We start from the raw sequence: 53,268 nt of genomic DNA, 5'->3' as shown, positions 1-53,268 counted from the left end.
GGAGGCAAGGTCCTCCCTATTTGAGTAGATACATGATCGTCAGTATGAGGATAACAAGTTGTGCTTTCTCCATGACCAGGTGATTAGTGGTAATTCTAGGAGGCACACGGTAGATTCTGAGGGTATTCTGAGATTCTAGGGCTATATTTGTGTTCCCTGACTTGATGATCTGATCCAGTCTGTTCTATATGAGGCTCACAATTCTATATATTCTATTCATCTCGGTACAATTAAGATGTATAAAGATTTGAGGTAATTGTATTAGTGGGATAGTATAAACAGAGATATGGTAGATTTCATAGCCCGTTGCTTGTGTTGTCAGCAGGTTAAGGGTGTGTATCAGTATTCCGATGGATTGACTCAGAGATTACCCATTCTCGAGTAGAAATAGGAAAGGATCACTATGTACTTCATTAGTGGTTTGCCTCGTACTTCCCATGGTCACGATGGTATCTGGGTTGTTATGGATAGTTTGACCAAGTCGGCATATTTCATTCCTATTCAGATGACCTTCAGTGCTGAGAGATTAGCCCAGACTTATGTTCGAGATATAGTTCATTTGCATGGGTTCCTGTTTCTATCATATCAGATCATGGTTCTGTGTTTACTTTGAGGTTTTGGACAACATTCCAGAAGGAATTGGGTACTTGAGTGGATTTGAGTACAGGCTTTCGTCCGCAGATGGACTATCAGTCTGAGCGGACTATTTAGGTGCTTGAGGATATGCTCCAAGATTATGTTATGGACTTTGGAGGTTAGTGGGATCAGAACTTAGCTTTGATAGAGTTTGCCTAGAATAATAGTTATCATTCGAGTACTCAGATGGCCCCTTATGAGGCATTGTATGGTAGGAGGTGTCGTTCTTCTATAGGATGGTTTGATACATCCGAGGTTAGACTCCATGGTACAGATTTGCTTCAGGACTCATTGGATAGAGTCAGGCTGAATCAAGATAGGTTGAGAGCAGCCCAGAGTAGGAAGAAGGCCTATACCAACTGTAGACTCTGTGCCTTGAGATTCGGAGTGGTTGATCATGTGTTCCTTTGAGTTTCACCTATGATAGGTGTGATAAGTTTGGAAGGAAGGGTAAGCTTATCCCTCGCTATATTCATCGTTTTGAGATTCTTTTTGTGGTTGGTGAGGTGGCCTATAAGTTGGCTTTACCTCTAGACCTTGCCGCTATCCATCCGGTTTTCCATGTCTCTATGTTTCAGAAGCATATTTCGGATCCTTCTTATGTGATTAGATGGGACTCGATCCAGTTGGATGATCAGTTGACCTTTGTGGAGGAGCCCGTGCTTGTTTTGGCTAGCGATGTAAGGCGACTGCGTTCTAGGGAGATTTCGGTAGTCATGGTTCAATGGAGACATAGCCCAGTAGAGGAAGCCACTTAGGATATTGAGAGTGAGATACGGGCCCTGTATCCTCACTTGTTCAAGACTTCAAGTACTTGCTTATCTTTAACTTTTGGGGATGAAAGTTCCTTAGTAGTTGATGTTGTAATGACCCTTCAGATCATTAGCTGTGTTCTTACTTATTTTCTTTGATAGAGCTCCTCCATAGCCATCCCAAGTCATTAGTGACTTACTGGAACCGATAGTTTGGTTACCAGACGGTTCGTTTGGTTTTTAGAACCACTTTCACAATTTGAAGTTTTTGTCAATTCCAAATGGCCGCCGAGCAAAAAATTCAGCAAAATGATTTTGGATGCAAATTTTGACTACTCCAGTAGCTATGAAATATTGATTTTAGCATAAATAGACCCTAGGTTAGGATCCCACAACACCCGAGCTCATTTTGATCCATTAGTCGAAAAGTCAAAAATCAAAATATATAAGTGTGGGACCCATAAGTGGCCTAAATTACCTTATATTAAAAATTTGACTTCACCAATGAGTCGAAAATGTTGAATTTAGTGGGGTTACATAGCTCGTTTGCAAAAAATAGAGTCTGAATGAGTCCGGGAGGTCAAAAAATTTTTTGACCTTGCGGGCCCATTTAAACTCGTATAAAAAGGCCCTTTGGCCGATTTTTGAGGCATTTTTTAGTATTTTGAAAACCCTAGCATCCATAAATATTTGTTGACAAAAAATAAGTCTTGTGGGTTGATTAGAAGCTTAGCAACTTGTGTAATCCATCTTTTTGCTACAAATCTAAGGTAAGAATTTCTCTACTTTGATATTGATTTCATGATTTCTTGACTCAAAACCCCTAAATCATTGTGAGTCAATTGTATCCCCAAAATTGAGTGATTCACTCAAATTAGTTGAGGGTTTTAACTCCCTAAAGATAATTAGGCTATGGGTTGGTCTTGAAAACTCCTTCCTAAGGGTGAAACCCAATTAGAATTTTGATGTCTATTTGAAACCCATGTCACAATGGTGCTATAATAGGTATTTTCATTCTTGTTGTAATGCTTAGATTGTATTGTTTATATCATTGCTTGTGGAAGGGGAAGCTTGTCGAAAAGGAAAGGAAAAGCTCGTTGGTTTGTGAGTTGCTTGGATTCAAGGTAGGTTAGGCTTACCGTGGTATAGATTGAGCATGTTTGTAATGTAATACTTGATATCTTATGAGACTAGGAGAGGAATTGAGTTGATAGTTGATTAAATGGTGAACTTAGGATTCATTAATTGCTATAGGCCATGGATTTGTAAGGTATGATAGTTGACCCTTAGTCTGGGACCTTGGTTAGCTTAATTGTGGCCTCATGACTAGGGTAAGAACACTATAGTTATTCTAAGTAGACATGAATGGTATACTTCTCTATCCTTAAGAGTGTATTGACCTATATAATTCGTAGATAGGAGATGACCTTGGTGTTGGGTTGACTTAGGGAGGATTCTTGAAGAGACTTTCCCTACAGACCTAGAAAGGATTAGTAAGCCCTTATGGTAAGGTATGGATGACTTAGCCTAATTCCGGGTAGAAGCTAGACATGTGTTAGTAAGCTTAGCATTCTTGGGATTTAGAAGTGAGACTTGGCCCACCTTAAGCTTGAACTAGGTAAATGCTTAGCAACCTAGATACGTGGTGATTGTACAAGCTATATACATATGTGTAGTAGTTATGATGGTTGCAATCGATTATCAGATTATCTTATGATCATAACTTGAATACCCTTGTTAAGTGATTACTGTGCATGTTTGGTAAATACTCATGCTCTTGTTGATTCTCATATTACGTGTGAAGCTTATTAGTAAGGTAAAATGACAAGTGTGATCCCACATCCCCACTTCTTTGTATATTGTGAGTTTTTGTGTATGCTTATTGATTTGGCTATGCATGTGGATGTATTTTTTTGTATCCAGAGAAATAGGTGATATTATGATGATGTCCAATTCGAGTCTGGAGGAATATATGATATTATGATGATATTCAGTTTGAGTCTAGAGGAATGTGTGATATTATGATGATGTCCGATTTGAGTCCCGAGGAATGTGTGATATTATGATGATGTCCGATGAATCCGAAGGAATATGTGATATTATGATGATGCCCTGTTCAAGTCCGGAGGAATGTGTCATATTATGATGATGCTCAATGAATCCGGTGGAATATGTTGATATTGTGATGATGCCCGATGAATCCGGAAGAGGTAAGAACATTATGATGCCGTGTGGGGCAAATTTACTTATATGCATTGATATTTGTATGGTTAGGCCGTATGGGGCCAACTGCCTATGTACTTGAATTATGAGGTCTCTCTTGGTAAATTGTTATTCATTTCTTGTTCCAAATCACTATATAAGAGGTGTGACCCTTGTTGAAGTTAAATTATCTACTAGTGAAAATTTATGCCTAATATTGAGTTAAGGCTTAGCGTTATGTGTTAAACTTGCATAAAAATTCAAGGGCTAACTTAACATATGTACTTGACTTGAATAAGAGGTTATGTTATGAAATCTTGCCTAGTAAGGTGGCTTTGTGGTGACTAGTTGTTTCTAAAATCTATGATTATTATTTAGAACCTAGAAACCTAGTAAGCTAGTTGGTGGACTTTACTTGATTAAAATATGGAAACTAGCCCTTAAGGTTGTGACATGCTTAGTGATGATGGATCTAGTATTGCATGATGGTTAGTTAAATTATCTCCTAACATGTGAAGTTGAGATGGTTTAGTTGATAACACATGTCATGATGATGCTAGTTAAAGAATGGCCTTATGATAGTTGAATAACCTATACTATGGGTGGCTTGTAGTTTTTCCCCAATTTAATAACTAATGATTTTAAGACTTGTAATCTTTTGACCTTTTGAAAAATAAGGTTAATTAGTATGAACTTTGCAGTATTTATCAATGAATTATATAATTAATGATTACATGCCTATGCTATGACAATGTTGATTTCTTTATGTTGAATTATGGTATGGGTATTTGAAGTGGATTTTGGTAATGAGTCATGGCGGGGTTGTGCTACCTGTGGTTTTCGATAAATCGATGGAGTAGTTGTGCTTTATAGTGTTATTGGTTGTATTCTTTTGTGTACTCTCCGGTGGTATCAGATGCTGTGATGCGTTCTTTGTTGTGCTCTATTTCGTGTACTCTCCGACAGTATGGAACATCGTGGTAAGTTCTTGTGTGTATGTTCTAAATATGGTTGATGATGATTATGGCAAGTTGATGTTTTGCTATTGTGTATATGGCTGTATGCTTTTGAAATGATACTCAGTTGCTATGGTTATTATGGAGTATATTGAAATAGTATGTCATGTTATTGCTTTAGCAGTATAGATGTTGTTACAGTGGTATCAAAGTAGATTCAGGTCCGATCCTACCCCTTAATTTTAAGATCATTGTCTTATAATTTTAAGATCATTGTCTTACTTTATATCGTATTTACATTATATTTGAGCTCAGTCGGCCGATGATTCCTACTGAGTACCCGTGTTTTAGTACTCATACTACACTTCTGTACCTTTTAGGTTCAGACCCAGGTTCTAGTTGCCGCCGTTGAGCTAGTTCGTGCGAGTTACTATTCGGAGACAGGGTGAGCTCTTGGAGATCGAGTTGCCCTCTTTACCCTCTATGCTTATTTGTCTTTTTCTTTTGATACAAATGTATGAGATTATTTAAGACATTTTAGATTCTGTGATTGTAAATTCCTCTTGTCAAGTTTAAAAGCTCTTGTAGTAATACTATTAGGTCGCGGGATTTGTGATTGAATATCGGTTGTCCTTAGTTATAAAATGTTGTTGTTATATATTGTGTTCATATATATAGTCCATGTTGGACGTTCTTACCGAGGTAACCCATTGTCATAGCTCCGAGTTACGGTATCGGCTTACCTACCGGTGGGATGTGGTAGGTGCCATCAAGAGTCCAAACGGGGTCATGACACGTCCATCGCTAATTTTTATTTTCTTATAGTAATTTTTGGATACCCTGCTATGGATAGATGGAGAGATAATGACGTAACAGGCTTGTTTGATAGAATTCCACAAATACTCACTTTTCTGATCTTCATTTAATTAGTGTTCGCTTCATTATGATCTTACTTTTTCAAAATGATCTAATGGTCTGCATTTTTGATATTTCTTTGTTGGATAGATCCAGGTTAGGTCACTTTTGGGCCTGACCCTACCCTTTGTAATGATTTTTATTTGGGAAAATTACACAAATTTCATATTTAAGACACCATATTACGTAATATCCCTTAATATTTTAAAAATTACATAAAATCTCTATTTGCATATTTATTGGTGATACATATGCTTTAACTTGCACACCATTTTATCTCCTCTTTTCACGCCATCTCTCTCTTCCTTTTATGCATCATCCTTTTTTTTCCTCACAAATTACTCCCCTAAAATCTCTCCAATTTTAGTAAATTTTGAGTCAACTTCATTCTCCAATACTTCAACTGATTTCAACCGATTGTTCAACCTTTAATTTAAAAAATTTACAACTTCTCCAAAGAGATTATCTTTTGATTTATGCTTTAAAATGCTTCTGTGTTAATTTATTTTATCTTCAATGGCTAATGAAGATTCACCCTCATTCAGCTTGGGAATTTCAAAAATTGAAACATAAAAAACTGTTCATGATAGTAATCAGGTCTTGGGTTTCACTCCAGGCAATTTTGATTGCACCAAATTAGGATTTAGTGAAAATCGATCAAAGCAGTGGAACGACCCTGAAAAATTGAAGATTTTAAGAGAAGCTTTTGCTGCAAAAAATTAAGTTTCCGACATGCAAATGACAGATCAGGATGAAATTGAACAAATCCCCAAATCACCATCGGAGTAGGTTTTTTTTCGCAACTAATTCTTAAATGGTGATTCATATAACTGGTTCTTTTAAATGGGGATTCAAATAATTGCATATTAACAAATTAACTGGTTACTTAGTGATTCATATTTTTTTTGGTGATTTATATGGGTGATTCATATGGGTGAAATAATAAAATGATAGTTTAATTGGTGATACATATATTGTGCTGGTGATTCATAGATATTGATTAATATAACTGATTTTTTTAACTGGTGATTCATATGGGTTATTCATATAACTGCATTTTAACAGATTAACTGGTTATTTTGTGATTCATATTTTTTTGGTGATTCATACGGGTGATTCATATGTGTGACACACTAAAATAATATTTTAATTAGTGATACATATATGGTGCTGGTGATTCATTAATGGTGATTCATATAACTGGTTCTTTTAACAGGTGATTCATTTAATTGCAGATTAACAGATTAACTGGTTACTTGGTGATTCATATTTTTTTGGTGATTCATATAAGTGATTCATATGGGTGTTACACTACAATGATATTTTAATTGCTGATACATATATTGTGTTATGGTGATTCATATGCTTGTTACTTTTATTCTCTGTGGATAAGTTTTTTTGTTTATACATATGTGATAGCACTTTATGTACTCATTTTTTTGTTGTTGTAATTTATAAATATGTAATTCATTTGACTTATGAATCATCTTCTGATTTGTGTTGTTGATAGAATGTTAGTTTTCTTGTGAAAAAATGACCTTCCCACAATGTAAGGATTGGTAGTGCACATAATATCAATGTAGTAGATAAGCTTAACGAAGTTCAGAATGATGAAGGACTTAGAATGTTTAGAAGCACTTGTTTTAGGTCATTTCTGGACCTACCTAATTGTAACTTTCAAGGATCGATAGCAAGGTGCTTGATGACTAATTCTCAGGTCCCTGTGTTCAAGACTAATCTGAAATATGTCAGGAAGCTTTCTTCCAAGAGAAATAGGCAGCCATCAAAAGTATATCAGTCACCATTTGCCAGTGTGTTTGATTCTGGGTCAAAAGATAAAGAAGTCATCCAATCGCATAAAAAGTTGAAATATTCGTTTGAAGGTCACAACATTAATGGACCATATGCTAAAGATCTCTTCTCTAAGTTCTCTGTTTGGATGTCAGCTGGACTATACAATCCCCATGCTACTAAGTAAGATTGACGAATCACCTTTCCCAATATCATATATATGTACTACTTTTAATACTTATAGGAATTATAATTTGATTTCAGGAAAGGAAAGGATGAGTACTACACGGCCAAATATGCTGATCTAAAATCAAGTCTTGATTTTGTAGTAGCACACCTGGTGAAAAAAAGTTGGTTTTATTACATGGCGCAACCAAGTAATTGTTGGAATGATGAGGTATGCCTCAAGGAAATATATATAGCAATTAACTTTTTTATTAATTTTTATTATTAAAGCACAAGCTGATTTTACAACATGACCCAAAAAATTTAATGTTTGCAGTATGAATATAGCTTTTCTGGTAGCAGATGTATCACTACATCCGGGTCTCATATGTATCACTATGATACATATGCTGTCTAACTTGAATTTAACTTGAAAACTTAATAAGGAGGCATGGGTTAATGTCATCATCTTAACAACTGATTATTATTATTTATTGATGATTGAAGTAATTGAATGTAGATGATTTGTACTAGTGAACCCGACTAGTTTGGTTGAAGTATAGGTTTCATCAATTAACATTGTCATTCTTTATTCCTTTGGCCGTGAAGATTGTTTTGGTTATTCTTGCGCAAGATTTGATCTTCATATCCAATGGTTAAAGCTTTTGAACTACATTCTGCTGCATTTTTTAATAAGCAAGATTTAATTTCGATGCTGCATCCTGTTATGAGCGATTGCAACTCGATACATTTGTTGTGGATTTAGCTTGTCTCTACATTTCTCAAAAATTGTGATTACTATATCTTTCTTTATAGTACTTAATACTCCAAGTCTTGTGTATTCCTTATATGAATCACTTGTTCTTACAAATGTTAGTTTTATATTACAGCATATCGATGTGGTATTCTACTATCTTAGAAAGAAAGCAAAACAGGATACAACCAGTGAATATAGATATACCATTGTGAATTGCGTGTTCATGAACTACATCCATGATACATACACTCATTATCATCGAAGTCATTTTGAGATTGATCTTAGCTCACATGACGAAAACGTTCACTCAATGAAAGTGGCTTCGGTGGAGAGATCAATTTGTGAGATTATGCAAGGACTATGCATTTCAGCTGGTATTCCATGACATTTGACTGAAGAGGTGTATGTACTTATAAATTGTAAAGGGTTATTTCACTGGGTTTTGGCAGTCATAGTACTCAAGGAAAGATGCATTCGTGTTTACGACTTGAGGAAAGGTCATAGAGGTCATGCTGATGAGATAAATGAGCTTGCTGAAATGTTGTCAACTTATTTGACAATATCTGATTTTTTTGAGAAAAAAGATTGCACAGACTTGTCACTTCTAGACGCATACAAAGAAAAGACGGACCAACATGCATTCGATGTTCACATTGTTGATGGAATTGTGCAACAATCAAGTGGCACGTTGTAAGTATCATTTATTCTTTTAAATATATTATTTTAAGTAAGAGAAAATACCTACTTTTTTTGTTTTTCAGGAATTGTGGCTTGTTTGTTGCAGCATTTGCTGAATATTTAAGTGACTGTTATCAAATACCATCTTCAGAGTTTGATTCGAAAAAGCATCATACAAGATACGCGTACTTGTTATGGGACTATGGTGTGAACAATACATGCACTGGATATGTTAGTGACAACCAGGATCCGCCTAGGCCTAAACAGACCTTCATTCGATCTGAGGATACAGAGATGATTGATGTTGAACTATAGTTGTCTAGCATTTATTGTGTTACAAAAGGATATTATTTTCTTATGTTTGTGGAATTCTGATTTTTCAATTTTTTTTATGTTTGGGAATTTATGGATATATCATGACAACATGTTTTTTTTCTATAAAATGTCAGTACATTTTATCTTAGAAGCAGATCTGGTATTAGTACCTTTGTGGCAATTTAACTTACATAATCTATCACAATTTTTCAGTTTTATCTATTGATATATATTATCAATATTTTGTTAACGATCAGAAGTGATCTAATATGTATCACCAAATACCATATGAATCATCGTTTATATTACTAACCAGTTTTTACATGAATCACCAAATACAACTTAATAAGTTGTATTCTGTTATCACCATTTGTAATCTGTAATTATATGAATCTCCACTTTTATGAATAATCAGTTAAATAAATCACTAATTATATGAATCACCATTTTTCAAATGGTTAAAATGAATCACCATTAAAAAATGATTAAACTTGAATAAACTGTAACCAATTTGTTGAAGATGGATCACTAATTAACATGTTAATTTTAATTTCTAATATGAATCAACTAATTTTACACGAATGGTTTATCTGAATCACATAACAATAGTAAGTTTTTTAATACGTAACACCAAATACCATATGAATCACCATTTATATTATTAACCTGTTTTTATATGAATCACCACATACAACTTAATATGTTAAGTTGTATTCTGTTTTCGCCATTTATATTCTGTAATCATATGAATCTCTAATTTCATGAATAACCATTTAAATAATTCACTAATTATATGAATCACCATTTTTCAAATGGTTAAAATGAATCACCAGTTAAAAATGATTAGAACTGAATAAACTGTAACTAATATGTTGAAAATGTATCACCAATTAACATGTTAATTTTAATTTCTAATATGAATCAATTAATTTTACACGAATGATTTATATGAATCACATAACAATATTAAGTTTTTTAATATGTATGAATTGAAAATAATATGATTAAAATGTATCACCAATTAACTTGTTGAGATTAAATAGTAATATGTATCACTTTATAATTTCATTTTGGAAGTGTATCACTAGCATTCCTCATTAACTCTAACATATCTACATAAGATAATAGTTCTAATGAATTATAAACGATAATCTTAAAAACATATATCTTTTCCAATTATAAACAAAATATATCAAACAACGAATTTTTGAGTAATTAACTCAAATTATTGAATTCAAAGAGAAAATGTCACATCTCTTTTGGAAAGTAGTTGCAAGTACGTCTGTTGTGGCCTTCATACCCACACTTGCCACAACGATTTGATGTTGATGAAAACTTTTCACTACTTTTTTTTTGCCTTTCTTGGGTCTTCCTGGTGAGCGTTTTTATTTTGGAGGCAAAACCACATCTTCTAACACCTCCGGTGGTACATGCCAATCTCGTTTATCAGACATTGGACAAATCAACATTTCATAAGTCTTCACTAGAGCCTCCTTCTTGTAGTAATCTGAGCAGTATGGCTTCATTTTATTTACATGTTTTCTTTTTAAAATAGCAATAGAGTGCGCGCATGGTATCTCATCAAGCTAAAATCTACCATAGTTGCAAGTTCTACTATCCAACTGAATAATGTATTTTCTTCCTTCTTCATACACACCGTATATGTAGTTAGTTGGTTCCCTAATCTGAAAATATTATTACATAAAGTTTTATCTAATTCAACATAATATATGAACCATAAAAGACCCAGAATAATTAAATATAAAGAACAAAAATTCAAGTGGAAGCATATTTCAACAGATGTATCAAAATGATACATATGACTCCCAGATGTATCACTTCGATACATCTGTTGTCAGAATGTTAAAAAAAAGTCTGCAAACCAACTTAGTTAAAGTATACTGATTATTATTTTAACTTACCATCATACGTGATGACTTTGCCTCGTTCAATTGAAGAATTTATTGAAACCGACCTCCCAATGAATTTTTAGAAAGAAAGCTAGATCGGTCTTTATTTTTTCGGTTTCACACATCAAATAAGATTCTGACCTGTTCAAGAAAATCTAAAATTAGTAGTTCACGAGCCTCAACAAGATGAGAGTTGATACATTCTGCAATGTTGGAACTCATCATCCTCTCCCTATTTATTGGAGCATGAACTCGTGACCACTTTTCAAATCTAATATTTTCCAAATATACCTTAACTCCATTGTCAATCTTTCTCACTTTACACATAAGCTTATTGAAATCATCCAACTTGTATGCTTTAGCCATGGCAAAAAACTCGCTGATCAGCTTGTCCTTACTCTTTATATAATTCGTGCAACCATTATTCTAAAGATGCCAAATACAAGCAAAATGTGGTATACATGGATAGACCATACTAACCGCCTTGATTATGCTTTCATGTTTATCAGAGACAACGCACATATTATCGCACCCACTGAAAGCACACTTGAATTGCTAGAATAACCACGTCTAGGATGAATCATTCTCAGAATCTACAATCCCATGTGCAAGCGGCAATATATGTCCTGATAAATAATATCAAACAATAATTATGTCTAAGTTATATAACAATTACCATCATTTATAAGAAAAAAATAAATCACTACGTGCAATACCTGCTCCATCAAGTGTGATACCTGAAAGGAATGTTTCCTGATATGGTCCTCTCATGTGACTACCGTCTACTACCACAACAGGCCTACAATACCCAAATCCCCTAATAAAAGGATGTAGTGCTACGAATAGATACATGAACTAATTATCCGGAGACTTATGCATCCTTATATGTGAATTGGAATAAACCGAATTCAATATGTATATTGTCACACCCTATTTTTAACTCCAAAACAGATTGATTTTAAGGGTCGAAAGGGTTTTTATTATTAAAGTGAAAAAAGATGGAAAATTTATTTCAAAAAAAGGATTATTTATATTCAAAACTCAAAGTTGCCACTTGGCATAATCGGGTGTGCCAAGTCACCTTTGGAAAATCCTTTTCAAAATAATTTGTCTCTTTAAACTGGTCTGCGAACAGAGATTCCGGCTAAGGAATTTTGTTGACCGAGGGGAAGGTGTTAGGCACCCCTCAATCCCATGGTTCGACCACGGTCTCTTGGTGGAGCATATCGGCTAATTCGACACTAAAAGTGTATAAACCACATAAAACACACAGCACTTAAACAAACAAACACCAACAAAAGAAATCCTAAAAATATAATGTCCAGTCCAATTATACAGTCCAAAAATAAAAATATACGGAAATGTAAAACCTATTTTATTCTAAACTAATCCTAAACTATGCACTACCCTACGCCTCGAGCCTTCATCATGAACGTCCTCCAAGTACAAGATACTTCGGAGTATTCCCTGGATAAATCAATACAAATCCCTCGAGGCATTCCCCGGCCAAATGAATACATTTTTAGTGCGAGAAAATCAAACTATTCAACAAAATTTCAAACATTCCACGGAATTTCCAACATTCAACCAAAGCCACAAATTCTAAACTTTGCCTACCCAACCTAAGTTTGCCTACACCAATCGACGTATCATGATACTATCAAGTTCAATTAACGTTATTTCAAGTCAAACAACCAATGAATCAAATTAACCAAAATTCACCAATTATATCAATTTTTCTATTCTCACCCCCTAATTAATTCTCAAAATTCCAACAATTCATGATCACTACTTTAACAATCCACAATCATTATCAACAAAACCAAAAAAATAAATCAATATCACCCAATTATTTATATCATGCTTCACACAAACCAATCATGCGTATATAACGAAATCAAAATGAGAACGAGATAGAATTGGACCTCAAATCGAGCTTTATTGTGCAAATTATGCAATTGGGTGATAGAGCCAAACCTGGAAACTTCGATCGAATAAGCCGCCTCAACTCAAACCTCGAACCAACTAGAGGCAAAAATCTCTTGAAATCCAATTCGAAAGGAGACCCTCGATAACCAAAAAGAAAAGCAAAATAGTGGTGTCATTTGGTATGAGTTCGGATTAGATTTGCTGCTGGTTGTGTCGTTTCCCAGTGGGTTATGATGGAACAGCGGCTAAACTCATCGAAGAAACACCCCTCTCTTTAATTCTTCTCTCTCTCTTCTCCTCTCTCTCTATTCGATCAATTTTAGCTTACCACTGCCCTTTTCCCTCTCTCTTCAATCTTATGATCTCTCTCTCGCTTAAATCTCTTATTCTCTATCTCCCCCTTCTGTCGATTTCTCCCTCTCACTGGTGTCACTGCGTGAATGAATAATGGTGAAAAGAAAAAAAACCTAGATCCTCTTTATTTTTTTCTAAATCTATCTCTCTTCTCTGTTTCTACGTATGTACGATTAAGTGTGTGGGAGTTTGTATGTGTTATGAGGGAGAAGATAAGAAGAGAAAAGAATGAAGTCTCTATGGGTGTCTTTTGTGAGGGTTGAGAGTATGGTACTCTGTGTGAAGAATGAAACTGTGGAGAGCCCCTCTTCTTTTGTTTGTTGTGTATATATTGTTCTTCTTTTCCTTTGTGAAGAAGAAATGTGCAATGACTCAACTAGAAAGTGCATTTTCTAGAAATCAAGGAGAATGACGCAACTAAAAGGTACGTATTATAGTTATCAAAGGAAATGACTCGACTAAAAGGTACGTCTTATAGGAATCCAGAGAAATGACTCAACTAAAAGGTATGCCTTATAGGAATCAAGGGGGATGACTCGACTAAAGGTACGTCTTCTAGGGGTCAAGGGGAATGACTCAACTAAAAGGTATGTCTTATAGGAATCAAAGGGAGATAACTCGACTAAAAGGTACGTCTTATAGGAATCCAGGGAAATAACTCGACTAAAAGGTATGCCTTATAGGAATAAAGGGGGATGACTCAACTAAAAGGTACATCTTCTAGGGGTCAAGGGAAATGACTCGACTAAAGGGTACATCTTATAGGAATCAAAGAAAATTACTCGACTAAAAGGTACGTCTTATAAGAATCAAAAGAGATGACTCGACTAAAAAGTACGTCTTTCTAGGAATCAAGGGAGATAACTTGACTAAAAGGTATGTCTTATAGGAATCAAAGGTGATAACACGACTAAAAGGTACGTCTTAATAGGAATCAAGGGAGATGAATGACTAAAATATACATATTATAGGAATCAAAAGGAATGAGTCGACTAGAAGGTACGTCTTCTAGGGGTCAAAGGGAATGACTCGACTAAAAGGTACGTCTTCTAGGAGTGAAGGTTCAATTTAAGAAGGGTATCACCCAGCAAATGAAAACTGAAATCCCTGGACAAGAAAGTGTGTCTCCAAGGGATATAAGATGATGAATTTTACCATGATTTGACTATTAAACCTGTGCAGCAGCATTGCTTTCTGCATTTGTAAAAGTGAGGCATTGCAGCCCTTAATATTTATGCTCTGAAGTCCTTACTTTAAAGGCAATATGTTTCCTATTTCACCAAAGAAAACTTGTGAGTTTAAAACATGGTGGTTGGTTTGTGGCTTTAGCTTTCGCGGCGATCGCTCTTGCCTTTGTCACATTTAACCTTGCTTCCAACCATTAGCCTATGTCATTGACTTGCTGCTTTATTGACCAAACTCTGATTTATTAAGTTGACTCTGAAACAAACACAGTATCTCTGCTTTGCTATGCTTCTCAGATAGACCCTTTGAACCTTAGTATCTCCATGAGTTCCCAGACTTGTCTACTGACAAAACTTTTTGCATGCCTTACTTCGGCTCACAATCATGTCTCTTTCATGTGTTGGCCTTTTGTCTTGCTTTATGCAATTGAAGAAGCTGGTAGCCAATTTTGAAATCTTTTCTTACTTGTTTTGACTTGAACTTGACTCAAAGACGAGAAAAATAACAATAATTTTTATTTGGATAACTGACTCAAGAAAATAAAATAAAAATAAAAATAGAGGAAATAAAAAGGCAATGAATGTCCCCATTTGAAATAAAGAAAAGAAAAATTTATATATAAATGACAGTCAACTCTAATGATTATGCCATGCATTTGGATTAAGCTGCCTGATCTTCCCATTCAAACCTTCTACCAATTGTTCTTGAGTTAATGGCCCTGAAACTGAGTTACTTCCTTGGACCCATTGCATTCAGAGACCTCATTCGACCAGTAGCGCCTTGAAAGGTTCTTTGACAACAATCCTCTCTCATTTCTTTCTCTCAGCTCACCATCGCATTATGGTATCCGTAAGGGTTTTCCACTAATGAGACTCTGTTATCTTCATTTCCCTTAACTCACAGTTGTCTTACGGTGCCCGTGAGAGTTTTCACCGATAAGACTCTCACATTTTATCTCTCTCAACTTACCATCGTATTACGGTGCCTGTGAGGGTTTTCACCAATAAGACTCTCATTTTTATTTCTCTCCTGATTTCTTATGCAGAGAAAGACAAGTAGTACCCAAAATGCATCATTATATCCATTGCATACTTAGCCTTAGCATTCTCAAAGATTAATCTGAAGTTCTTTCTTTGGTTGTAACTTGACTTTTAGACAAGGTTAGAAAGAAGGGATGACATGAGGCCCAAACGATACTAAAATTGGGGTAGGACTTACAACTTTTGTAATTGACTCAAACAATGAGTATTAACTTATGCCTCAATTTCTTCTGACTGGGTGACTCTAAATTGTTTATTTGGTTGGACCGAGCCCCGGGTAGGCCAGCCTACGTATCGCACCCCCCAAAGAGGAGAATCAGGTCATGCATAGTTCTGACGGCTTGTTCTTTTAATTGATTCTAATTTTTTTATTTTTTTTCTTTTGTTGACTCTTTTATTGACTTGTTTTTGTTTTTGGGACCTTCTGACTTTAGTTTTTTTTCTTGACACTCTTTTCCTTCTTTTGGACACATTTTTTCTCTCATTTCTTTTTGAAACTTTTTGAATCTATTGTTTTGCTCGACACATTTCTTTCGAGCTTTGCTAACTCTATATTGATTCCAAAAGAAGGGTATGAAAGAAAATAGGACTAAAGCTCAAATGGGGTAAACAAAGGATGACACGATGTTTGGATAGAAGAATAAAATGCCTTCGTCCTATCAATCCTTGAAAATGCAAGTACATATCAGGCAATATGAAGGTGAGAGATGAAGATCATTTGTGATATTATTTACAACACTAATTTTAACTGAGACTGTGCGTTGCTACTTCTTATGCCAACTCCATCGTTGTTGTTCATTGCTAATGCTTTTGTGGAGATAATTTTTCTATTCCTTTTGATGTAGGATCACACATCCACTATTTGACCTAATTGAGACATATCATTCAAATGCTGACCTAGTTATTCTCACGATTCTCAAAATAATTGCCTTAATTTTCAAAGAAGGATTCAACTTAATCACCAAATGCCCCAGCACTCTATCTATTTTCTCAGACGCTCTCTTTTTCTAACTTTAATCCTCTAATTCAATGCTCACGCTTAAACTGGATTTTAAGATCTGGCTAAAAATTTTCCTAGCATGTGATATCACTAGAGTCAACATAAAATGTACTATGTAAAGAAAACAAACAAACAACACATATTTAAAACACAAAGGAAAATGGGACACTTCATTTAGTTGAAACAAAAGATAGAAGGGTTTGAACATAAACGACAAAAGGACAAAACAAGATAGATCCCAAACTACAACCCTGAAATAATTTGGATAACAGAAAATAAAAAAGAAACAAACTACCAGACCTCTTCCTAGTAGGGAGAGGGGTGACTTCTTAATTGCTCAGCCTGACATTTTAGCCACTGGTTTGCATATCAGCATGACTAGAGTTTCCCTCACTGTCAATTTTCTGCACCATAATTGATCCATCTTGAATCATCTTTTCAATTTCTCTTTTCAAATCTCAATAATCTTTAATACTATGACCCTGAGCATCAGAATGATACGCACATTATACATTAGGATCAAAATTTCTGGAAAGCCGATTAAGAGTGCACCCAAGAAGAGGACTGATCATGCCCCATTGTACTAATCTCTGAAATAAACTAGCATATGACTCTCCAATTGGTGTGAAGCTATCCCTCGACTTATGCCTTATTTCATCGTTTGACTTGGTTAAAAAATCAAGCTTAAAAGAGTTTTAGTATGTTTGTGGAATTAGAGGATGACTCTGAGGAGTTGGTGTGTTCCACTGTGGGTAAGATAGAGGTTGAACATGTGGTTGTACGTTATATACTTGATATAAAGGTGGAGGAGCAGAGTATAATGAATTTTGAGAGTGATTATGTGGAGCCTGGGTATGAACTTGGGTTTGAGCCTGAGAGTGACGACAACGGGATCTTCTTGACCGTGCCTGCTGTCCAACTACAATAGAAGATGCAACTTCCTCATTCTTTGTCTCCCCAATACTTCCTGAACCCTTTTCAATTACTTGAGTTATCGCTTTCAATGTTACAAAACTCACAATGCGACCAGTTTTAATTCCCTCTTCTATCATCTCTCCTATTTTAAGGACCTCAATAAATGACTTGCCTAATGCAGGTAACAAGTATTGATAATAAGTTTCATCCTGTGCTTGAATAAAAACCTCCACTATTTTGCTTTCTTTCATTGGCGGTTTTGCTCTAGCAGCTTGTTCGCACCATCTGATCGCATACTCCCTAAAACTCTTAGTATTCTTCAATTTTATACTATTTAGTTATTTTTCGTCAAGGATGAACTCCACATTGTACTGAAATTGTTGCACAAATTCATTATCTAGGTCATCCCAACTAATATACTTGTCAATGCCTTGGTCAACAAACCATTCCGAAGCTAGGACTGAAAGACTCTCCCCAAAATAAGCCATGAGTAGCTCTTCCTTCCCTTCAGCGCTCCTTAACTGGTTATAATAACGTCTCAAATGTTCCATTGGGTCCCCATGTCTGTCATATTTCTCAAACTTCAGTATTTTAAAGCCAGGAGGAAGGTTGACATCTGGAAACATGCATAAGTCCTTATATGAGACACTTTTGCAACCCCCAAATCCTTGCAAGTTCTTATAGCCAATTCCAGACTTCTCAATTTTATGGTTATTTCCTCTTGTTCTTCTGTCATAACAGGCTCCTCAGTGTTAGGAGGAAATTCAGGCGGGTGAGTATCACCATAAAAACTAGTCAACTTGAATGTAGGCTCGAAAGTGTAACGCGGATCACCAGTAATATTCAATGCAGGCTCTTTTTTAGAGTAGGGAGCCACAACTTGTGGATGAACGTTAAAAGTAGGAGCTTCAGGTGGGGATGGCTCCGCAAAAGTATGAAAAGCAGGTGGATCCGAGTATGTGGTAGTCTTGGATTGGGGAGTGAGAAAATGAACATTGGAAGTGGTTGGATATTATTGCCCTGGAGTCAATCTGATGCATGTTATGGCATATCAACAAAAATGGGAAATTGTGCGTGTGACATGGGAGGCAAGCTAGAAAGATATTCCAGATTATCAGTGGGAACTGGAGAAGGAGGCAACCTATTAGCCCAATCTCGATGTATTTCTATCATTTTCTGCCTTAATTTTTAAATCTATTCATTATCTCCTAAATTCTCATTTTTCAAACTCCCTATCTGATTAGTGACAACAAACTCGGTATCCTTGTTGGCGAAAACCCTTTCGAACTTAAAATCATCTTTTTGGAGTTGAAAAAGGGGTGTGAAAGCTCTGAACATATTATATTCTAAACTAATCCTAAACTATGCACTACCCGACGCCTCGGGCCTTTATCACGAACGTCCTCCAAGTACAAGATACTTCGGGGAATTCCCCAGATAAATTAATACAAATCCCTCGAGGCATTCCCTAGCCAAATGAATACATTTTTAGTGCGAGAAAATCAAACTATTCAATAAAATTTCAAACATTCCATGGAATTTCCAACATTCAACCAAAGCCACAAATTCTAAACTTTGCCTACCCAACCTATGTTTGCCTACACCAATCGACGTATCATGATACTATCAAGTTCAATTAACGTTCATTTCAAGTCAATCAACCGATGAATCAAATTAACAAAAATTCACTAATTATATCAAGTTTTCAATTCTCACCCCCAAATTAATTCTCAAAATTCCAACAATTCACAATCACTACTTTAACAATCCACAATCATTATCAACAAAACCAAACAAATAAATTGATATCACCCAATTATTTATATCATGCTTTACACAAACCAATCACGCGTATATAATGAAATCAAAATGAGAACGAGATAGAATTGGACCTCAAATCGAGCTTTATTGTGCAAATTATGCAATTGGGTGATAGAACTGGACCTGGAAACCTCGATTGAATAACCCATATCAACTCAAAACTCGAACCAAATAAACACAAAAATCTCTTGAAATCCAATTCAAAAGGAGACCCTCGATAACCTGAAAGAAAAGCAGAATAGTGGTGTTGTTTGGTGCGAGTTTGAATTGGATTTGCTGCTGGTTGTGTCATTTCCCAGTGGGTTATGACAAAACAGTGGCTAAAATCATCGGAGAAATACCTCTCTCTTCGATTCTTCTCTCTCTCTTCTCCTCTTTCTCTATTTGATCAATTTCAGCTTACCACCGCCCTTCTCCTTCTCTCTCCGATCTCATGATCTCTCCCTCTCTTGAATCTCTTGTTCTCTATATCCCTCGTCTCTTAATTTATCCGTCTTACTGGTGTCACTGCGTGCGTGAATGATGGTGAAATAGAAAGAAACCCAGATCTCTTTTTTTCTAAATCTGTCTCTCCTCTCTGTTTCTACGTGTGTGAGATTGAGTGTGTGGGGGTTTGTGCGTGTTGTGAGGGAGAAGATAAGAAGAGAAAAGAATGAAGTCTCTATGGGTTCTTTGTGTGAGAATTGAGAGTATGGTACTCTGTGTAAAGAATGAAACCGTGGAGAGCCCCTCTTCTTTTGTTTGTTGTGTATATCTTGTTCTTTTCCTTTATGAAGAAGAAATGTGAGGGGGTCACGTGGATGGGGTAGTGGGGGTAGGGTATAGGGTAGGTGGGGTAGGGTGAGTTGCTTAGGATAAGATTTGTTAGGAATTTTGTTAAGGGTTCTATTTTTTGTATTTTTATGGGATATAATCACACGTGTGAGGGCACACAATAAGATAGGTGTAAAAATGAATAACTTGGGTCTTCAGGAGGGACAAAATTAGGTCTCTACATATATGTAGGTAGGCATTTTCTTATATCCGTCAGCTGGTCGCTCTCTCAATATCTTTAAAGCACGTTCTTTAGCACGCCGCGCCTTCATGTAATCTATGTCCAAACCAAGTTCTCTTTTTATATCTTCAATAATTTCGCTTGGGGTGATTATTCTTTTGTAGTTCACCAACTTTGAAGCTGTTATTCCAGATACAAAGGCAATGGTTGCATGCTGCTGCTCAAACACTCTGTCCATTATTGAACAGGTGAGTTCATCGTTGAAGGTACGTACTATAAATGTATTAGCACCATGCTTAAAGGACGCCTTGAATACCCAACTATATTCTGGTGATTTTCACAGCAAGGTATAACTGAAATATACGTCAAAAAATATATCACTGATATGAAGTTACGTTAATTTGTTTATATATGAATCACCATATACCATATGAATCACTACTTCAATAAAAAAAAAAAGCCAATTAACCAATGAATAAACAGTTAATTTGTATCACAAATATGAACTTAATGTGTTACTCTTTTTTATTATATGAATCACCAGTTATATGAATCACCAGTCATATGAAAACCCTGTTTTTCCAATCTGTTTATATGAATCACCAATATGAATAACCATTTATATGAATATCCAATTACATGCATAACCAGTAATCACCAATTTGAATCACTATATATATAAATATCCACTTACAATAATAATTAGTTATTTGTATCACTTATATGAATCACTTGTTTTTTTGCAATACTAGTTACATTAATCACCAACATAAAAAACAGGTTATATGAATAACCAACTATATGAATCAACACTTATATGAATCACCAGTTATATGAATCACTTGTTATTTGAAACACCAGTTACATTAATCACCAACATAATAAACCAATTATATGAATCACCAGTTACATTAATCACTAACATTAAAAATCAGTTATATGAATCACCAGTCATATGAATAACCTGTATTTCCAATCTGTTTATATGAATCATCAATATGAATCACCATTTATATATATATCCAATTACATGAATAACCAGTTGTATTAATCACCAATATAAATCACCATATATATAAATATCAACTTACAATAATAATTAGTTATTTGTATTACTTATATGAATCACTTGTTATTTGCAACACCAGTTACATTAACTAATATACAAATGTATCACTACAGTTTTCAGATGTATCAAATTGCGAATTAAATCAATAATTGTCATTAAAAAATAAAAAATGAACCTCTGCTTGTCAAATCTCTCAGATCTGAAATTGAACATGCGCTTGATTGCATAGTTACGCATTACCGAGACAAGCGTAGCTTTGTTTTTATAATTTTGGTTCACCTTTACAACACTATTATAGCAATCACTTATCAGTTCTTTACCACCCACATTAACAATTGGCAAAGATTCAATGTTACCAGCTACAATAACTGCAAGTTCAGATGGCTCAACAAAATCATAACACTCAATCGTCATATCATCTACATCAATATTATCACTGTCAATTACAATATCACTTGTTGTAATACACAGTGTATATTTCCCAAATACAGATTCAGCTTTCAAAATCTGAAGAAAAAATTTCACAGCCATATCATTATGAATCTTCAATGCTGATGAATTGCCTTGAACAATGTATTTGACATGAATTCTTTTCACAGATACATCAATTTTCAATTGAGTTGATATGACTTCCATTAAATCAAGGTACAATATTTTTTAATGAATTACAATACCGTTGACCCGATAGTTATCGTACCTTGTTTCAGAAACCCATTCCCCAGAATGACGCAACAACATAGTGACGAGATCCATTGAAGAAATTCAGAAAAAAAATATTGAATATCAATTTTTTTGTTCCAAAATTTAAAAACTTTGAGCTTCTAATGAGGTTTGCTTCAATGTTGAACTGTTTACAAATGGAATTGCATTTTTAATGCTTGTAACAGTTTAGGCGAGATTTACGTAGTTAAAATCAGAGAAAATCTGTTGCTTCTTAAAATAAATACTTGATCTGTTACATATGTATCAATTTTACATATGTATCACTGCTTAACATATGTATCACCATTTCAAAATTACGGGATAAGATGTAATTCGCAAAATAAACGGGATTTTATGTAATATTGCTTAAACTATCAGGGATTTATGTAAGTTACTCTTTTTATTTTATAAAATTGGCTGGAGCCCGAGTTTTATTCGAAAAGTAAAAATAACATAAATCCCAATCTTATTTGAATTATTTACACTCTCTCCCACTTCCCTAATTACTTTACTCTCTCTCCCGATTCATATACATAGTAAGGCCGACATATACATAGAAATCTTTATATATGATAAGACCGCCATATACATAGCAAGGTCGATTCATATACATAACAAGTATGAAAAGGCCAACATATACATAACAAGGCCAACATATACATAATAAAGCCAATTCATATACATAACAAGGCCGACATATACATAGAAAGCTATGTATATGTATTTTAGAGAAAAATGAGATTTTTGTAATATGTTTGGAGAGATGAGATTTTTTTGTAATAAGTGAAACTTAAGTTGTGGGTTTGTGTAACTTTTAGATTAAAAAACGAAAATCTTTTTGCAAGTTTTTCGAACAAAAGGTCAAGACAGTCGACTCTGAAGCTTATAACTTCATACATTCATATCTTAAAGTATGACCTTATGAGTGCCAATGGCGAAAATGCCCTATGTTTAGTATGACTTGCCAGACAAAAGTTCAGACATTTTCAATCGAGGTGGATGTCAAGATTAATTAAAGTTTCAGTCATGTATATATGTCTGAATCCTATTTTGTCAAAATTATATTTTTCATGCATGTATGCTTGCACCTCGGTCATATATGATTAAAACATTTAACGGGCTGGAATTTTAGATTTGTGCGTCTAAAAAAAACAGTCCGGTGCACTAAAGCTCTGTTATGTGCAGGGTCCGGAGAACGGTCCTACCACAAAGATCTGTGTATGTAATCTTACCTTATATTTCTGCAAGAGATTGTTTCCAGGGTTTGAAAAGGTGATTTCCTGGTCACATGACAACAATTTTACCAGTTACCTACCTGTACAAAAAAATAATAATTTGTTCTTTGAATTCCTGCAATCCAGCTCTTGATTCAACATCCAAATACACTCTAAATACGCTTTAAAACATAAGTTTCACATATCATAAAGAAAAAAATAATTTGTTTTGTGTCAACATTTAGCTGTATTCCTGTGTCAATAAAGTTATGCCCAAGAGGCATTAAGTTATCCAATATAAGCTGTGTATTATCTAATCGCTCGACATAAGTTTGAAGAGCCTTTTCCCTTATTCAACATAAATTTTGTAGGAATTAACATAACTTTTGTAGGAATTAACAAATATAACTTGTTTATGCCTTGTAAGATATAACTTGTGTTATATTTATAATACGAAAATATAAACTTCTGCCTTGTAATTTTTTTGTTTTTAATTTTATTTCTTTGATGTCACCAATACTTTTGGATAATTTTGTGTTATTTAAAGTGCCGAAGTACAAACAATTTAACACCACAAACTTGAGATGCAAAAATTGTACATCACCTGGAATATTTTTGTGCGAATGACCGAACTATCATTTGACAAAATGAACCCCTTTCGTTTTGCATTTAATAATTTCTGATGATTCATTCCTATTTCCCCAACAGTATAACTAGCAACATCAAGATTTAATTGATCACTACTGAGATATTTCCTATTCAAAACTCAAATTTAATCACTTCAACAAAATAACCAATAACATGATAAGGAGGGATAGAAAATCAAGTTAGTTGGACAAAAAAACATTTAAGCCATATACTTAACTCGAAACCTTTGGACGTTAGAGTTTTTCTCCAAACATCTAGTCTATCGTTAATGATATTCCACCATATATTCATCAATTAATACGATATGTCATTGCAAATAATATACATCATGATATCGAGATCCCTTTGAATATGTCGTGTAACTCATCCATCACCTCCAACAACAACAACAACAACAAACTCATCCATCACCTAACAAATAAATTAAAGATGTACCAAGAGTTGGTCCCTCCTGACATCACTAGGCTCATTACGTCATGTATCTTGACGAGAATAGCATTTCATCTTATCCAAAGGTGGTCATCCTCATTTGAAGCATCCAAGATACATTCAACAAGGAAATCATATGTCCACACTAACCTGCAGGTTGTCCTACAGAAATATCTACCATCAACAGTGGCGGAGCCACGTGTAACTAAGGAGTGTCGACCAACACCCCCTTGTCAGATTTTTTTTATATATACATAACTAAGTCGTGTATTTCTTACAACAACAATAACATACTCATTATATTCCCACAAAGTGGAGTCCGAAAATTATGTATTTATTATGTTTACAAATATAAATAAATTATACACATTAAGATATTGAAAAACAAACCGTCTTAAGAAATCAATGTTCAGATCTACAGAATATTTTTATCATTCAGATTAAAGAGGCTTACTCTTAAGCACACGAGACCTTAGCCAAGAACCCTAGCTAATTCGCTGCTAAATATAGCCCATAGCTAATTAGTTTTTTTTAATAATTCGTCGGTAAATGAGATTAGTATTGGATTTTTACTTTATCTAGAAAATTTTGTCCATAGCTAATTTCTTGTTTTCTTGTAGTTTGTTCTGATGTCAAATGTATTTTCATCCACTTATTTATTACTTAAATGACAAAAAATTAAGGGGATGTGACTAAACTTCACAACAATCTCCCATGTTAACTCCACATCAGTCAGAATTGTACAAAGTCAAGTCTGTCATGAACAAACTAAGATGACGATAGTCTCAAATAGGAAGAAAACAAACAATTGTCAAGTCGATCAAGCCGTCTAATTAATTAGTCTGCATATTTTGACCCATCAAATTCCAAGTTAGCTGAAAAATATCATACTCGTGATTCGTTTCAATTTATTTGCTCTACTTTCCTTTTGATTTTCTTTCAGATGGGATGATTCATTTATTTAACGACTTTAATTTCAACTTCCCATCTGACATATTTAAGGCCACAAGAAAGATTCAATTGTCAAGTTGTACCGCCTCATTAGTCTTCATCTTTTGACCCATTATATCCCAAGTTAGCTGAAAAATATCATATTTATTTCTATTATAAAGAGCAATGCAACAGAACTTTGAAGTATCACCAAACACATTACGAACTCTCCCAAAATGCAATTCTTCAGCTTGGTTTCCATCTTCCTTTTTCTATATTTCCTCTTTTTGCTAAGGAAATGGAAGACCAATAGCCAAACCAAAAAATTGCCTCCAGGTCCATGGAAACTTCCTATTATTGGAAGCATGCATCTCATGGTTGGTGGAATTCCACACCGCGTCTTTAGAGAGTTAGCCAAAAAATATGGACCGCTCATGCACGTTCAGCTTGGTGAAGTTTCTGCAATTATTGTTACTTCCGCTGAGGTGGCTAAACAAGTACTGAAAACTCATGACCTCGCGTTTGCATCTAGACCTAAGTTCATGGGCATTGATATTATTTGTTATGGCAGTCGAGACATTGCCTATAGCCCCTATGGTGTGTGTTTGGCAATTGGCCAAAATTTTTCATGGATTTTACTTTTTCTTGAATGACAACATTCTTCATAATTTGGTTTTACTTTCCTAAAAGATGATATATATTTTTTCATTGTCTTATTTATTGTTATCCAAGATTTGTTTTGTTAGGTTTTGCATGACATCTGGCAATTTCTACCTTAACAGGTGAATATTGGAGACAAATGCGCAAAATTTGTATCATGGAATTGTTGAGTGCAAAGAATGTCCGGTCATTCAGCTCGATCAGACATGACGAAGTTGTTCGTCTCATTGACTCTATCCGATATTATTCATCTTCTGGTGAGCTAATTAACTTTTCAGAAAAGATCATTTGGTTCGCAAGTACCATGACATGTAGATCGGCGTTTGGGAACGTACTAAAGGAGCAAGCCGTATTTATAAAACTAATTAGAGAAGTGATAAGATTAGCACAAGGCTTTGATGTGGCGGACATCTTCCCTTCATACAAATTTCTTCATTCTCTCAGTGGGGCGAAGCAAAAAATTCTAGATATGCATCATAAGGTAGATGCAATTGTTGAGGATGTTATTAACGAGCATAAGAAGAATCTTGCAATTAACAACAGTGACGATGCATTAGGAGGTGAAGACCTAGTTGATGTCTTACTAAGGCTTATGAAGGATGGAAGTCTTCAATTTCCCATCACCAACGATAATATCAAAGCTATTATTGTTGTAAGTATTGAATATTACTCTTGTTCTTTATTTTTAACCATATAAGTTTTTCATATTCATTGCCATATATAGCTGAAAAAATTAATTACAAACAATTTCTTGTTAGGAATACTAATTTTAATTTTTATTGGTAATAGAGAACTTTGCAAGAAGTCACTCAAAAAATTTAGATGAGGAAATAACATGCGTGGTGTTTAATTTAGTAGCTTGTCCATAAATTGCAGGACATGTTTGGTGCTGGAACAGATACTACATCAATAACAATTACATGGGCTATGGCTGAAATGATGAAAAATCCAAATATACTCGCCAAAGCACAAGCAGAAGTGCGAGAAGCCTTTAGAGACAATGTAACATTCGATGTAGAGGAGCTAAAATACTTAAAGTTAGTTGTTAAAGAAACTCTACGACTTCATCCACCAGTTCCACTTTTGCTTGGAAGAGAGTGTAGGGAGGAGACAAAAATAAACGGCTACACTATTCCTGTAAAGACCAATGTCATGGTTAATGTTTGGGCACTGGGCAGAGATCCAAAATATTGGGATGAAGCAGAAAGATTTAAGCCAGAGAGATTTGAACAATGCTTTGTGGACTTTGTTGGTAAGAATTTTGAATATCTTCCCTTTGGTAGTGGGAGGAGGATGTGTCCTGGGATGTCATTTGGTTTAGCTAATGTTTATTTGCCGTTGGCTCAATTGCTTTATCACTTCGATTGGAAACTCCCTACTGGAATGGAGCCAACAGATTTGGACTTGACTGAAGCTGCTGGAGGCACTGCCACTAAAAAAACTGACCTTTATTTGATTGCCACTCCTTATCAACCTTAATTACATCAACTTTATAAAGTTCCTATTATTATAGTGAGGTGTGTAAAATAAAAATTGTTATCTAAGCTTATAGTAATCTTATATCATCCAATGTTAAATTTCTCAGTATAGTGATAATGTATGATATAGTTCGAGTATTATATTTTCACACTTAAAAATCTGGATGTGTTAATACTCTCTTGTTTTTTTATTTGTCGTGAATATTTTGTTTTTTCACTATTATTTTAAACAACGTGGTATTATAGTCAGTTCAGTGTCCCTATCTCACTGAATAAAAGTATGAGAATTGGTGTATATGTATTTAAGATAGTCATTCTTGGTTCTTAAGTTGTGAGGGAAATTGTATATGAAGGCGAGATCAAATGGAAAACTCAAAAATAAAAAACAAGTACCCTTTGTTTGTTTCCTAGTTTAGGAGTTTTTCCCTTTGCTTCCGGCGAAGATAAATAGTAACAAAGAGTTCCTTAGGGACAGTCGTATAGATTGCGAGTCGCAACATAGATGTAAAGAAAGTGTTCAGGAAGTTGGCCCGGCCTCTTTGATTTATCATAATAAGAAATCTTGATGTTAGAATTTGGAACTAAGGAGAAGGAAAAGATAAGGGGTAGCAGTTGCTTTCTTCATTCATACAACAACATACCACATCTTACAAAAGACTACACTTATAGCTACATAAGTCTTACAAGACACACTTCACATAATATCTTACAAGACACACTATCTTACAAGACATGCTTCACAAAATAAGGACTACCATTTATTTTTTTTAAAAAAACTAAACGTAATATTAAAAGAAACTATTAAACAAAAGACTATCTAGAAAATCTCATATTCTAATGCTCCTCCTTGAGATTTTTCTTGGATACTCCCAGCTTAGCCCTTAGAACTTCAAATTTTTTCTTAGGAAGAGCCTTGGTCAAAATGTCTGCAATGTGCTGATCAGAGCTGCAATGAACAAGATTAACTTCGCCATCCTTCTCTGCTTTCCTGATAGCGTTTAACTTCACATTTATATGCCTACTACAACCATGTTGCACTGGATTTTTGGCCATAGAAATTGCTGACTTGTTGTCAACCTTAATGACTGTAGCATCAATTTGATTTTGCTCTAGATCACGTAGAATTTTTCATAACCATAGAGCCTGATTAGTTGCACCAGCAGAAACAATGTATTCTTCTTCTGTATATGATTGAGCTACCACCTCTTTCTTCTTTGAGTTTCATGAGAACATCCCTGAACCAAGTGTAAAAGCATATCCAGAAGTGCTTTTCATATCATTAACACTTCTTGCCCAACCACTGTCTAAATAACCCATGAATTGCGTTTGTTTTTCCATTTTAAACCAAATACCATAATCAACAGTTCCCTTGATATACCTCAATGTTCTGTTAGCAATATGAAGATGAACTTAAATTGGAGAATGCATAAACCTCGACAAAATACTTGCCGCGAACATGAGATCAGGTCTTGTTGCTGTCAAATATAGCAAACTACCAATTAAAATTCTATAAACTATTGGATCTACCCTATCACCTCCTTCAGACTTTGAGATCTTTTCATTGTGAACTAGTGGAGTCGATACAAACTTACACCTATCCATCTTGAACCTTTTAAGAATATCCTACACATATTTTGTCTGAGAAATGAAGATTCCATTAGTAGCTTGATGATTCTCCATTCCCAGAAAGTAATTCATTTCACCTAAATCTGACATCTCAAACTTGGTCTCTATTTCTTGCTTGAACTGATTCACCATAGCTTCATTGCTTTCGGTTACCAGAAGATCATCAACATAAAGTAATACCACAAGCACATCTCCACCTTTATAATTCTTCACATATAATGTGGCTTCATTTTCACTTCTGTTGAAGCCACAATGAGTAAGATGATCATCAATCTTACTGTACTAGGCTCGGGGAGTCTGTTTTAATCCATACAATGCCTTATGTAGTCTATAAACTTTATCCTCCATTCCTATACTTGAAAGCCTTCTGGTTGGTCAACATAAATTTGTTCCTGCAATAGTCCATTTAAGAATTCCAACTTCACATCCAGATGATACAACTTCCAATTTGATTGAGCTGCCAAAGCAAATAGAATTCGTATCGTATCATGTTTTGCAATAGTCGGAAATGTGTCTCCATAATCCATACCTGTAACTTGCGCATATCCTTTCATAACAAACCTTGCTTTGTATTTATTAATTGAACCATCTGGATTAAGTTTGGTTATATAAACCTATTTTACCCCTATTATATTTCTGTCTTTGGGTTTATCAACCAGCTTCCAAGTATCATTCTTTTCTATTATGCCAATCTCATCCTTTATAGATTGAATCCAAACTTCATGTTTTGATACTTCTTGATAGGTATTGGGTTCCTAGATAGCAACATTGCATCTTTCATATATCTCAAGAAGGGACCTTGTTTTTAAAATTGTCGAATCAAGTGAGGATTCACTATTTGATTCTTTAGCTTCTTACAAATTTTTAGAGCTAAATGATTATGTTTCAGGCAACAGATGCAAGTTCAGATAACCTATATTTTCTTTCTCAACTTGCTCCTTATCCTAATTCCAATAAGCATGCTAATCCACTACTACATCTCTTTTGATGGAAGTATTGTTTGTTTGCAAGTTGAAAACTCCATAACCCTTGGCTTGCGATGAATAACCAATAAAGACCCCTAATTCTCCTTTCGGTTCAAGCTTGCTTCTTCTGAATAAAGGAACATAAGAATAACATATTGAACCAAAGATTTTTAGGTGCTTGGCTGATGGTATTTTTCCACTCCATGCCTCAATAGGAGTTTTATCACCCACAACTTTAGTTGGCAGCCTATTCAACAAATAAACTGAAGTAGAAACAACTTCTGCCCAAAAACTTTGTGGTAGTTTCTTTTCAAGAAAAAAACATCTAGCCATATCAACTACCATCCTGTTCTTCCTCTGTGAAGCTCCATTTTGTCTTGTTGAACAACTTACTGTCAACTTGTGATCAATTCTTGTATCTTCAAAATACTAATTGAACTCATTTGAAGCGCATTCACCTCCATTGTCTGACCTCAAAGCATTCAACTTACAACCACTCTTCCTTCCAAAAAAAGCTTTAAACTTCTTGAAAACTGAAAATACTTGAGACATGTTACTCAAAAAATACACCCAAGTCATCCTTGTTAAGTCTCAATAAACAACAAAAAACATTTATTTTCACCCAAGGATTATGTCTTCATAGGTCCGCATACATCAGTATGAACAAGTTCAAGTTTTTCAGTTGCCCTCCAGGTAACACTTTTAGGAAATACTGTCCTGTGAACCTTACCTATCTGACATGACCCACAAACTTCTTTAGATAGTGAGATCTTTAGTAAATCCTTAGTCAAGCCCTTCTCATACATAGATTTAAAGTAGCATAGTTGAAATGCCCATATCTTTTGTGCCATAACCATGAATCGTCCAATATTGCAAAATTGGCACTATCAAAATTTCCATCTACTGGAAAGATCGTATCCACCATTTCTACTTTATCAATCAAAGTATCATCAAAATTAAAAATCAAACAATGCTTTCCCTTAAAAAATAAGGAGTAACCTTTAGACATCATTTGGACAACAATCAATAGGTTACATGCTAAAGAAGAAACATACAACGCATCATGTATAAGATTTGTACCTTGTTTAGTTTGAAAGACAACTGAACCCTTTCCATGTGCTTCTACTGTCGTACCATTTCCCATCCTGACTTTAGCTTTGAGTGACTTGTCAAGTGTATGAAACATGAGCTCATTATATGAAATATGAATTATACACCCATTGTCTAGGAACCATTTAGATTGATTGGTTGTGTTTTCTTCATGAGTAGCCATAAACAAGCTTTCTTCCTTTTCTGAGTCTTCAGTAAAATTTGCTTGCTGAACATGGTGTTGTTGTGGTTGATTCTGCTTGGCCCTATAATTTTCCCAATATGACTAATTTTTTTACAAAATCTGCATTGAATTGATGGCTTTTCTTTGAACCAAAAATCCTTTTCTTGATGATTGGTTCTTTTACAGTGGACGCAAGGTGGAAACTTTTCTTTCTGTGAAGATTCCATCCATCTCTTTGCTGCTTTATCTCCTTCCATACTTCTATTATCCTTTACAGGTTTCTTGCCTTTGTGCTTTTCTTGAAATGCCGTTTTTGATACTTCTTCATCTATTATACTTTTTCTTTGTTCTTGGGCTTGCAACTTGCTAATCAACTCTGCGACAGGTAAAGTCTTCAAATCACAAGATTAGTCTATTGCTGAAATCTTGGACTCAAACCTTGATGGCAAGCTTATCATCATCTTCTCCACCACTTTTGAATCTAGAAAAGTTTCACCAAATAATCTTATCTTATTTATAATTTTCAGAAGTTTGGCAGAGTACTCTTTCATAGTATCTACTTCTTTCATCCTTAACATCTCAAATTCTCTGTTTAAGAGTTAAGAGTTTGACAATTTTCACTTTATCACTTCCATCGAAATCTGCTTTTAGCTTCTCCCATGCTTCTTTAGGTGTTTCACAAGCTTATTCTTGTGAAAATCATATTTGAAAGTGCTGCATAAAGAAAGTGAAAGCCTTTGGTTTCTTGGACTTTGCATCTTCAGGATTATTTATTTGTGTAACAATTGAATTTAGTTCAAGTGGAGAGGGATCATTTTTCACTTTCAATTGATTCCTATAGACAGAGACCTTTGAGATAAGCCTTCATATTGATCACCAATATATGGCAATTTTCTCCTGTAAACATAGAAGGGTCTGCACCCAAGAAGTTGTTGGATGCCATGTTATTGTTGTTCAGCTCTTTCGGCTTAGAAGAACTGAAGAAAAAAGCTATCTTTAAGCCTTCATATATCCCTTAAGAAGAATGGCTCTTGATACCACTGTTAGAATTTGGAACTAAGGAGAAGGAAAAGAAAAAGGACAACAGTTAATTTCATCATTCATACATTATACCAACATCTTACAAAAGACTACACTTATAGCTACATAAGTCTTACAAGACACACTTCATATAGTATCTTACAAGACTCCCTATCTTACAAGACACACTTGACAAAATAAGGACTACCATTTATTTAAAAAAAAAACTAAACATAATATTAAAAGTGTTGGGTTCAAGTTAAAAGTGTGAATGGAAAATGGAGGGAATTAAGTGGAGGAAAATATGAGATAACACTTGAAAAGAAAAGTGTACTCAAAAGAAAGGAAAGTCTACTAATTCGGGAGAATGAAACTTTCATGTGTTTATATTAAGAAAAACAAACTCCACATAGTAAGTGTGGCAAGAACCAAGAGGTGCATCACGTTGTCATCACTCGCTCGGCTCGACCTTAGATTTATATTTGGATTTAGATTTGACAAATGATTGATCGGTGAGATTAGTTTTTTCGATAAAATTTTTTTGAAACATGGAAAATTCAGTCCAAAAATCCAAGGAAAAATGCAATAATTTTTTGTTCCTCCATTAACGTGTAAGCATGCAGTGCATAAATGTGAAATGCTTCCTTGAAGGGATGCAACCCTTCGAGGAAATGACATAATGATTCGGGAAAAGTGATGACTGTTCAGATGGTTGTGACTATTTAGAAAAAGACGCAATGATTTGAATGGATAGACATAGGATACACCTTTCCAAATGAACAATTGCTTCTTTTTAGAAGGGGCATTTTATGACTATATAAATCTGTATTTTTCCACAGGTTTAGAACAAAAATTTCTGCATAAGAAAAAATATTTCTTGTCTTCTAAAAACTTCGTGTGATCATCTTTCGTTGAGTGAGTTTGAAGAGAGCCAAAACATTTGAGGTACCACTGCTTTCTGGTTGTGAAGCTATTTTATCCTGAAAAAATAATTCCGCAACCTTGAGTACTTGAAGCGAATTATTTCCTTAAGGATACTTTGTGATTTTGAAGGACTTGCCTTATCCTGCTTCATCTCTTTTCTTTAAAATAAAATAACACACTTCTTTGATAGTTCATATTGAACTTGGGTTGAAGGTGTTAGAAAACTTCATAAGTGTTCTTGATACATCTTGAATTTGTGTGGAAGTTTAGTGAACTAACATAAAGATTTTGTGTACCCGAAATAACAATCTTAAGAAAATAAATTTCGTAAGCTGTATTGTTTGGTTTCTGGATATTAAAGATTTAAGCTTTCTACTCTTTATGAACTTAACAAGTGATTTGAAGAAATAAAATCTTCATCACAAGTTAAAAGTCATTCGATTAACGATTGGAAGTCATAAGGACTTCATCATTACACTAGAAACAAGGGGTGTTTAAAGTTGTTACAACTTTATAAGTAGTATTTTGATATACTAAAGTTGACTATCTTTTTGTGAAAGAAAAATGACTATTGAAAGTCATGTGAATGATGCTAGGAAGAGTGTGGCAACAACTAATATTGCCACTATGAGTCATACGAGAGCTCCGCAGGCAATGGCATCAGCGGAGAAATCCAAAAAATTCTTGGGTGTTGATTTTAAAAGGTGGAAATAGAAGATGTTCTTCTACCTTACAACCTTATGTCTTCAAAGATTTACATCTGAAGAAGCTCCAAATTTTCCCGAGGGAACTTCGGACCAGGATAAATTTGTTGTTATGGAGGCGTGAAAATATTTTGATCTTCTATGCAGGAGTTATATTCTAAGTGGCCTCCAAGATGACCTATACAACGTGTATAGTGGAATGAAGACGTCAAAAGAGTTATGAGGTACAATAGAAAGAAAATACAAGAATGAGGATGCTGGAACCAAGAAATTCTTTATTGTAGGATTCCTAGAGTATAAAATGATTGACAGCAAGTCAGTTGTATCTCAAGTACAGAAACTGCAAGTTATCATCCATGATCTCCTTGTGGAAGGTATGAGTTTTGTAAATACCTTAGTTGAACATGTTAAAGATATTCTTAATGACACATAAACTTTATTGTAGGTTTGGTTGTGAACGAGGCATTTCAAGTCGCAACAATAATAGAGAAGCTCAACCAATGTGGAAGGACTTCAAGAACTAATTGAAACATAAACGAAAAGAGATAACAGTCAAAGATCTCATAGTGAGGATGCGCATTGAAGAAGACATCAAAGCCACAGAAAAGAGGTTGAAAGTTAATTTTGGAATAAGTGGAACAAAAATAATCAACTTAAGAAGAAATTCAAAGGGAAATGCTTTAATTGCTGAAAGAGTGGCCACAAGTCAACAGATTATTGTGCCCCAAAGAAAGGCAAAAAGAAGGACCAAGCAAATATGGATGAATCCAAGAAAGAAATGGACGATCTGTGTGCCATGTTGTTTGAATGCAACTTGGTGGAAAATCCTTGAGAATGACGGATGAATTCCTATTCCACCCGCCACGTTAGTACAAATAAGGAGTTGTTTGCTGCATCTGCTCTTGCTCAAGGCAAAGAAAAGATCTATATGGAAAACTCCAGAACTGCAAAAGTTGAAGGAACAGAAAAGGTCTGCCTAAAAATGACATCATTCAAAGTGTTGACTTTGAACAATGTCCTGATGTACCGGAGTTACATAAGAACTTGATTTCTATATAACTTCTTCATAAAAGGGGATTCAAATGTGTATTTATTTTCGAAAAAATTGTACTTAGTAAAGGATAAGTGTACTTAAGAAAAGGCTAACTTACTGAGGGCCTATTCAAAATGAATGTTGAAATCAATAAAAGTTAAGTTTCTTCTTACTTGCTTGAGTCTAATGATTTGTGGCATGAACGATGAAGACATGTCAATTACAAAATGTTACGAAAACTGATTAACTTAGAAGTTTTGTTAAACTTTGAGTGCAATAAATCAAGATGTCAAACGTGCATGGAATCAAAGTATGCTAAGCATTCGTATAAGTCCGTCGAAAGGAATTCCAATCCCTTAGACTTAATCCACACTGACATTTGTGATATAAAGTCAATACCATTTTGTTATGGGAAAAAAGTATTTTATAACTTTTATTGACAATTGCACTAGATACCATTATGTCTATCTTCTAAACAGTAAGGATGAAGCAATAGATATGTTTAGGCAATATAAAACTAAAGTTGAAAATCAATTAGAGAAAAAGATCAAAACAATAAGAAGTGATAGGGGTGGAAAATATGAATCTCCCATTTTTCTATCAAACTACAACCCCACACTCACCTCAATCTAATGGAATTGCAGAAAGGAAAACCGAACCTTAAAGAAAATAATGAATGCCTTACTTATAAGTTCAGGTTTACCGCAAAACTTGTGGGGGAAGCTATCCTTATAGCTAACCGAATACTTAATAGAGTGACTCACGGTAAGAAACTATCAATTCCATATGAGAAATAGAAATAAAGGAAACCGAACTTGAAATATTTTAAAGTGTCCGAGTGTCTGGCAAAAGTCCAAGTTCCTATCCCTAAAAGGGTGAAAATAGGACCTAAGACAGTGGACTGCGCATTCATAGGATATGCTAAAAGTAGTAACACATGTCGATTTTTGGTTCATAAATTCGAACATTCAGATATCACTGAAAATGTTGTAATTAAATCAAATAATGTTGAATATTTGAACACATTTATCATATAAAACTAAGCATGAACAGTCTAGTGGAGGGTCTAGACAACCTCGAGATGAACCAAGTGAGAATATACATAATGATGAGAATCCAAGATGTAGTACACGTCAATGAACATCAACTTCGTTTGAGTCAGATTTTGTCAGCCTCAAATATGTAAAGAAGCGATGTCGTCTTCAGACTCATCCTTTTGGAAAGAGACAGTCAAAAGTAAGATTGATTCAATCTTAAGCAACCATACGTGGGAGTTGATTGATCTTCCTTCAAGAAATAAACCTTTAGGTTCTAAATGGATCATCAAAAAAATAATAAAAGCAGATGGTACTATTGAAAAATACAAGGCAAGACTTGTAGTTAAAGGCTATAAATAGAAGAAATACCTTGATTACTTTGATACATACTCGCCTGTAACAAGGAAAACGTCAATTCGGATGTTAATTGCCTTAGCTATGGAATATGGTCTTGAAATCAATCAAATGGCTATGAAAACAACAGTCCTAAATGGAAACTTGGAGGAAGAAATTTACATGAAATAGACTAAGGGTTTTGTAGTTTCAGAAAAAGAAAATAAGATGTGTAAACTTGTTAAGTCACTTTATGGACTAAAACAAGCACTTAAACAGCGGCATGCAAATTTTGACCAAACCATGTTGGCAAATGGATTTAAGATAAATAAATGTGATAAATGTGTTTATATTAAAGACACTCCAAATTACAATGTCATTGTTTGTTTGTTTGTATGTGGATGATATGTCTGCTTGAGAGCAAGTTTGATATGAAAGACCTTGGAGTAGCGGATGTGATCTTAGGAATAAGAATTCACAGAACTCTATAAGGGTTGGCATTATCACAGTCTCATTACATTCAAAAAGTACTTGACAAGTTCAAGTATTTGGAATTTGGTATTGCCAAGACTCCATTGGATGTGAGCTTTGCACTTCAAAAGAATGAAGGTGAAAGTGACTCACAGTTGTACTACATAAGAGTGTTGGGATGTTTGATGCATATCATGGATTGTACACGGCCAGACATAGTATGTGCTATTAGTAAGTTGATTCGGTACACAGGTAATCCCAATAAACTCATTGGATGAAAGTGAAAAGAGTTTTGAGGTATCTTAAATACACTCAAGACTATGCTTTGCATTATAATAAATATCCCGTGGTAATTGAAGGACATAGTGATGGAAATTGGATCACCGAATCAAATAAAGTAAAATCCACGAGTGGATATGTATTTACTATAGGTGGAGAAGCAGTCTCTTGGAAATCGTCCAAACAGACATATATTCTTCGCTCCAAAATGGAATTTGAATTTATTGTATTGGATAAAGCTGGTGAAGAAGCAGAATTGCTCCAAAATTTCTTGGAGGATATTCCTTATTGGACCAAACCAATGGCACTAGTATGTGTGATAGTCAAGCGGCAATAGGTAGGGTAGGGAGCATGATGTATAATGGTAAATCTCGTCACTTAAGATGGAGACATAATACCATTAGAGAATTTCTCTCTAGTGGAATTATCACTATTGACTATGTGAAGGCAAATGATAATGTGTCGGATCCACTTACAAAAGGCCTATCTAGAGAAAGAGTTGAGAGAACATCCAAGGAAATGAGTTTACGGCCTAGGATAAGTCAGCATGACGGTAACTCTACCTAGCAGACTGGAGATCCCAAGAGCTAGATTCAAGGAGATCAAACAAAGTTGCGTCTGACAGGTTCAATATTGTCAATATACCCAACCTATTCTTATGATGTAGAAAATGTTTAGTAAAAAAGAATAAGACTTATAATGTAAAGCCTTTTAATGATTATCTAAATTTGGCAGATTTGACCAAATAGTTTAATCTATAGGATTGAACATCTAGAAAATACCGATGTGAGGGCAAAGTGAAAATCGATTCAAGGAGAACGTTAGTAAAGGCCTATACTCTAAGCTATCATGAAATCGAGACGTTTTCATGGATGAAATGAATAAAACCGTCAGAACCATAAACGGTAAAATACTGGTTGTGTGACATGTGTTGTCTAGGTGTATATTAAAGCTTGACAGTTCAAAGATATCAAATCTACCGATTGGCCAAGTTCATCCAATGCATGTTCACTACAAAAAGTTCAAAGGGAAACCCACTTATCCAGATGCAATCAGTCTTTTCTTGATGATCACATACTTGTCCATACATTTTTACAAAGAATATCCATTCCCCATTCACGTGGAGAATTGTTGGGTTCAAGTTAAAAGTTTGAATGAAAAATGGAGGAAATTAAGTGGAGTAAAAAATGAGATAACACTTGAAAAGGAAAGTATACTCAAAAGAAAGTCAAGTCTACTAATTCTCCTACATTGGTGGGAGATGAAACTTTCATTATATTAAGAAACACAAACTCCTCATGGTAAGTGAGGAAAGAACCAAGGGATGCCTCGCCCCGTCACCGTTGTCGCTCGCTCAGCTAGGCTTCGGTTTTGGAAAATGATCGATGAGATTATTTGTTTGGATAAATTTACTTTAAACATGGAAAATCCAGTCTGAAAATCCAAGGAAGAATGCAAATTTTTTTTGTTCCTCCATTAACGTGCATGCATGCAGAGCAGAAACGTTAAATGCTCATCGAAAGGATTCAATCCATCGAGGAAATGAGATACTGATTCGGGAAAAGGGGTGACTATTAAATGGAAAAAAGTCACAGTGATTCGAATGGACAGATCTGACTATTCCAAAGGATACACCTTTCCGAATGAACCATTGCCTCCTGAAAGGGGCACTTTATGGCTATATAAACCTGCATTTTTCCACAGGTTTAGAACAAAAATTTTTGTACAAGAAAAAAAAATTCTTGTCTTCTAAAAGCTTCGTGTGATCATCTCCCGTTGAGTGAGTTCGAAGAGAACCAGAACGTTTGAGGTACCACTACTTTCTAGTTATGAAGGAATATTTATCCGGGGAGAAAAATTCCGCAACCTCGAGTACTTGAGGGGAATTATTTCCTTAAGGATACTTTGTGAATTCAAAGGACTTAGTTTATTCTACTTCATCTCTTTTCTTTAAAATAAAATAACACACTTCTTTGATAGTTCATATTGAACTTGTGTTGAAGTTATTGGAAAACTTCATAAATGTTCTTGATACGTCTTGAACTTATGTTGAAGTTTAGTGAACTAACATACAGATTTTATATACCCAAAACAATAAAAAGAAACTATTAAACAAAAGACTATCTAGAAAAATCTCATATTCTAACACTTGAAGATTATAAAGGCCTACCATTAAATCAATGACATGGCTATCGAAATCGTGACATCAACATGTATGTTCCAAATTCAAGTGGTAGTATCATACCTCGAGAGTGACTTCATTTCACATTATCAATACTGGATTACTGTTAGCTGGCTCACCAATTTAAAATTCAAACAAAAAATGGCCAAAGAATCAATGAGTAATAATATACCTTCTATTGGCAAAAGAACTTATCTTTTTCTCTTGGTAAATAATCTCCACTTCGAGTTTGACAAAGTGAACAATCGATTGGATCATTCAAATAGAATAGCATTTATCTACGGTTAAGTCACATACTTAGGCCTAAATGTTTGGCTCTTATGTTGTTTAACTCCATGGGTGATCCTTTGTACGCTTAAGCTATCACTTTTAAATGCTTCAATGTATTCAAAAAACCTTCGAACAATCTACTTGCATCCAAATAGATAGATATTTAGGCTACTAGTGATGTGTTTTGAACTCTTTTTTGTGAAAAAAAATTTATGGTATAGTATTTGGTGGCAGACTCAAAAGTGCTAATATGTTGAACTGACGAGTTAAACGAACTCAGTAAAAACCATCAGACGCAACTCAGCAACAATAAGAAAGTCAAAGCAGCGAAACATGCAAAATTGACAGACGAAGAGAACAGGGTTACCATATACTTTATCAAAAAATTTCTTTAACTTCGCGAAATTAAATATTAGATTCAATGAAGAAAATAGAGAATCCAGAAGCACACACAAGCACACAAAACACAAGATATTCACCGGTAAAATATGTTGTTCACAGAAGCAGTATTATGAAAAGGCGGACTTAGGCAAGACACTAAGGAAGATGAAAGAGAAAATCGCAGTAGAAGATGAGAATGAACAACGAGTGTTGACACTCAATTTTGTCCCGCCTTTCTTTCAAATCATCTCTTTGAGCTTCTAAATAATTTTGATAGCTTTAAAATATATATATATGTATGATATTCCAATAATTAGGAGTTTAAGAAAGTCATGCAACTATTTGTATTATTTTTAAAACTAAGAATCATCGATATTATTATTATTTCTCATCTACTACTACTATTTTGGTTATATTTTAAATCAGCATCACATTTCCTAAACTTTTGCCAAAAATACATTCATTTTTATCGAATAAGTATTTTGCGACTTTCTTCTTTATTAACATTATCATTTTATCATACAACTTTGTTTATGTTAGGTTGTGGAGCCCGATTAATATGTGACGTACTATTATATATTAATGTTCACCCAAATTTTAGGCTTTACCTTTTATTCTCATTTTTCTATGTAATTGTACATACTCCGAGTCATTAATATAAATAGAAAATCCGCCGTGGAGGTTACCCATGGGTGTTACCACGAAATTAATTCTCTCTCTCTCTCCTAAAGAACTCTCTCCCTAGTTTTCTTCATCCTCTCCATAGATTTAGTGTGGGTGAATGGCTAATCGATCCTAAAAACTGGTATCAGAGCTTGGGAAATTCATCACGATCACTGAAGATGGAAGGATCAAAGTTTGGAATCGAGAAGTTTGATGGATCCGATTTTGGTTTCTGGAAGATGCAGATCAAAGACTATCTGTACCAGAAATATCTTCACGAACCCTTACCCGGGGTAAATTCGAAGTCCATGAAGGAGGAGGACTAGAAGCTCAAGGATCAACAAGCTCTAGGGCTGATTCGGCTGACTTTGTCGAGAAATATGGCGTACATCGTCAAGGAGAAAACCACATTCGATCTATTGAAGGCACTATCAAATATGTATGAAAAAACATACGCGATGAACAAGGTATATTTGATGCGTAGATTGTTCAATTTACAAATGCTTGAGAATGGATCTGTTGCTGATCATATAAATGAGTTCAATATGATTGTTAGTCAACTGTGTTCTGTGGACATTAATTTTAAAGATGAAATTAAAGCACTGATTTTGATGTCATCTCTGTCCGAGTCTTAGGATACTATTGTTGCTGTGATTAGTAGTTCTCGTAGATCTGAGAAACTGAAGTTTGATGAAATTCGAGATGTTGTTCTTAGTGAAAGCATTCACAAACGAGAAATTAGGGAGTCATCTGGCAGTGCTCTCAGTGTTGACTGAAGGAAGAGAGACCAATCGAGGGTTTAGAATACACATGGCAGGTCAAAATTAAAGAATCATGGAAAATCTCCATAAAATCCAACATGACATTGGAATTATGGAGAGAAAGGAAACTTTCAGACAGAGTGCAAGAAACACAAGAAGAAGAAGAATCTGAAATCTAGAGATGATAATGACTCTGTTAATTCAGCAGAAGACATTGGGGATGCTCTAATCCTTAGTGTGGATAGCCTGGTTGAATCCTAGATATTGGATTCTGGTGCATCTTTTCATTCATCTCCTAGTAAGGAATTGTTCCAAAACTTAAAGTCTGAAAACTTTGGAAAAGTGTATCTTGCTGACAACAAGCCATTGGCAATTGAAGGAAAGGGGGATGCTTGCATAAAAAATCCAGCAGAAAATCAGTGGACATTGGAGGATGTCAGATATATTCCTGGTCTCAAGAAGAATCTAATCTCTGTTGGTCAGTTGGATAGCACAGGCTACACAACAGAGTTTGGGAAAGGTTCGTGGAAGATTGTGAAGGGTGCTATGGTTGTAGCACGTGGCACAAAATTTGGAACTTTGTACACCACTGCAGGGTGTATAAACATGGTTGTTGTTGCTGAGGGTGCTTTCGGTTTATGCCTGTGGCATAACAGACTTGGACGCATAAGTGCTAAAGGAATAAAGATGCTGGATACAAAAGGAGCTTTAGAGGGGTTGAAATATGTTGATATAGGTCTTTGTAAGAGTTGTGTTATGGGTAAACAGAAATGAGTAAGCTTCATGAAGACTGTGAGAGAGCCGAAGAAAGTACGGCTGGAAATGGTCTATACAGATATTTGGGGACCATCTCCTATTTCATCACTTGGTGGATCCAGATTCTATGTCATGGGTTTACTTCTTAAAACATAAGTCAGATGTGTTTTCTACTTTCAAGAGATGGAAAGCTGAAGTTAAAAATCAGACTGGCTTAAAAATCAAATGCTTGAGGTCTGATAATGAAGGAGAATATGACAAGTCAGAATTCAAACAATTCTATGCAGCTGAGTGAATCAGATTAATAAGGACAATTCCTAGGAAGGCAAGGTAGAATAGAGTTGCTGAAAGGATGAATAGAACATTGAATGAGCGTTCAAGGAGCATGAGGATACACTGTGGGCTGCCTAAGATATTTTATGCAGATGCTGTGAGCACAGCTGCATACTTAATCAATAGGGGACCATCAGTTCCTCTGGGGTTCAAGATTCCTGAAGAAGTATGGACAGGAAAAGAGCTCAAGTATTCTCACTTAAGACCTTTTGGTTGCACTGCTTATGTTCATGTTGATCCATAGAAGATAGATAAGCTTGATGCTAAAGCTATAAAGTGCTACTTTATAGATTATGGTTCTGACATATTCCAGTACAGGTTTTGGGATGACAGGAATAAGAAGATCCTAAGACATTGCGATGTGACATTTGATGAAAATGTCTTGTACAAGGACAAGGAGAATAAGGTTCAAGAAACTACAAAGCAAATAGGAGTTGAGCTTGAGTTACCGAAGAGCATACCTAAAGATGTTACAGTAGATACTCAACAAACTCTATAGACTATCATTGAGGAACTAGAGGCAGAACAAGTGACACCTGAATAGGTTGAGAGGAGATCATCTAGGACCATTAGAGCACTAGATAGGTATTCACCATCATAACATTATTTGTTGTAGACTGATGAAGGGGAACTAGATTGATTGAAGCAAGCCATAGATGATGAGATGAGCTCACTTGAGAAAACTAACACGTAGATATTGACTGAGTTACATGTAGGGAAGAGAGCCTTGTTGAACAAGTGGGTGTTCAGAATCAAGGCAGAACCAGATGACTAAAGAAGGTTCAAGGCCCGATTAGTAGTTAAAGGATATTCACAAAGAAAAGGTATTGATTATGCTGAAATATTTTCTCCTGTTGTGAAATTAACTACTATCCGAATTTTATTGAGTATTGTCGCATCGGAGAATTTGCATCTTGAGCAAATGTATGTAAAGACTGTATTTTTACATAGAGATTTGGATAAGGAAATCTATATGTAGCAGCTAGAGGAGTTTGTAGTTCCAAGCAAGGAACACATGGTGTGCAAGATCAACAGGAGATTTTATGGGTTGAAGCAAGCACCTAGACAGTGGTACAAGAACCTTGACTCCTTTATAAGCAAGAGTGTCTTCTGCAGGAGTGAAAAGGATCAATGTTGCTACTTCAAGAAATACACTGATTCTTATGTATTTTTACTCTTGTATATGGATGATATGTTGATTGTAGGATCAATTATGAAGGAGATAAACTCTCTGAAGGCAAGTTTGTCTTTTGAGTTTGAGACAAAAAATTTAGGTGCAGCGAAACAGATTCTTGGGATGAGGATTTCTCAGGATAGATCTGCTGGCACTTTGAATCTATCCAAAGAGCAGTATATTGAGAAAGTGTTGGCCTGATTCAGAGTTAATGATGCTAAACCCAGGACTACTTCATTGGAAAATCACATAAAATTGTCAAAGGAGCAGTCACCAAAGACAGCTTAGGAGTGGAAACACATGACACTTGTTCCATATGCCTCTGCAGTTGGGACTCTGATGTATGCTATGGTCTGCACTAGATCTGATATAGCACATGCAGTGGGAGTTGTTAGTAGGTATGGCAAACCCTGGGAAAGAGCATTGGGAAGCTGTGAAGTGGCTTTTAAGATATCTAAAAGGTACATCTAGTACTTTACTTTGTTTTGGTAATTGTGAAGTGATTCTGCAAGGTTTTGTTAATGCTGATATTGGTTGGGATGTGGACTCAAGCATGAGAACTTCCAGATACATTTACACCTTAGGTGGTACAACAGTGAGTTGGATGTCCAGGCTTCAGAAATAAGTTGCTCTTTCATCTACTGAGGCTGAGTATGTGGCAATAGCTGAAGCTGGAAAGGAGATGATATAGCTGGTAGATTATCTGGAAGAACTGCGCAAGAAGCAGCTTAAGAAGATTCTTTACATAGATAGCCAGAGTTCCATACAGTTGGTGAAGAACCCGGTCTATCATTTGAAGACGAAAAACATTAGAAGACGCTATCATTTAACTCGTAGGGTAGTGGAAAAAAGGTGACATGTGTTTGAAAAAAATAGAGGGTGGAAAGAATCCAGTAGACATGTTGACAAAGATAGAGGGTGCAAAGAAAATCTTAGTTGGTTTTCTGTAGTTGTGTCTACAGAGGTTGCAGTGTGGCGAACATATTGATGATGGAGGAATATTTTTTTTTTTGAGAATGTAATTCTTGGATGACAGAATCAGTCTCCAAGTGGGGGAATTGTTAGGTTGTGGAGCCTGATTAATATGTGACTTACTATATATTAATGTTTACCCAAATTTTAGGTTGTACCTTTTATTCTCATCTCTGTGTAATTGTACATACTTCGAGTCATTAATATAAATAGCCTGCCTGCCATGGAGGTTACCCACAGGTATTAACATGGAATTAATTCTCTCTCGCTCTAGTTTTGTTCATCCTCTCCATAGATTTAGTGTGTATGAACTTCTAATCGATCCTAATAGTTTAAGCGTCCATATTTTTAGCATCAAATGATTTTTGTCATTTTATTTGGATATTTATAATGTATTCTTAAAATTGTCATTTAAATTAATTTAGAAGCCCAACGAGCATAAGAAAGAATGTATTTTAAATCAGCCCATCTTTTAAATTTCATGAAATTTTGGCCCAAAATTCAAGTTCAATCCACCAACCCGCTCTTCTCTCACTCCTCGTCCACGTCATGCACGACATGGATGCCATCTTTTCTCCACATAGGACACTAACAATCACTTACACCCTCTTAGCACACGCCCCACACACCCTTGCACACACTTAGAACCTCCCTCACCACATGTCTCATCTCAATAGGCTGGTCAAACTCATTTAATTCCTAACTATAGCAAACTTCCCAGTTTATCCTCACTTATTCTAACCAAAACACCAACAATGCCCTCAAAACCCTAAAAACTAGGCTTAAATTTCCCTCTCTCTTATTCAATACACGTTTTTCTCTCTTCCAAAGGGTCTCAACGTTCTTTTTCTCTCTTCCAGTAAATTTGCAGACTTCTTTCACCATGGTTGGAGTTTGCTTCTCCATTCTTATGTCATGGCTATGACAATCACGTGAACAAATTTGACCCCAATTTTGAATTCAAAATGGGTCTCCCATCCTTCGAATTCCCGCCTAAGGGAACCCCAAAAGCCCTAATTTTCTATCTATAAATACCACGGGATTAGTGAGTCTTTGGGAGGCAGTGGAAAAAAGCCACAAATTCGAAACTACAATACAAAGAAAAAAAAAAAAACTTTTCTCCTAAAGCATCCGGTCTTTGAGTTTCAATGTTCTTCGCACTTTTGAGTTTGAAATCGTAAAATCCAGTCTTCGGGTTTATGATCCAAAGTCGTCCAGTTCACTTCCTTGCAGCAGCCTTGAGAAGCTTTAGCCGCTACTTTACTCCCTCAAGCCATAACTATTTACCTATGACTTTCTGAGGAAAATTATTGTCTCTCTTTTTTCTGTTAAACGGAGGTGTTTTAGGGTCTCTTTTTGTTCAAGATATCGAATAGACTCGACATCGACAATCCTAGTTCACTACTCCACAAGAGGTAAAATTCCAATTTTCTTCTCTCTGCTAGTAGGTAACTATGTACTAAATATTAAAGCTGTGTTTGGAGAATGTGCCTATATGAAGTAGAATTTAACTGATGATTTATATTCAAACAATATTGCAGTCCTTTGTTTGCGCCCAAATATGATGTTAAATTTTTCTTTTAGAAATTGACATGTTAGTCTTTATCTACACCCATTATGCTATTTGTTGAACGACTTTATTGTGTGTTTGCGAAGGATGTAGAATATTGAATTCCCCTGTTTAAGTTGGCAAAAGGATGACTTAAAATTTTCATTTGTTTCAAAATAGGTAACTTAGGAATAAGTTTTCAAATGTTGCCAGAGATAATTTATAACTAGCTAGGGAAGATACTTGTGATCTCGTGAGTATTATGACTTTGTGCCCTTTCCTATGCTTCTGTTTATTAAATATTTTCAATGCTAACAGATCTCAGCTTACTAGAATTTCTTTTTTTCTAAAATGAAGTTCTCACATCGTAAGACTATACCTTGGGGTGTTAACTAGCTTGTGGTTTAGTGTAATGAAGCATGTACTCTAATAGGCTGTTTGAGAACCCAGTTAGTCACTTTCTTCTTAAAGGCGATTAACTAGACACACGCTAACGAATTTAAAAGGAGACGTGAAAAGCGCATGCCAAATTATTCTGTCCATGTGTGTTCTCTGCTGGATCACTTTGTTAGATCGCGATTTCCTCAGCTGTTTCAAAACGTTAACGTAAAAAGAATTGTTTAGATTTTGTAGGGAAAAGCATTTCATCGATGTAGGGCGGCTATGTTTATTTTAGTCTCTTGGTTAATTAACTGGGAATATGAGTATTTTAAACGGGTGTGAAAATTTTCATACAAATCAATCTTTGTATCAATCTTTTTAACCTTTCTTTGGGAAATCTTCGTTTAATTTGTTGAATACACTGGTGCATTGTAGCACGTTCTTTTTTTTAAATGGCTTATTTTTGCTATAATTTAAATGATTATGTAATTTTGTTGCAAGTTCTTTCATTGATTTTTCTATACACTTTTGGAGAATCAGATTTCTCTTTTCTAATCCTTATCTTTCTTTCCTTTTGCATAAACACTTGGAGCAACAATTGGGAGTCTCAAAGCTAGACTCTCTTGCCTGCATCGAGTCTCAATATAAGACCCCACGCTACCTCTCAACCGATCAAGGAGTCAAATTTCATATTCCTTATACTAAATCCACTAACAGTCAATTCTCTCTTTCCCCTATTCCAAGCATTATCCTTTCCTGCATATGCATGCTATTATTTTTGTTTAAACATTTCGTTCTATTATTACGTGAAATTTGTGCGTTGTTTGTTCTCATTTGGATTAGTGAAGACCATTTAGTATGACAAAAAATTTTTAAGTACTACTCCCCACCCTCTAGGGACGTTGAACTTAGCGTAATTATAGGCTTAAGATGTATAATTCGTATCTTTAGGAGATTAGAATCGAGTAAGTAAGAGAATATCTTTAGTATTTAATAGCATGGGCTTTCTGCACACATACAAAAAGATTTGTTAAGAGTAAAAAATCGAAAACGACTTTTTTAGCATTAACGTTAGTTTTTTTATGATGAAACACAACCAAATACCTTTTAGAATAAAACAACTCTTAAAAGGGATTTTATATATATATATATATATATATATATATATATATATATATATATATTATACATGCGTGCATAATGAAATCTTTAGAGCGAATTACTTTTATCATTTAATATATTTTTTTCAAAAAAATAAATAAAGTATTTATGATATATAAATTTTATTCTCAAAGTTCGTCGTTTCAAGTTTGTTTTAGTTTCGGCTATTAAGTTTGCTAACATAGTATATATCTATTTCCAAAATATATAATTATTTTACATGGTAAGTCATGACAGAAATACTTTTAATATGGGGGATACCATGTAATTTCTCTTAATGATTTTGACTCTTCCCGAATCGATATTCGAAATTCTCCTTCCTTAAAAATTGTGGCTCTTTAAATTAGTAGATGATACTATAATTCATTAATTTTTAATTAATTGGTAAAATATTACTTTTCGGACTTCTTATCCTTCAAATGTGTCATATTTTTACAAGATAAATATTATTATACTTTTGATATGTTATTTTTCGCTATTTAGAAAATAATGACTTTTAGAACTCTCTTTAATCAAAAGATGTTTTTGGCAACCCTTAAATAACTTTGTAAATAAGCAAATTTTATCAAGTCTTTTAAAATATAGTTACTCCTTTATTAGATGAAATAGGCTTTTCTCAACAACTTTTACTCTCTCATCTCATATTTTTTTTAATTTCCTTTATTAACCTAAGTTTGTCCGGTTAACCGTAGTTAGCGGATCCTTTAGGATGCCTAATCTCTTCCATATAGGATTTAGAACCCTTAGCTAGAATCACTAAGTTAAGTAGACCTTAAAATGAAGTCTTTATTTTTTAGATCGCTTAGTATATAATAGGTGTCCTAATTCACCGTATAACCAATTAGGTGGCAACTTCCTTATTTAACTCAGAAGTTTTTCAATATGTTGTACGCTATTTTTGACCTCGTGTTAAAATGGGGAATAACAACGATCACAATAGCTGTAAAAATAATTGGACTCCGCCTGGTGGGTTGTGAAATACATAAAGTTGACAAAGCAATAATACTTTCTTCTCTGTTCACAATCTTCTTCTAAGCTTCCTTCATCTTGTTAGGTCGATATCTTGTGATTGAAAAAAATGAAAAAGTAATAATATGGGAACAAGCATCCATGGCCAGCTTCACATAATTGAAACAATTGACACGAGCTTTTGAAATAATATATGTCAATAAACTTTTTGGGTAAAAAATCATGTTATTTGGTGGAGATTTTCGTCAAGTACTACCAGTTCAAAATCTTATAAGAGCAGCAATTGTTAATGCAAGTTTGTCAAAAACAGATTTGTGACCTTTAATAAAAAAGACTAACATTAAAAAGAAAAAAAATACGAGGGCAAAGCAAAATCAAATTGCAGGAACTTCTTATTTTGTATTGGTAATAAAAGACAATGTGATACCTTTTCCAACAAATAAGTGTCAAACACAACTAACATCTATTAGAAGTACTTTCTTTTATTGGGTAAAAGAACATAATATTATAGAATACAAGAGTCGCTATGGACCATGCTGCTTCAAAAAGTGGACTTGAGGTGTACGAGCAATAAATGACATAAAGAACAAATTAAATTTTGGCAGTGCACTGCACAACCGCAAACCAACAATTGACAGCTTAAAGTTTGATGGAGTCAACAACCATGCCAATAATGTGAGGTTTTAAGACTTTCTTAGGATGAGTGTATCCATCTTCATTGTGTTTATATGTAACATTCACAAGCTGACCAAGATTGAGAATACGAGTTAAAAACTCCATAGCGATAGGAGTGGGCCTAAGCATTCCTTTATTTATATCCTTCCATCCTGACTCTCCCATTTCTTGAAATTTAGCCATTGCCTCTTTTGTTGATACACTATAATCTCTCATGTAGCACGCAATTCCTGTTGAAAGTTGTCCCCTATTTTTCTCAACCTGAAAAGACAGTTAGATTAGGGGTTAACCTTAATATTGCTTCAATATGGCAACTTAGATTCCAAGGCTTAAAGAGAGCTAAACGATTACTCGATGAAAGCATGAACGCAAGGGCTCATTGCTGGAAACCATGTTTTGCCGATGCGAAATTTATGATATGTTATCCTGCATGAAGGATGGACATCTTGTACGGGGGATGCCTACGGTATACCTGCAAGAAGAAAGTTGAGTTATCAACCTCAAATTATGAATTAAAAAGATAGATTGCCCATCTAAAATAACCTGAAGTATTTTCCTCTTGTCTTCTTCTTCAAATCTGTCCAACCACATTTGACATTTTATTAGTTCTTCTTGAATTTATTAGATTTTTTTAAAGCTATTACACAGTTTTATGATCCTGCTTTGTCAGTCGCATCGACAGGTGTCTTGAAACAAACTCTGTAGTCACTCTACCATCCCAACTATCTGCCTTCCATATTTCTCCTTTTTGTTTTTGTTGCTTCCACTTCTTTGATGTCTTGGTGAGATATACCCATCCCTAACCACTTTATCAATGCATATGTCTAGCAAATTATGTTCCTCATCCTCGTCAATACTATTCTTGCCTAAATCAATGTCTTTGATCTCTTCCTCACCAAGAACATCCTTGCTCAAATCAACAGCAGTTGGTGCTACAAGCTTCGATTTATTCTGGCAATCACACTTTTATGTCATGACGCCATTGATTTGGCACTTCTAGGAACAAAAATATGAGTTGTAGGGTTCAAATTACTGTGCATTGTAGCTAGGTGAAGTGACCTGCTCATCCTCTTCATCTACTAATCTGTCCAACTCTAAGCACTTGTCGCACCTTTCTCAACATTTTGATCACTCCTTGAAGATGTTAGTTGCTGCCTTGCATACCCATGTTGCTCCCCAGGCAGTTGCAATGATTGTGAACTGTTAAGACGTGGAGCCTCCTTTAGAACAATTGCTCATGCACTTGAGTTCGTAGTTTGGTTGCATTGATCTTATCTCCTCTTCTTTTTCGTACGACATATGGACGGGACTAAAAATAGCTAATTCTTTTTATTTTTTAAGATCATAAGTGTGTTACGATCAAAGCCGAGGCCTGGCCGCAATGAGAATCTCGAACCACGAAGGCCTGAGAGGCCCTTAGCATACTACCATAAACATAATTCATACACAAATCAAGGTGCAGAAGATATAGTGACATTCTAGAAAACACATAATCAAACTTTGTCAGCAAGTTGTGACAACATACAATACTCAAATCTCGTCTACGAAGCCTCTACTGAAAACTAACTGTCTAGGCCGGGACAAGGCCCTCTTCTTGACCATAAACTGAAAGAGCCAACATATAAATGAATTTCCTTTCGAAAGATTGATGGTTCACCAACTCTGTCATATCCCAAATGTTCTAATGATGTGATGGACCATGGGACTATGCCGCAGAACCTGAAATATGGGGGTTAATAATTGGAGAGTATTGGTATGTAGAATAATCCAAAAATAACATAAACTTCATGTAAAATAAGTGAGAGCATTGCGAAAAAAATAATTTATCATAATATATATAAAAATACATGGGCACAATTAAAGTGCTTCAAAACATTCTTGTTAATCATGGACTCAACACTTTTCTTTAATTCTGAGCTTGATGGTACACCCTATATTTCTAAAATCCGACGGGTTGCATGGAATCCGCTCTTGACTCGGTGGCCAAGCCCCCATCCCAAGTTTTCACAAGGATTGGAGTCTCCAATCTCTACCACGCCACAGGGTCATCGCCAGTGTGCAATCCCCTATTTTAGGACACAATAAAACACGTATTAGCAAAACACGGTTTTGGGCAGTGCGTCATCTGAACTCGTGACTTCTTCAGGTAACCATCTAACTCTCTTTAGCCCAATTTTAATTCTTTAAAACCATGCTTCATGCTTAAAACATCCATTTCTTTCATATCAAGGGCACTCCATAATAGGTATCGTCATACCTAGACTTGCAAGCCATATTGTATCACATCAAATCCTAGCTCTTTCATTGAAAATCATGTTAATGACCACCAAAAGATTTAAACATCATATGAGTGTTCTCATTTCAAAAGCATATGAAAACTTATGCAAAAAAACTCTCTTTTCAAGCCTTTGACACATGATGGCCAATTCTTTCACTAACACATGCAATTCTTCATTAGGACACGATAGCATTTAAAATAATCACCTCTTTGAAAAAAACATGTAAGACAACCATGCATAATAAATAAAGATACATTTAAACTCAAGAATCATCCTCATTTATAAAACAGCCCCAACATTAGTTATACATGAATCTCGGGATCAAAAAGGGGCTTGTAAGTCAAGCTCTCAAATCCGTTTCATAATTCATAATATGTTAACACTATAAATTTCATCGTGGGGAAGAATATTTCAGAAATCATGCTCGTAAATCACTTTTTGAAACTCAAATTATATATGCACATGATTACAAATCAAACTTATGGAATAATCACATGATAAAATACGTAGTTTCATCAAAATGGGTTCATGATGCATGCTCTTTAAACAATTTCCAAAATCCATTATATATACATAATTATATATCTTAAAATCTCATTAAAAATATTAGACTTACACCCAGGAGAGTTGGGATAGTCCCACATACCTTTGACGGAGGAAAATAGAAGAGAACATAGAGAGATTTACCCTTGAAGATCAAAATCCTCAAATCCAAGGTAGTCTCTCCTTTTTTGCTTAAGGAAGGATGATTAGGAATTTTTAGAGGTGAAATACGTGTTTTAAGAACCTAAATTCGTCCATAAGGAGTTGGGAACGGTTTGGGAGGGTCAAAAGACCCCTTTACCCTTAAAATAACTCAAAACGGAACACTTTTTGATGGCCGGGAGAGGCTTTGTAGTCCAAGGACAAAGCAAACCACTGGGTTTGCGGCACAAGGCCATAGCAAACCCATTCCAGTGGCTTTTTGTGATCCCTCCACGTCGCGGCACGGATCCTGGAAAGTGTCTTACTAAAATACTCATAACTTTTGACTCTGAACTCGAATTGACGAATGGCTAGTTGCATTGGAAAGAGGACACGAAGAGATTTACTTTGATATATAAGGGGCCACATAATCGTTATATTATGGGAGTAATTGTCGTTGAAAATTAACCTAAGAAAAATTGTATACAAAATTCAATGGATAGGAAAGTGCTCAACTTAATTTGAGCTTGGTGATATTTAAGACTTCAATCCATCTCCGAAGATGTTCCCACCCTAAAGAACCGTTATACACACTTATTTCTAAGTAGAACGCATTGGGTTCAGTCTATATACGTAGGAACAACGGCTCAAACTCTAGCCCGAAAATGTGACGTGTTACAAAAAGAGTTTCGAGAAAAAAAATTAAAAACTTTTATTCTGATTTATAAAACCTAAAAAATAAAATGAGAGAATGAGAGCAAAGACAAAACAAACATTTATGAGAAGTATTATTTATTGATTTTGGTAAAAGGGCATGATATTACAGAAGTCAATATGAACCATACTAGATTATAGAAACTTCAAATGGTCGACTCGAGGTGTACAAGGAAGAAATGACATAATGAAAAAAAAAATAAAAAATTTGGCAATGCACTGCACAACTACAAATGAAGCTCCATTGAATTTTT

At 34.9% G+C, this 53,268-nt stretch overlaps 1 protein-coding gene across 1 annotated transcript; it reads left to right on the top strand.

Annotated features, from left to right (window-relative positions):
* The first annotated feature begins 25,307 nt into the window (after positions 1–25,307).
* Positions 25,308–27,570, top strand: LOC107851731 (cytochrome P450 71D7). The gene is made up of 3 exons (XM_016696814.2): positions 25,308–25,904; positions 26,090–26,619; positions 26,844–27,570. Exons 1-3 carry the CDS (start codon positions 25,544–25,546, stop codon positions 27,444–27,446), a joined length of 1,494 nt encoding a protein of 497 aa, XP_016552300.1. The 5' UTR covers positions 25,308–25,543; the 3' UTR covers positions 27,447–27,570.
* The last annotated feature ends 25,698 nt before the right edge of the window (positions 27,571–53,268 follow it).

The sequence above is a fragment of the Capsicum annuum genome, chromosome 12, assembly GCF_002878395.1.
Source record: "Capsicum annuum cultivar UCD-10X-F1 chromosome 12, UCD10Xv1.1, whole genome shotgun sequence".
In the NCBI taxonomy this organism is placed as follows: domain Eukaryota; kingdom Viridiplantae; phylum Streptophyta; class Magnoliopsida; order Solanales; family Solanaceae; genus Capsicum; species Capsicum annuum.
The sequence above is the reverse complement of the archived record's forward strand: the minus strand, read 5'-3'. Positions and strand labels throughout refer to the sequence as shown.

What these genes read in the sequence shown, in the direction of transcription:
- LOC107851731 (XM_016696814.2), top strand. Translation starts at nt 25,544, where the DNA reads ATGCAATTCTTCAGCTTGGTTTCCATCTTCCTTTTTCTATATTTCCTC. An exon ending in CATTGCCTATAGCCCCTATG is followed by an intron (nt 25,905 to 26,089) that starts GTGTGTGTTTGG and finishes CTACCTTAACAG; the next exon opens with GTGAATATTGGAGACAAATG. An exon ending in ATATCAAAGCTATTATTGTT is followed by an intron (nt 26,620 to 26,843) that starts GTAAGTATTGAA and finishes CATAAATTGCAG; the next exon opens with GACATGTTTGGTGCTGGAAC.